The 57,739-nt window shown below is 49.2% G+C and overlaps 5 protein-coding genes and 2 long non-coding RNA genes across 10 annotated transcripts; 4 read left to right on the top strand and 3 right to left on the bottom strand.

Moving 5' to 3' along the window:
• The first annotated feature begins 214 nt into the window (after positions 1 to 214).
• LOC122384810 (chymotrypsinogen B-like) lies at positions 215 to 10,650 on the top strand. Its single transcript, XM_043372554.1, has 6 exons — positions 215 to 807; positions 1,725 to 2,432; positions 3,284 to 3,533; positions 4,362 to 4,519; positions 8,510 to 8,563; positions 8,835 to 10,650. Exons 1-6 carry the CDS (start codon positions 754 to 756, stop codon positions 8,955 to 8,957), a joined length of 1,347 nt encoding a protein of 448 aa, XP_043228489.1. The 5' UTR covers positions 215 to 753; the 3' UTR covers positions 8,958 to 10,650.
• Positions 10,651 to 15,122: 4,472 nt separating this feature from the next.
• LOC122384808 lies at positions 15,123 to 19,775 on the top strand. The gene is made up of 3 exons (XR_006257091.1): positions 15,123 to 16,394; positions 17,017 to 17,384; positions 19,174 to 19,775. It is a non-coding gene; the product is annotated as an uncharacterized LOC122384808 (long non-coding RNA).
• Positions 19,776 to 21,241: 1,466 nt separating this feature from the next.
• On the top strand, positions 21,242 to 47,722 carry LOC122384807 (gamma-tubulin complex component 2-like). 3 transcript variants are annotated; one of them, XM_043372552.1, is made up of 18 exons: positions 21,242 to 21,260; positions 32,840 to 32,939; positions 36,154 to 36,321; positions 36,555 to 36,756; positions 36,987 to 37,206; positions 37,536 to 37,658; positions 37,983 to 38,134; positions 38,432 to 38,560; positions 38,896 to 39,066; positions 39,320 to 39,494; positions 39,851 to 40,001; positions 40,336 to 40,460; positions 43,703 to 43,831; positions 44,185 to 44,356; positions 44,668 to 44,842; positions 45,153 to 45,296; positions 46,507 to 46,664; positions 46,832 to 47,722. In XM_043372552.1, the coding sequence occupies exons 2-18, from the start codon at positions 32,884 to 32,886 to the stop codon at positions 46,920 to 46,922; spliced, it is 2,541 nt and encodes an 846-aa protein (XP_043228487.1). In that variant the 5' UTR covers positions 21,242 to 21,260; positions 32,840 to 32,883; the 3' UTR covers positions 46,923 to 47,722. The 3 variants fall into 3 exon arrangements, with proteins under 3 accessions (XP_043228487.1, XP_043228485.1, XP_043228486.1); XM_043372550.1 differs by lacking the exon at positions 21,242 to 21,260 and adding an exon at positions 32,674 to 32,724; XM_043372551.1 differs by lacking the exon at positions 21,242 to 21,260 and adding an exon at positions 32,720 to 32,748.
• On the bottom strand, positions 21,509 to 28,206 carry LOC122384806. Its single transcript, XM_043372549.1, has 2 exons — positions 21,882 to 28,206; positions 21,509 to 21,667 (listed from the first exon to the last, which is right to left on the bottom strand). The coding sequence occupies exon 1, from the start codon at positions 28,198 to 28,200 to the stop codon at positions 22,618 to 22,620; it is 5,583 nt and encodes a 1,860-aa protein (XP_043228484.1). The 5' UTR covers positions 28,201 to 28,206; the 3' UTR covers positions 21,509 to 21,667; positions 21,882 to 22,617.
• Positions 47,714 to 51,203, bottom strand: LOC122384809. Of its 2 annotated transcripts, XR_006257093.1 has the most exons (5): positions 51,090 to 51,203; positions 50,743 to 50,864; positions 49,977 to 50,095; positions 48,837 to 49,733; positions 47,714 to 48,462 (listed from the first exon to the last, which is right to left on the bottom strand). It is a non-coding gene; the product is annotated as an uncharacterized LOC122384809 (long non-coding RNA). The 2 variants fall into 2 exon arrangements; XR_006257092.1 differs by lacking the exons at positions 50,743 to 50,864; positions 51,090 to 51,203 and adding an exon at positions 50,278 to 50,735.
• A 1,004-nt stretch (positions 51,204 to 52,207) lies between these two features.
• Positions 52,208 to 55,130, bottom strand: LOC122384803 (peroxisomal membrane protein PEX16-like). Its single transcript, XM_043372546.1, is given in 5 exon segments — positions 52,208 to 53,785; positions 54,263 to 54,435; positions 54,631 to 54,794; positions 54,797 to 54,879; positions 55,127 to 55,130. Coding segments are annotated over 5 exon segments (870 nt in total). The 3' UTR covers positions 52,208 to 53,339.
• Positions 55,131 to 55,200: 70 nt separating this feature from the next.
• On the top strand, positions 55,201 to 55,887 carry LOC122384824 (histone H3.v1-like). Its single transcript, XM_043372599.1, has one exon. It carries the CDS (start codon positions 55,201 to 55,203, stop codon positions 55,885 to 55,887), a length of 687 nt encoding a protein of 228 aa, XP_043228534.1.
• Positions 55,888 to 57,739: the final 1,852 nt, after the last annotated feature.

The following is a 57,739-nucleotide window of genomic DNA, read 5'->3' as shown; positions in this document are numbered from 1 at the left end:
ACTCTCGCCACGCGTCACCTTTGGCGACCCGGCGGCCGGGGTCGCAGAGAAAGCCCTGTCGGACGCCCGATCCGTCCGCCCCGTCCGGTCCATCCTCTGGGCGCGCGCTGGTGCGGCCGGTGCGCCGGTGTTTTATCCAGCACACGTGCGACTGGACGGCGACCTGTCTGTCTGCCGGCACGCGGACCGGCGCGGCCGGCAGCTCATCGCTCCCCGGCCGAGACGGCCGCCCGAGGCAGACTGACCCGACTCGTCGGCCGGTCGGCAGCGAGCCCCCGAGACGGCACGGCGGCCGGTCTCGACCGCAGGCACAGTGCAACGTGGGGGCTCGAGCAGGCAGCATCCGGGAGCGAGGGGAGCGGAAGGAGCGACGCGACAGGACATCGAGAGGAGCAGAGCGGGACAGCAGGACTGGAGCGGAAGAGAAACAGGATTGCTTACGGTATACTGGCGTTATAGCTGCTATAGAAGAACCAAGACAGAACGGAACTTGGCAAACATTGATACAAGAAGTTTTCTGTCCATGAAGACGGGAAAATAAAACAACGGAAAAAGACCGAATAGTGTACATATTGCTCCGGATAATTTCTGTAGACTGGTGTCTTGCCTCTAAACGGCAGTGCAACGATACGTGACAACTAGGATCAGCGATAGAACTCTTTTTGAGTGTCGCTTTAGCACGGTCTCCGTGCCACGCGTCGCTGAAAGTCAAGAATATAATCAGTGTCGTGTTTCACGTGCTCGTGCTGCAAGATGACACCAATGGCTCGTCCGTCTCTTCTGGCAATCGGTGCACTCCTTTGCTTGGTACGTGAAATTACTAACATAGACCGTTCAGTGATCAGCACTCAGTGCCCAGTGCTCATAACTTGTTTTTACATAAAGTTTTGGGTACATTTATTAGAATCTTGCGAACATATGCATATAATCGAGTTCATGATAACCAATTAATCATTTGCTCTTGGCTGAAAACACATATGCTTCGGAAAAATCATATGCTCAGCCTCTGTTAAAAGCAACATTTAATGTCCCATGGGGCATTAAATCAGCTCAGGCCACATCCCAGATCAGACTAGCCTCGTAGTTATGTTCCGACGACCCCGGTGTCCTAATTAGGGGCGACAGTCGTGGTTGGAGGCCCGCTGACACCGGACTTCCTCCGTTCTCGGCACCCACGCCGTTTTTACAGTGTGACAAAACAGTACACCGGTGGGTGGCTTTTGTGGCATTAACCGGCTTTCCAGCGCAGCAGCCGGAAGTGGCGCGTTAGACCAGTCACGTGGTTCCAGGATAGGGTGACGGGTGTGGGAGGACAGTTCGGCGGACCAGTACCGATGTGCCTCTTTGCTGTCAATGCTTATTTTCATAGTTTTATGTAGTACATCCCTAACCAAAATGACATGAAAAAGAAAATAATGATTCAAGAATAACATCTCATCTTCAAAAATACTCATACTGGATGGGGACATATTAGTTTATGGGCCAAAATGTCTAATCGCAATCCAAAATAAAGTTTTTATATCTAGGTAAATGACTTTTTGTGCCACAATTGGTCACTTTATCATATGCGACTTTATAAAGTTGCAAAGTTGCACAAACAAATATGTCTGTGGCACTTTTGACCGGAACTCACCATGATCACTGATCAATGACCATAATCAATTGTCATGTTATCTGCTGCTTTTGTCCGTACTCCTCGCTATCATCCCCTCTGCCGTTGACAGTGCCGGCCGGCGGCGTCCCTGGAGTGCCGATGGCTGAGTCTGACCAAGATCCGGCGGGGAGACGTGTTACGGTTCACCTCACCCAACTACCCGTCAAACTACCCGAACCTGCACAAGTGCGGCGCCAAGTTCTACCCGGCCTCCAAGAACGTCCAGGTGCAGCTCACCTGCAACGACGTCTCGCTGTACAGCGACTCGGGCATGTGGTCGTACCTGCGCAGCCTGTTCCTCTCCTACGACTGGGTGTTCCTGGCCAGCGGGCCGTGGATGCAGTCGTTCCCGCGCGACGACTCCAACCTGCCCGCCTCGTGGACTACCAAAGCCGGAGAGAGCATCCACTTCGGCTTCTCGTCCAACCTGTACGGCACCAGCCGCGGCTTCCAGTGCACGGTGATCGGAGTCCAGGAGCAGCCGGAGACGCGCTCCTGCGGTCTGAAGAACACGGCCAGGAGGAGCGCGCGTAAACTGGGGGGTGTCAACGCCACGGCGACGGGCCGGCAGAGCCCGCTGCCGGCTCCGCTGCCCGGCGGCGGCGGCCTGGCGCCCGAGGATAACAAGATCTTTGGCGGCGAGGACGCGGAGGAGAGCGAGTGGCCGTGGATGGTGTTCCTGATCATCGAGGAGACGGACGGCACCAACGGATTCTGCGGCGGCACCATCATCAGCGAGAACTACATCCTCACGGCCGCTCACTGCTTCGAGATGGTGGTACGTTAAAACTCTCAGTACCTACTTTTTTATTAAAACTAACTTAATAATTTATTCCCTTGCACCCTCCTTTTGGATAGCAATGAGATCTTACATTTCATCGAATTCCTCCAATCAACAAAACGTATGGCTTAATTATAGTACAAAACATTGCCCTCATATTTTGCCAACGTCGGTCATCAATGGCAATATCTGCACTTCATCAGCATACCTACCCTGCTAAGCTCCCATGCCACCCAGCGCCGAACCAACACCGGCCCTGCAGAAGCTACACGACACCATATCCTGTCCTACTGGTCCACTTTAGCCGAGCAGGGGATGAATCACTGCCGCCCTCCTGCGGTATTCTCATCACCATATCGGTGGCTCGCCGCCCAGCTCGCCGCTTCGCCTGAATCGCGGCAGTGGCCCCGTTTTTACCAGCGGCGAGGCTTTTTCTGATGTCGCGCCCAAACGATTTATGCGAATGAGATGCGTAGACAAGATCAGATACATCAGCATGCAGGCTGCTAGAAGCTCAGAAATGGGACGTTGAAGTGTGTTAAGGAGGGTTTGTTTACCTGTAATGCGTCTTTGTTTTCTTGTCTGCGTTTTTGCCAGGTTCAGTAAATCTCCTCATCTGGTCTTTCCTGAGAGCACGTGCTCGCATGGTTATGCTTGTTTTGACTTGGAATGATATATACATTTCCCAGTAACTAGTATTGTATGCTTTGTTGTGTTCGAAAGCCGTTAAAAAACACATTGACAAAATAATATAAAATTAGCAAAAGGTGAATCTTTATTTTTGAATAAAATGATAGGTAGCAAAATTAAATGATCTGACCATCATTTTCACCCTCTCTTTCTCTCAGACCCCGGGCACCACAGCGACCGTGCTGTACGGAGTATCGGACCTCACGCGCACCGACGTTCAGTTCGTGATTCCGGAGGAGGTGATCGTTCACCCCGACTTCAAACGGGACGCCAATGGCGCCTTCCTGAACGACATTGCGCTGCTCCGACTGGGCACCGGGCTCACATTCAGCGACACCGTGGGACCCGTGTGCCTGCCCTCCTTCTCGGACCGAGCGAAGTCCTACCAGGGAGACGCCGAGATCACGGGTGAGTGGGGAGACTCGGCCCCAGTGGCTGTGGATAACCGCAGGGTGTTTGAAATAGACAAACACTATTCGTTAGAATTGTGTTTTTCTATAATATCGGTGAGGCTGGACCGGGTGGGACTGATCGCTGTGGGATGGCACGTACTGTGTCACCGCTGATTAGGACAGATAGTGCGGGGAACTTGCTGTTTTTTGTATACTTCCTCATTGCTTGTGGACTGCGCATGATAAACGTTACCTTTTTACCAATGTTTATTCACATGAGCCACACACTGATTTACATAGAGCTGGCTTGTTTGCATGTCTGACTCGTCGCCACTTCTCGTGTCTCCTACTTTCGCGCACCTATTGACTGCCTATAGTGCAGAGCATGTCAGATTTACTGACGATCCCCTCCCTGCAGAAGCGGACGCTTAGGAAAATGTAGTGGGGTGGCGGCGCCTTTCCTATGCAACAGCACTGCAGACTTTGCTCTAAGGAACTTCTAATAAACGTCTCGTAAACGTGATAGTTTAGTGGTCATACACGTTCACTTTATTGTACATTGTTTCAGAGAAATCGTTGGTGAGAGAGCAAATGTGATATTATCAAGCACGTTTTATCACGTCACGCCCCTAATTGATAACATTTAAATGCATTCTAAGCACGCCTTATGCCCATAGGCTCCATCAATTGGGTAACGTAGGTATGCAATGCATATAACATGCAGCACGCATATCAGAAACTCTTTCTCTCCATTATGCCGTTGCGCTCGGTCAGCTGCCGATCTCGTGGTAAGCACCACGTGACCCCTGACCCCTGCCTGACCCCTGACCCCGCTCGTCGCCAGGCTGGGGTCAGCTGAGCAACACGGACCCGCTGACATCGAGTCTACAGGAGGCCAAGGCGCGCTTGCTAGACCTGGGCCAGTGTAAGCAGCGAACGGACGACGCCGTCACCTTCGAACAGCTCTGCTCAGACCCCGTCACCGGCATGAGCGTCTGTCCGGTAAGAATTCGTGGCGTGTGAGTGACATAAGTCCAAGGTGGTGGTTAGGTAGTGCATGACGTTCATAGTCCGAAGGAACTCGCCTTCAGTGGTAGACCTATACATATGATAAAACCGAATATCGATGCCAATGAGATGATGTGTGATGTATGCCAATAAGGTGACATTTCATGCAAATCAAACAGTCTTGGCGGCGTGCAGGGTGCTAAAACGATTATACACGAGCCTCTGTCCTGACCAAGTGTCTGTTTATAAGGAGTTTTAAACTTTCTCCGCTCATATGCGTCCGGCTTTGATAGGATTTTCTCCCCGGCACCCCGCTGGTATTCATTCATGTTTTTCGCGCGACAAATCTGTTGCGCTGGCACGAGACGGCATAAATGTGCGACTTTGGGGGAGTGATTTGATTTCACTCGGTTCCTGAAATAAAGATAACTTCAATTGAGCATCTGCTACACTGAAAACAATTTAACCCAAGGCCGGCGAGTAAACCGGTGTTTCGCGGGTACCCCTATCCGCAACCATTTTTAACCACCCTCCCAAGAGTAAAGTAAGGTCCGATTGCAGTGTAGTCGTCCCTGCTCTCAGCGGACATGTTCGCTGACAGCGGTTATATCCGCTCATAGCAAGTACGACTACACCGGAATGGGATCTAGCACTACTCCTGGGAGGGTGGTTAAAAATGGTTGCGGATAGGGGTACCCGTGAAACACCGGTTTACTCGCCGGCCTTGGGTTAAATTGTTTTCAGTGTATACACTGATAACAGTTTAACCCAGGGCCGGCGAGTAAACCGGTGTTTCGCGGGTACTCCTATCCGCAACCATTTTTAACCACCCTCCCAGGAGTACAGTAAGGTCCCATTGCAGTGTAGCCGTATCTGCCTCAGCGGTTATATCCGCTCAGAGCAGGCATGACTAAAAGGGGTTACCCTCCACGCCTACCCTTCGCCGACCAAGTCACGAGGGCCAAAAAAAAACTCCCACGCTGTACCATATTTGAGGTAAATTATCTATATTATGACAATCTCACACCTATAAAACATCGGTGAGAAAGTTTCACGTCGGTGGGAACGGTCAAATCGAATTCCCATAGAAAATTCGACATGACCCAGTCACCGGTAGTCGTACAGACCGCCCGAGATCAAGAAGATGTCTCGCCACTGCTTTCGTGACCTATATAAGAATCAAAATGATTTCACTTGGTAGTTTCGGAAGAAAAGGCGTTGCCAATCGTCCCGTGATGAATAATGCAGAGGTTTTAAAGATGCATCCTAACAATTGTACTTTCGCCCCAACTTGAAACCGCCAAACAATGTGCCAATATATAATTGGTGCAAAATAAGTTAAAAAATTGCTGTAATTCAAAACTGTATGAGACAACGCCATCTAGTTGTGCCAGTAGATCCAACTCCTGCAGGGCAGGTATGTAAAGGTTCGCCATCCACGGATACGCGTTTACGATATTTCGAGTAGTTCCAACTCTTTCAGTGAGGGCTATGCCAATGACTCGACACCCGCGGGGACAATATCCGGTGCTGAGTAGCTACCTTACTGCAGACTGTGGGTACGGTGCATATTTACGAGTAATAAGGCAGGCATGTCTGCTTACCCTCTAGCTAGAATCTGGACATGGCGAGTTAATACACATATACCACCCGCAGAGCAACGCTTAATTCGCCAGCTTCGGGTAAAATTGTTTTCAGTGTAACAGTGTACGTAAGTCGTAACTAAGAATAAAATGCTTCTTTATATATCGCGCAGCTAGCATAGCTTTCAAACGGCAAAAAGACACCATCATATCCCGCGCCGGGCCGGTGCTCTGAGATTCCGCGCCGGGCCGGGGGGGGCGGGGGTGTCTGAACACCCCCCTTCTAACTCGGCTCCTGGGCCACGTAGCGACACGCGGTAAGCGGCAATAGAAAGAACGTCCAAAATAAGGACGAAAACACTTCGGTCATTTTTTTGGGTCAGGTCAAAGGTCAGGTCACCAGAGGTCACCAAAGGTAAAATGTTGACTATTTCAACATTTTGGAAACTGCCAACGGCTATCTCGGGAACCGATAGAGCTACAGCGCCGCGGAAAAGCGCATTCGATAGCCCTTTTACAGACCTTTCTGAATAATGTTCTCAGATTTGACCTCAGGTCAACAGTTTAGCCTCCAGAAGGCAAAAACTCCAAAAATAGCCGTTTTTACGAAAATCAGTTTTTCGGCAGTAACTTTTGACTCAAAAGAGCCATGACATTATTTATGCCAGCATCGTGTTCCTCTCGTCGAGACGCGTCGAATGAACTATAAGTTGACCTTGAAAGGTCAACTTGAAAATTTGACCTCAGGTCAAGGTCATGACCTGACCGGAAAAGGTCATGTTGCATATCAGTCGATCCGCAACGTCGAGCCAAACACATCTAAGGCATTTTCAGCGCTCTAGCACGCCTCTATCAGAAGTTATTAGCGAAAAACTGTTAGATTCTGTTCGTGACCTGAGATGACCTCGGGGACATAACGAGGGGTCACAGTTGCCATTTTCCGGTTCAGTGTGTCAATTTTACCTACATCTCGATGCTTGAGAGTGTCTAGAATAGCGTTCGTGCAAAACAGACGCTTTTCAATTTTCTCCCATTGACTTATAATGGAGAGGCCGCAAAATTGACCTGACCTTAGGTCACCGATATCAAAATTCCGAGATATACATTTTATAGATAATGCTGCTCTTATCAATCGCTGACAGTTTTTAAGGCAATCGATCAATCGGTGTAGCTATGACGAGCATTCTTATTTTTTCTTAGGTGAGGTCACTTGGCGTGACCTGGTGACCTGACCTAAGGTGACCTGGGTCTGAAATTTTCACAACATGTGCGGAAAAGATGCACGAACAGGTGTGCCAAAAACGGCGGCGCGGAGCGCCGCCGTTTTTGAGATATCTGCGAAAAACCACAGGGGGGGGGGTGTTTAAACACCCCCGGCCCGGCGCGGGATATGGTACAGCTGTTGCGTCAGCACGTAGCTTTGCAAATTTTCCAGTACCGTGCACTGCTCCATCGGACCACGATGCCTCTGCAGCTGCAGACGCTCAGGATCTAGTGTTAGTGTCTTGTGCGGATCGCATGGTCACTAACGTCTTGGTGCTACTCTTTTGTTCGCTACCGCAGTCTCCATTACTGATGCTAGTTTCTTATGTGATAATGCAGTCTCCAGCGCAGTCGTGGTGCTACTGCTATGTTCAATAATGCAGTCTCCATCACAGCCGCTATAGGGCCGTTGGAATATATGTGCGCGCTTGCAGTCTCCGCGCAGTGGTGGTGTTATTGTCTTGTTTGCAGTTGCAGTCTTCCGTGCTTGTGTTAGTGCTGTGTGCAGTATTGCAGTCTCCTGCGCAGTCGCGGTGCTACTGATGTGTCCGGTAATGAAGTCTCCAAAGTTGGTGTTACGCTTGTGTGCGCGCTTGCAGTCTCCGCGCAGTGGTGGTGTTATTGTCTTGTTTGCAGTTGCAGTCTTCCGTGCTTGTGTTAGTGCTGTGTGCAGTATTGCAGTCTCCTGCGCAGTCGCGGTGCTACTGATGTGTCCTGTAATGAAGTCTCCAAAGTTGGTGTTACGTTTATGTGCGCGTTCAGTCTCCGCGCGGTAGTGGTGTTATTGTCTTTTTCGCAGTTGCAGTCTCCCGTGCTTATGCTACATGTATCAGTGCTATGTGCAGTGTTGCAGTCAGTGTTGCGTGTTTTTCGCTGCAGTTTCCTACATGCAAGTGTTATTTATGTGTGTCGTCGGCCGTCGCAGTCTCTCATATGAAGTCGAGTTGCTACTGTTGTGTGCTGCAGCCTCCAAATGAAGCTTTAGAGTTCAGTTATGTGCCATGCTAAGCTATGTTCTTCGTATGCGATAAGCGGTTACGATGATTGTTTGCATTGTCTAGCGACGTTGCTGCTAGAAAACTCATTTCGCGCATTGCATGAGAGATGTCATTTAACCTCCGTAACTTCCATCCCTCAGGGCGATTCAGGGGCGCCATTAAAAATCAACGACTACGACGATCGTTATACACAGGTAAGCGTGACATTGGATCGCGAATAACGACCCGTCTCAGCAATAAACTACACTAAATATCATTTTCGGCTCATATTCTAAATTTTAAAGATTGATATTGAAGACTACATTTAAATATTCTGCAATAATTACATATGGCAAGATCAGGCTACACCAATCTTTGTGTGTTTCCGAAGAAGATACGGCCTGCAGGGTCGATGTCAATTTAGTGTTCACCGTTTTATTGCCACTATCTAACGCTGCTCGTGTCGTCGCCCGTCCGCCCCGGTAGATCGGCCTGGTCAGCTACGGCAGCGCCTCCTGCGAGGCCGACGGCAAATTCGCCGTCTACACGCGCGTCGACCAGTACCTCGAGTGGATCAGGGACAACTCGGACGTCACCATCCGGCCCTGAACACGTCATTGTAGACGTCGTAGTGATGTCATTTAAGGCATGTAGCTCTGCTCAAAACAGGTGTGGCGCCATTGTCCACTGCTGGGCGAATTCGGGTGTATATATTATGAAGACTGGCAACCGTTGATGATCATTTAACGGAAAAATGTGTTGCGATCAGACCCAATTTGCAGTTGCCGTGCTCAAAATTAGCACAGCCCGCAACGTGCGGTCACCGACATCCATTCCACCGCTCCCCTCCCCGGCATCCGGTTTTCGTGTCAGCTGGTCATCTACGGAACTGGTCCGATGGACCGGTAATTCACCCCCACCCCACCCCACCCCACCCCCACCCCCACCCCATCCTCACCCCGTCACCTCACTCCAGTGACCGAGGCGAGTTGCGTCACTATCCCCGGTGATCTGGAGAGTGTGTGCGCACGCGCCGTCTCGGAAGGGTACACCAATGATGAGCGGCGCCCATTCGAGCCTGCAGAGCGGTCACGAGACTGCTATTCACGCACCAGAGGCCTTAGAGGGGTCTGACGGTGAGCAGCACCCCGGCATAGGTACCGACCCGGTTTCACCGCCGATGTTTTTGCCCGGGGAGGGATGCGGACCGATGAAGTTCTGAGTTCCCGTTTGTTGAAAATGGCGGCACGTTGTTACGAAATGATTGATGCGGTAGGCAGTTATTGGGTGTGAGTGATGACAGGGTAGGTACGCTTGTGCACGTGATCTATGTCACCAAGAAGCGCCCGCTTATTGGCTTCCGCCCGACGAGCAATTAAAATTGTAGATTTGGCCGGGGAACAGCTTCCAGTTACAATGTTTAAAGCAACATCGAATCGCGCTGTTTCGAAGAAGCTTCATATTATTTTGTTTTTCGAGGTTCACGACTCACGTACGTACTCTTATTGCAATTGCGTGAAATAGGGATCTGCCGAAGCGTTCTGTAGTTGACGACGCTCATCCTTGCCATTGCCTGTACTTGGCGACGTTCATATTTGTCTGTGCACCCTGGAGCGTAACTAATGCCATCTCACTAACCAGGGTTGCGATTGAGGCGTGCATGGCAGCAGCAGTACCTAATCCCTAAGGAGGCAGGGCAGCGTACCGAGCGGGGCGACCGGCGAAAGTGAATGTTGATATTGTCTTGTCACGGTGGAGCGCCTGCAAACAGCGACTGGAACGCCCCGCTGTGTTTGTGATTAGCAGTCGTCAACAAGACGACATCCAACTGTCATTTGCTCAATCGAGCTGGCGTTCGCCGCGTTGTTATTGTTATCTCTATTGTTTATTGTTATTAACTTATTTTGTGTCGCTGTTGGTTTACCTATTGTTACGTGTTGCGTTGTTACGAGATGCGTTGTTACGTACAATATTTGATTAAGCCTTCTTTCGTATGCTGGAATGCTCAGAAGAATCACCAGTTGGCTGAAAGTGTATAATGCGTTATGTTTTATTGCGTCTCCGTAGTGTCTGCTTAGAAAGCCGGCGCACCTTTTTATCGTTAAGACTTGAGTGACGGCGTCCGGCGCCTGAATCTGTTACCAGCGGCGCCGTGGCCAACAGGAATTCCAATCAGAGAGGAGAAACTACATTGCTCGCTCGTGCCATGCCGTACATCCGGCCCCTCGGGATGTTGTCCGGGAATAAACCTCTCGACATCAAAACGCGTGTGTTGTGTCCCTCCAATAAAAGGCGAGTTGGCTGTTGAGCTGCGAGGCGAATTACAAAGTGCTAGCTGGGAAATCAGTAAAAATTGTTAGGGATCGCTAGGACACTGGACAGTCATTTGAAAAAAGTAGCAAACGATTACTTTCAGTGCACAGATTTCGTTTCGGAGGAAGTCATGGTCTTTCAAAGCCCATTTGACATAAGCCGTTCCAATAAAGCCAGAAAGCATCGCAGTCTGATAACTTTTAATGTAAGGAATGGCAAAATAGCAAAACATGCGTTTAGTCAAATGCCAAATGATAAGCAAGATTTTATTTCTCTAGTGTAGGTAAAAGATGAATATGACTTGACGTGTTGTGAGGAATACTATAAATTAGTTGTCCTTTTCAACTTCTTACGACGAAGATATTTTACTTATGTGGCGCAGAATATCAGCTAAATTAGTGTTCAAAAGCTGAGCATGCTGCATTAAAAAGTTCAGTGATGCTGACTAACAGATTTTATAAAAGTGATTTATCCTGTTGGTGTTTTATTGAGTTTCGTTGAGTAAGTTAATATTTCTTGACAAAAATGATTGTTTAGATGGTATTTCATGGTTAATTTGAAACAAAACCCATTGATGACTGAGGCGTGACTCTCTGCTAACATTTACCAATGCTGACATCTTTCAGTGGTCTTAGAACACCACATAGGCATTTTAGTGTGTGGGCGCGCGCGGTTGAAGATTAGTTGTGTATTTTTATATTATTCGTTATTTTTCGCTACTAGTAAGCAAACACAATGAAGATCGTAGAGCACGTTATTGCAGTCACTTTTTTCTTATTTTCTAGTTTTAATTTTTTTAGTTAAAGGAAATAGTTCACTTTCACGAAATTATTTTTTTTGCAACGGATTTATGATTTTTTATGTTCAAAATAATCAGCAAAGAAAATAAAACCTTTTTATAACAAAATATTATTTTCTATATTTTGATATAGGACGAACTTTTCAGTTTCTGTAAGGCACACGCGATCCAGTATGAAAAGAGCATGGGTCCCGAAAATTCTTCAGAAACAGAGAAATTATCGCAGCCACCGGCATTTGGGCGATCTGCTCGATCTGATAATGTTCCCCTCAATGTCCTAATGGGTGCAGTTATTTTTTTACATCTTAGTTTTTGTTTACGCGTTTTTAGACGTTTCTCGGCGCACTGTTGTTGAAGTTATACAGGCCTATTTTACAGCTATTTTTTATTCACAAAACTGCTGCAATTTTTATAACTTTTTTTTTGCATATTAGCATTTTGATGGAATTGGAATGCATCAAAAGATTTTTATTCTTAAATCTTGAATGCCAATATAATAACAATGTGAATCGAGCCACGCTCGTGGCGAAATATTACGAATCAATGATAATAACAGTAACCGGCAGAAAATATGTAATCTCTGCAAGATATCGATACAGTTACCGCGATTGTATAAGATACTATATATTCCGCGTGAAATTGACAGGATATACCACAAGAATAATAGCCTTAACAAATATTGAAATAACTGAAAGCTCATAATACCCGATTAGCACTGCTAAGGCTGACCATTTTCTTCGATAATTAAATGCTTACCATACCATAGCATCTGAAGATAATGAACTTGAACCTCGAAAAGCGAGTTGTCCAGTTTCAGTCTCAGTTTGTGCGGTACTGGGACACATTCATAATCAGTGAATCAAATAAAAATTGTCGGGGGCATCATGCTGTGATTATATGAACCAGTTAATATGTATAAAATCTAGTTATTGGCCAAACGTAACGGCCACGGACCGTAGGTTGACGACCCCGAAATTTAGCGAAATGAAGTATAGGTTCAAGCAGTTTAAATAATGCTGGTGCGTGGAGTTGAATAGTGATGTAAATGTGGCCACAGTCTACAACCACGATAACAAATATCGATTGCGCTTCGCTCAACCAGAGCCATGCTCGTTCTTGCTCATGAAGCAGTGCATCCCTATAAAATGAAAAGTCTGAACTGAACGAATGCATTCAGGTTCCTACCTCTGAATCACCTTATATTGAGATCCGTTTCTTAACAGGAACACAAACGCGGCCCATCAATTCGTCAGTACTAAGGCAACAACGTCTGACAAGTGACAACGCATCAAGATCAAATGGCCAACTTCTGACACTATCTACCAATACGGTAACGGCAATAAAATTGCATTGCAAAATGCAAATAAAATTGCACGCCTTCCAAGCGCAGTTTGAAACCAAGTGCGGCCAGCTAGTGTCATTTTCACAACCAAGTGCGACCAGTTAGTGTCTCGAGACACATTACAACTGCATAGGTACCGCAGTAACACATTAGGGGCGAAAGGAAACACATGACTTGTGTACGACCAGCGTTCTGTCAGCGTACGACGCATAAAGCAAACTGCTCAAACAACTGCGGTCCCGAACAACACAACACAGAGCTCCGAAACGAATGGCTTACAAAAGTCTACGACTGACGACATCGAAACAGTACGTTCATCGGGACTAGTCACATGACTCGCTCAACCCAGCTGGGTTATGGGTACTAATTGCGCTTCAAATTGACCTCTGACAGCCATTTACTTACGCTAGTTTGATGCATAAAACTGTACATTGAAACTCAAGCGGCAGCACATAGGTCTCCATCAAGGTGGTTATATACAACAGAGCACCACGCTAAAACGAGCGCGAGCCGCACTGTCACACTGACAGAACACTGAGCCGCGAGTCGTGACAGTCGCACTGCGTCATATGCACGCAGATGTCGCACTCACGGCACCGTTGCTGGCACTGCGCTGCGGGTGGACACGCGCGGTGCAGTAACTAGCTCCACGGTGTGCGGCTCACCGGAGGGATTACCAGTCTCCGACCGGACAGTCCAGGCGGGAAATGCGGTGTCTTCAACCATGACCGCCGTCCCCGTCTCCGCGGAGTGCCGCACGGCGGCGACGCGGCGGCGTCGGATCTTGAGCTGGTGGACACTTGTACTCCTGCCAGAGCTACCAGCTTCAACCCTTCAGCATCCTGTCATCAGCAAACTCCAGCAGAGCTCCAATTAAACTGGGAAAATAAAATTTATGCTGTTAAGCTAAATCACACAAAACATTTCCTTGCACAGGATTCTCTTGCGCAGTTCAGCAAAATCTTCTGTGATATCCATGGCCGTGACAAGAGGACTTTATGCCATTGTAAAAAAACATAGGTTCATTGGTTCTCATTTACCCACATCGAGCTTCTATAGGTACCATTCATTTGTATATCATGAAGTATGTTAACTACACAATATTTATGCAATAGACTGACATGAAATATGTAGGAATGGCAAGAGAGATGGGTAAATAAGCCAAATAGGTTGCAGGATTTATTGTCACCAAACAGGTCAGAAAGTAGAAGTTCAAACAATCTTACAAACTACACCAGAGAAAGTCTTTGAATTAGGTGCAAAATTATGCCACAGAAATAAAAGCAATGCAGTTTTGTAGAGCATTTCCCAAAAGATAATTGTGATTCAGCCTTGCTCCCATTCTGAGATTGAATAAGTACAAATTATGGGGTGAAAGTTACTAAAAAGCAGTTTTTTTTTTAGAAAACAGCTTCAATCCATGTTTGCCTGATTTCAAACTCAAGGCAACATATCATAGCTTTGACAGCATGAAATTTCATTATTGAGGTTACAATTTCCATTATCTTGTCACAAACAGTGCACTTTAATAAGGATAACACCAAATCAGCCAACCCTGCATCTTTATCTGGTGAAACTCAAGAAACTAATAAAGCAAACAATTTCTGAGCAAAACTTAAGTATTTGACAAGCTCAAGCACCATGCAGCCACTGGAGTATGATGGGGTCTCGTAACTTGAACGTTCAGTCTGTAAGAGCATGCCTGACTTGACTTAACAGATTTGAGGCATCACAAAGACCTTTGCAGCAGCTCCTTCTATTCTTTTTTAACATTAACTTTAACTATCATTACCATGCTATGATGATGAGATGGCTGGTTTCGGGAGCATGAAAAGTAGCAGCCCTTCTTTCATTCTATTTCCTTGTTTTCACATGCTGCACAAAATGTTTTTTCTTCCACGTTCCTTCTGTCATTATAGAAAATAATAGGGATCATAATTGCTTCACTTCTTCCTTATATTTCAAGTATTGCTGCAGCAATTCATCACATCTCCCGTTAGTAAACCATTGCCCTATGGCCGCTAAAGTAAATAAGTGGAATGCGCCAGAAATTGTCAAAATCGCGCCAAAATAGCAAACTAAGATGAGAAAAAATAACCGCACCCGTCCTAATTGATCAGTACGAGAATTTCTCTAGAGTTCTCGTAGATAATTTCTCTAGTTTCTGAAGAATTTTCGGGACCCATGCTCTTTTCATACTGGATGGAAATATATGCAAGGCACACATCCTCAACGCAAGACACCTTTTTCGGGACGAGAAATAGAATATCTTTGCCTAGGGTGATCGTTGGGCTGTAAAAGCTCCTGATTTATGCTCGTCTCAGCCCAAGCTACGGAACTGCTATTCCAGTTCAAAACCCATGTTAAAAAGTGAACTATTTCCTTTAACCATGGACCAACGAATGATAAATTTCTGCCTTTAAATTGTTCGCAATCAGTTGCTTCCGTCTTCCACCAAGCTTCAATTTGAATTAATGGCTGTTTTCTCTCTTCTGATAGACAACACTTTTTGAGTTAAGATAACTCACAGAACTGTTTTCCTTGTATAGAAGAGCAATGCGCAAATCAAACTGATAAGCTCGGAATGATACTCCCAACATGTCAATTTATTTTGTCACTTGTTGCCCACTGTCTGGATGGTCTGGATTATGTGTCTGGAAAAACTCCTGGGTTCAATCTCTCAAAATGCTGTATATGTGCATATACCACAGTTGGTAACATTCAAAACTATTCAGCATTCATTTATTCATTCCTTCATCATTATTCATTCATGCAACATTCATGATCAGTTACGGTAGGTATCAAAATCATTGGGCATGATTAGCTTGGATGCAAATAAAAGAGGTATCCTTGATATCAGTGCCGTTAACTCCAGCCAGTGCTGCCAAATCCTATATACATAACGGCATTGGTGACTGAGCCTGGGGCCTGGGCCCTGTACAAAGGAATAATTTTTAGCAAATTTTAGATTCCTAATGAATAAAATTAGGTGTCGTGATTGATGGTAAAAAACTGAATCATGTAAGAGTTTTTTGTGTATAGTGAAAATGGGCCTGTCTTGTCTCTTTTCTTGAGTTTAATTATGCAATGATGGCAATCATATAGTATTGATATCCAGATTACCCAAACTAGCAAATTGTGCCATTCCATGCTGCATCCTGATACCAGAAAATGGCAACTTTTCCAACCTTGGACTGACTGGAGAGTGGAGTGACATCCATTGGGGCAGGCCGTAGTCATCCCCATCGGGCCCTGCGTGCACGGTTCTCAGCGGGCGGCAGGGACAAATGACGTCACCGAGGGTGCACTTTGATCCTGGCTTGTTGTGTCATAAATTGATGTTTCTCTACATAAAAATCCATTTCAAATCAAAGAACAGCAGTTATTCTTTCATTTTTGTTCACTAGCATTGGCTGTTGAATGCTTTTTGAGAAAAGAAATGCCTTTTAGTGTTTGCAGTGAATTAGTGGGCAATGTCAAATCGTTGCAGTGTTTTAGAGGACATTTTAACGGAATTGACGGCTCTGGCGCAGATGTTTCAAACAAAAAGTTTTGAAAAACAGTGATAAATTCCGTTGATATTATATTATTTGTGAGTATATATGTCACACTGGGTGGTTTTTATTGGAGATATGACCTAATACACTTTATTACGGATATCCGATATTACTTAGAGCAGCTAGGGAACATTTCCTATAAGTCTTTGGTGCATTATCGCCTAGTTAACTGTTTATTGAGATTACAGGCTCCAGCTTGAAGTTAGAACTTAAACTCTTTTTTGATAATATTGATAAGGAAGCTCTCAGCGTCTCACAAAGTAAATCTTGTCGACCTTTTCTCATTTTGTAATACCTGTCTCTGCCTGCATGAGCCTGCTGAAGTTAATGTTTGTAATTTGTATGCCTAAGTTATTGACAATGCGGCAATGCGCCTCAGTTATCAGTATGCTCGTGTTGGTGTGGTGAACAGAAAATTAGATCATTAGATCGCGTACTAGCATACCTGCTCTTGTCTGAAACCATTTTCTTGGGTATTTAGGTGGCTAAAAGTCTAGACTCTTGGTAAAGTCGATAACTATTTGATGTGATGTTTTCCTAATTGCCTTATTTTGTTCAATCATGGGATTTTACAATACCTGTGAGAAGTTTGCAAGGTTTTGATTGGTATGTATAGGTTCCTATGTCCTATATTGATGTGACAATGTTCTTTTTCAGATCTTGGTCTGTGAGCAATGAGCATAAACTGTGAAAAATGGAGTGAGGTCATGGATGAAGTATTCCTAATCCTCAGGAATACCTAATCCATGGTGAGGTTGAGCCAAGTCATAGCCAGATCATTATCAACTTGTACTTGTAGTCATGGTAATGTGGTCGATCAAAGCAAATGATGAACTGAACTTTTTAAAGGTATCTATAACCTATCCAAAGAGAAGAACATGCTGTAAGGCTAGATTTCTCAATGTAAGCAGTCTGTTCCAAGCACTGTTCTTCTGAAAATGTTCATCCAGACATCCGACCAGCAACCTATCCAGTGATGCTGTGGCTGATGGCGGAGGCAAAGCACCAACTGTTCTTGGTGCCTGGTAAGTACCCAGTAAACATGACGACGTCGGCCCGACGTCGGGCCGAGGCTCGGCCCGACGTCGGTCCAGCGTCGGTTCAACCTCGGCCCGACATCGGCTGGACGTCGGATATGCCCGCATGTTCCGACGTCCAGCCCAAGTCCAGCCGACGTCGAGCCGACGTCGGGCCGAGATCGTTTGCCGAGGTTGACGAGATCGTTTGTCGTTGGACCGACGGGGCCGACGTCGGCATGTTTATTGGGACAACGCGCCAAAAATATCAACCGGCGGCGGGATTCGAGCCCCCCAGTCGCCGACGTCAGCATGTTTACTGGGACAACACGCCAAAAGCATCAACCGGCGATGGGATTCGAACCCCGTGTCATTCGAACGCGAGGTTAGTGCGCTAACCACTACACCACGCAGCCAGCTAACGACTTTGGTTTGTTTTGTTGGGTTATGCCCTTTCGGTCTGACAAGACCATTTCAGAGCCGGAAGGATTATAGGATGGAGACATTGGTCTTCTTGGCGAGCACCCTGGGTCCAGTTCATATAGAGTCCCTGGTCACATTGCTGTTACGTGACACTTTTTGGAAAGGGCGACCCCACAATGGATTCATATAGCCACTCTTACACACCTGCACCAACGTTTCCCAAAGTGTCCCTTTGATAAGTGGCACTTTGGCAAAGTGACACTTGCCGACTGGCCTTTCTATATGAACTGGGCCCGGCCCTGGTGAGTTGCCGGGGCTGAGCCTGACCAAAGGATAGGCCGAGCAGCCCCCAAGCACTCACCGCACCCGGCTACGGGCGAGCTCGGCTTACGGGCAATCCCAAATGGGATAAAGTTTCCCGTCCAGTCCGGATCAGGGGGTTGCGGCGTGGAGGAAGATTTGAGTTTCCTGAGGATATTTTGAATACAGAAGCTCTTTATGAAACATGAAACATGCATTTTATATTATTTTAACGGTCAAAATAGCGCCCGATGTCGGTCCGACGTCGCCCCGACGTCGGCCCGACGTCGGCTGGACCTCAGCAATTTATCTCGGTCCGACATCGGCCCGACGTCGGCTGGACCTCGGCTGGACGTCGGAACATGCGGGCATATCCGACATCCAGCCGACGTCGTGCCGAGGTTGGACCAACGTCGGGCCGACGTCGGCATGCTGATGCCGAGTTGCCGACGTCACCCCGACGTCGGCCGACGTCGGGCCGACGTCGGCATGTTTACTGGGTAGTATGGACCATTTCATTTTTATACCAAAGAAATAGATTTATTACTATTGCTAGTGTTATGCTAGACTTACCTAGGGTATTTGCCAAACCTGTCTCAACATTTCATCTAGCTACTTCTTCATTTGTCATTAGATTTTGTATTACCCTTAGAAGTGTCAGTGCTGATTTAGTCTAAGGGTCAGGCAACCCTGATGACGATGAGAGAAGCAACTGGCTGGAAAACTGTGACAATAACAGCATCACTCAACAGTCAACACAGGGATGGTTGTCAGGACAACCATAGATATAAGTATCATTGTTGTTTTGTTAGGACTAACAATAGGAACAATGATACTTATACCTCACCTCAAACTTTTTTGAAGAATCATAAAATGATCATGCGCATGTCTGATGTTTTGTATGCTATTTGTGTGTGTCCATGTGCGATGTGCATATCTATGAGAGAAATATACCTCTGGGCTGTGCGTTCTCCTATCATGTGCCAGTGAGCGGGAAGAGCATGGGTTTGTGTACTCGTTTGTGCATCTGTTCATGTGCTTAATGTTAATATCTGTCCTCCCTGTGCTGGTGCAGGTGTGTGCACAAGTAGATGAGTGCCGTTCATCGCCGCCGTCTTTCTGGACCTTCGCTCATCGCCGTCGTCTGTCGGGGCCTGCAATTCGGTCGTCGCCGTCTGCCGGGGCCAGCCAGCTCCAGATTGATTCCTGCCTATCGCCGCCGTTTGCGGGGACCTGCAATGTCGCTGCCGTCGTCAGCCAGAGAAGCTGGTCACAGTCATCGAAGAGCAGTGATCTCCGCCGTTCGAAGAGCTGTGTAATATATATCATGTGTTGTCGCCTGTCAGTCCCCAGTGGAGTTCTCATGTGCTGTCCGTCGACTGGCGAGTCCCATGATATGACATCTGAGGATCACCCACCGGCCACCGTTTACCGGCGACTCTGAGGGCCGTCAGCCCCGAGTCCCTAGATATCCTCAGCTCGCACCCGGCAGCAGTCTCTGTCGCATCTGGAGTGTATTCTATTCTAAAATACTTGATGCATTGCGCTGCTTCTTGTGTTAATATGTTGGGAAACTTGGAAAGTGTTAACAACGGTATATGTGCGAAGTGGAAGCCGTGTAAAGTCGTCTGCGTATTCATTTCAACGGTGGTTAATGCGAAGTGATATTGGTCGAAACTGTTTTGTTATTCGTAAGCTTGTCATTGAGTATGACTTCAGGAATGAAATTGCGCGCCTCGCAATTTCAACGAAAAAAAAATGAGAGTTACGGTGTCAGCAAGACGTCAAATTATTGTCGCTGCATGACAGCGGCGGGTTATATTGCTACTCGCCCAGCGGTCCCTGAGGGCGTCGGCGGGCGCCGTCCGGCTGTGCACCCCCGAGGAGGCCCAATCAGCACATCTGACGGTCGCCCAACGGCGACTCTGAGGGCCCCACTGGCGTCTTTTAGTACCAGTACCATGCCGGTCTCTAAGAACCGCTCAGGGTTCCGGAAGGCATCCCACGGGCCCCCGAAGGCACCACACAAGCTCTCACATAGTCACGCTCAGATCTGATAGGTCTCATACCGCCATCTGAGAGCCCCACGCCAGCGCTTTTCATAGCCCCACATCGGCATCTGCATGAGCCCCATCTCGGCGCCTCTTGGGACCCCACACCGGCGACCCTTTTGGCCCCACAGCGGCACCTCTAAGGGCCCCACACCAGTGCTTCTTTGGGCCCCACACGGCACACTGGCACCTCTGATGGCCCACACCGGCCATTCTGAGGGCACTCATCAGCGCCTGAGAGTACCACGCCGGTCTTCAAGGGTTGTACAGGCTACTGAAGGCACCACGACAGCTCTTAAATCTCGCTGAGCTTTAATAGGTCCAATAATTGCCTCTGAAACTAAACGCCAGGGCTCTCATAGCCACACACCGGCACCTGTAGGGCTTTTCTATATCAGCGACTCGTAAGGCCCGCTCACCGGCACATCCGTCATCCGATGACCGCCCACTGGTGACTCTGAGGGCCCCCGTCGGCATCCCAGAGTACCATGCCGGTCAAGGGCTCCACAGGTCTACTGAAAGCACCACACAAGCTCTTCAATAGTCTTGTTGAGCTCCATTGGGTCCCATACCGGCCCGGGCCTGGGACTCCATTTCAGCGCACTTCATTGCTCCACACCGGCACCTGTAGGGGCTTCGAACCGACGACTCTGTGGGCCGCACTCTGTCATAAAAGCCCTGTCTCTGAGTACCCTATACCGATCTATCATAGGGCCAACACCGGCGCACCCGACGGCCACCCACCGGCGAATCTGGGGGCCCATACTGCCGTCTGCCGAGTCCCGTGATATCCGCGACTGTCACCCGTCGGTAGTCTCAGTCGCAGCTTGAATATAGTCTGTTAACCTAACCTGACCTTACCTTACTTACCTCGATTCAATTTAACCATGTGTGCCCTTTTTTCATTCCATCATACTCTTTTCGCTTTGTATTTCAATAGCCGCCCCCGCCGAGCGATCCCGCGGCGGCGTCGGCCGGCGCCGGCCGGCTGTGCACCCTCGGTGACGTCATCCCGCCACCTGCGCAGAAAAGCTGCGCACTGGGATGATTCTACCTGGTATATACTGCCTTGCATTGGGGTACCCCCCACCAAGATACCTATAAGAAACAGGTAGGTCCGATGTTTTGAGTAAAGCCCAGTAAAGCCCGGGTGACGTCACTGACATTTCTTATATGGAGAATTTCGCCCATAAGGAAAATATTTTACATACGAAAATTTGTAATTCATTAGGAAAAAATACATTCTATCAATTTCATCATGAAACTTATATAATTTAATTAAAAAACTTGAAATCCTTTGAGTGCTTGTCCCAACCCCTGCTATACCTTTGGTCACGTGACTTCCATGATTGTCACCACCGCTCACCGTTCATTATTCAGTCAAAGTCAAACTTCGTAAACGCGCTCTTGCCATTTGTTCGCTGTATTGCGTCGGATGTGGGTGGAATGGAAATTGAACAATCAAGGGTTGAAAATGGAGACGTGGAAAAGGAATATGAATGGCGCTGCTAGCGGTTTCTGAAACAGCAACAAGCACACACATGCAACATCCCGTTAGTTAGGCCAACCACGGCGACATGCACGGGTCAACAGCGCAAGACAATGTACACGCAGTGATAGAGACAAATGATGAAAGTTTGCGCATAAACAGAAGCAGGGCCAGATTACGATGCCATGAACTGTTGCAACGACACCAACACTGATAGAAACAGAACGAACGAGAATTACGCACCAGAAGTATTTGCCTCTGACGGTGGTGGTGAATAATTGCTGGCAGATAAGCAGCAGGCATTAGGTACATGCAATCAGGCCAGGCAACACACGTCCGTATCATGCGATTGCGTCACATGCTTGTGCCACACTGAAAGAAAAATAAAAAGGGTCACAAGGAGGTCACCACATCCTCCCCACCGTGTGCGAGGCAGCGCACACTACTCCGTCGGCGCCACGCAAACTAAAGCAACACTCCACCGCGCATCACACTTTCACATCTCTAGTATATATCGTCCGCTCGCTCAACTTCTCAGCCAGCGCACAGGCCACATATGCAATGGCACTGTCTTGAACACATCACGCTGATGTGTCGCTCAGTCTCAACACCACAGCTGCACCGATGGAGAGCCTTAGCCCTAACGAGCATGATCGGCGGGTTCACCACTCACTCCACGAATGGTGACACCCTCTCCGGCTCTCATCACCAACGGCTCACCCACAGAACACGCTCATACTGTCCGGCCACCGCGCACCGTGCGGCGATCAGCATAGCGGCGCCAGCCGTGATCCTGGATCCGGCACGCCGTTCATCATCTTCTCCCGGAGCTCGGTCACAGGTCCGCCGTTGCGGTCCAGCTGCATCCTCGGGACGTCGCCACCGTCGTCCGTCGTCTGCTCATCCACCGCTTTCAAGGTAAGAGGCAGATGGATGGTCAGGAGCGGCGGGCATTGCTGGGATAAGGACACCTTGGTTTTCAGTCGGATGACTCTTCTAAGAGGCATATTTTTGCCGCCGGCCGCCGGTAGACAGCACCTGAACCTGTCTTCACTTCAACAGAACGTACCCGGCCGTCACTTCCCGGGAAGACTTCAGTGATTCTCGCCAGGGGCCAGAATCCTCGTGGAGCGCTTTCTTCGATCATCAACACAACATCTCCCACCTTCAGGTTTCTTCGTTCTCTCAACCACTTCACTCGAGGAAGTAGAGAGGGAAGATATTCACACCGCCACCTCTTCCAAAATTGATCAGCAAGGGTTTGTGTTTGTCTCCAACGCCTCCTGCTGTTTACTTCCTTGCTTTGGAACCTTCCTGGGGACATGTTGGCGTTAGCACATCCAAGTAACAGATGGTTGGGCGTAAGAGGCTCCAGATCTCTTCCATCTGAACTGACGTACGTCAGAGGACGCCCATTGAGCATTGACTCGACTTCTGTCAGTAGAGTGTGCAGCACCTCATCAGTCAGAACGGTCTCTCCCACCACGATCTTTAGCGCTCTTTTCACGCTTCCCACAAGGCGTTCCCACGCGCCGCCCATGTGAGGTGCTCCTGGAGGTATGAAGTGCCATTGAATGTCTCGCTGGCTACACATATCAACTATTTTTGTCTGCTCCCACTCCATGAGGGATTCTCTCAGCTGACGTTCTGCTCCGACGAAATTGCTGCCGTTGTCAGAGAACAATGATCTTGGCCTCCCTCTTCGTGCAAGAAAACGCCGCAGAGCCAGCAGAAAGCCATCAGTGTCCAGGCTCTGTGCCAACTCAAGATGTATAGCTCTCGTAGCCAGACACGTGAAGAGAACTCCGTAGCGCTTCTCTGTTGAGCGAGCACGCTTAACCATCATTGGCCCAAAGTAATCAACTCCTACTGAGCTGAACGCACGCTCGTCGTTGAACCGAGCACTTGGAAGATCTGCCATCATCGGCACTTGAGGGCTGCAGCGCCTCCGTTTGCAGACGAGGCAGCCGTAGATGACCTTCTTCACCAGGGATCTCCCTCGGCACAGCCAGAACTGCGAGCGTAACTCAGTCAACGTTCGCTCCAAACCTGAGTGGAACACCCGCCGATGTGCATCTGCGATGACCAGGCGAGAAACTTGTTCGTCAGCAGGGAGGATCGCTGGGTGCTTGCTTGCGAATGTCAGCGGTGCCCTGTCTAGACGTCCACCGACGCGGAGTACACCATCGCTGTCCAGGAATGGTGTTACATGTTGCAGTGAGGTGGATTTGACGGTCTCTCCAGATTGCAGTGCGCGAACCTCGCTCTCGAAGTGACGTCGCTGCAGATCCCGCAGAATAACTGTCTCGGCTTCGCTTAGTTCGGTCGCTGAAAGAGGTCCAGCTGATCCCTCATAACACGCCGGCCGAGCTCGTGCGGCGAAATTTCGCACGAATCTCTTCATCCATGCTACAACTCGCTTCAGCTTTAGCCAGGATGAAAATCTTGATGGATCCGGGAGGACCGCCTCGGACTGCTTCTCGGTGCTCGTCGTGCCACAGATACGTACTTCCGGATCAGTTGAACTCACTGGTTCTGGTACGCTTTGGCATGGCCAATGGTCTTCGTCGTACTTCAGGTACTCTGGTCCACACATCCACCTTGCATCTGTGACCAGTTCTGGGACTGTGAGACCCCGAGAACACGCGTCTGCCGGGTTTTGCTCCCCAGGTACGTGGTACCACTGCTCAACCTTGGACGTTTCCCGAATTTCTGCCACGCGATTGGCGACGAAAGTATGAAATCTGCGACTTTCGTTGCTCAGGTACCGCAGCACAACTCTACTGTCTGTCCAGAAAACCACTCTGTTCAGGTCGTAGGTGAGCTCTTCACGAAGAGACGCTGCTAATCGCGATGCCATCACTGCCCCCTGAAGCTCTAACCTCACAATGGATATCTGCCTCAAAGGTGCCACTCGGGTCTTGGCTGCCACCAACGTCACATTGAACTCCCCACCATTCGACACCCTCAGATAAGCAACGGTGCCGAAGGCTGACTCAGACGCGTCGCTGAACACGTGCAGTTCCAGACGCTGATCACTGTCTTGACCACTCCCTCCCAACCATCGTGGAACAACCAGGTCCTCCAACTGGCTGAGCTCAGCGACCCAGTCCATCCAAGCTTTCAGTTCGTTGTCCTTCAGTTCATCGTCCCATCCATAGCCGTTCGACCACAATTTCTGCACCAGCAGCTTTGCTCGGAGAGTGAACGGGGCTGCCAGTCCCAGCGGATCGAACAGCCGAGCTACAGCTCGCAAGACTCCACGTTTAGAAAGGACAGATCCTGCATTGATTGCACGTACTCCCAGAGAATCAGCAGTGGGATTCCAGGGACATCCCAGGACACTCTCCGTTTTCCTCAGAGTACCTCCGTGGGCACGCTCCTCTTCGGGAATGTCCAGCAGGACTTCTTCAGAGCTGCTTCTCCATTTCGTCAACCGAAAACCACCCTTTGAGACTAGATCGGTTACTTCTCGCCGCATGGCCTTAGCAGCTTCCACGGACTTTTCACTCTTCAAGAAGTCATCCATGTAAAAGTTTCGATGAACAGCATCCAGCGCTCTGTTACAGACATCGGTGCCCGTCGCATGTTCCACAGCTGTCCTACGTAGAACATAGTTAGCTGACGCCGGGCTACATTTTGCTCCGAAAATTGTCACAAGCATGGTGTAGGTATCTGGTGGCTTCTCTTGTTGCATTTCCCTCCACAGGAAGCTCAGGGACGCCTGGTCCTCAGTGATCACGCGGACTTGGTGATACATTTGTTCAATGTCACCCACCAGTGCGACACGTTCCTCACGAAACCTCAGAAGCACACCTGGAAGGCTCAAGAGCATGTCTGGTCCAGAAAGCAGCTCCGAGTTCAGTGAAGTTCCTCGACAGCTTGCGGCAGCATCGAAAACAAGTCTTAGCTTGCCAGGTTTGTTAGGGTTGCTAACGGGATGGTGTGGTAAGAACCATCTGCGCGGATGATACTGCACCAACTCTTCATTGGTGAGCTTCCGAGCAAAACCTAGATCTAGATAGCTCTGGATGATGTCTTGATACTGAGTTGCTTTCACAGGTTGGCGCAGGAGTGCTCTCTCCAGACCCTCCAACCGTTGAACGGCCATAGCGCGATTGTCTGGAAGCTGTACGCCTTCTGTTCTCCAGATGAGTCCTGTTTCGTATCTTCCGTCGACCAACTTCGTCGTCTCCTCCATGATTTTCTCTGCTCTTTCGTCTTCACGTGACTTGGCCGACTGCTGATTTACCTTCACTCCAAAAGACTCTGTCGTCCACCATTCTTCAACTGCCGCTGACAGCTCCGGATCCACTGCACTCTTCCGGATGAACATCACGTCACGGTGCCTCCCGGGGACCAGGCCTCTGATTGTCCCCGTCAGAGTCCAGCCGAACGCCGTTTTGACGGCCACTGGTTGTCCAGGAGCACCAACGCGAGCTTCTTCCTGGAGGATTGCTTCTAACACGTTGGCTCCAAGGAGCAGCTTGATCTCTACGTTCTTGTAGTCAGGTAAGTTCAGGTCAGAGACGTGCTTCCATGAGGCCTTCTGCTCTGCGGTGATGTGTGGCGGGTTCACGTTGATCATCGGAACTGAAAATGCTTCAGGAACCTCTATCGTCGACTCACAGTTGGCGTCACAACCTGGACTGACCATCAACCTCACTCTCTGAGAACTATGTGGGACGCCAGTCCCTTCGACATTTTGAAGACAAAGGTTGCTTCGGGCACCTGTTATCTTAAGAGACGACAATACATCAGCGGTGCAAAGTGACGTCTGCGAACCGGGATCAAGCAGGGCGAAGACATCCTGGAAGTCACTGGCTTCTCCGTGTATACGCACCGGAACTATCTGCAACAACGTCACGCTGTCATCTGGCCGAGGAAAGGAAGTGGACGTGACTGTGCGCTTCGTTGACGTGTCCACCCGAAACTCTTGCTGGGACTGAGAGGTCTCTGTTCTGTCAGATGGAAGCACGTTTGAATACGACGCTGGTCCCACCACTCGCTTACTTCCATGCAATAGTTCGTGGTGTCTCATGACGCATCCATTCCTTCCGCATGGTCTTGCGTACCTGCAGTTTCGAATCCGGTGGCCCGGCTCCAGGCACACAAAGCACAATCTCTGGCGTGCCACGAACTGAGCTCTTGTGTCGACACACCAACTGAGGAATGTCTGACACTCCACCAGATGATGTGTTTCTCCGCAACAACTGCACACATCTTGTCTCTCGCTGGTTGTCAGCAGAGCGGTCCGCTTTGCACTGGGGCGTCGCTCAAACGTAGTACAAGAAGACGCGCAGTTCAGCGCTATCCTTACCTGTCCACCCAGCCAAGTAGAGAAGGTAGCCAGAGAAGGAGTGTCACGAGCATGCTCCACTTCGAACTTGCTCCACTCACGACGGAGATCAGATGGGAGCTTCTCGACAACCCTCTGCAAGTTCTCGTGGCTGTGCAGATCTCCTTCATAGTGTAGACTCTGCAGCACTGTAACAGTGCAGTTGACAGTGGCATAGAAGTCTTCCAAGGCTGGAGCACTGAACTGATTTATACGAGGTGCACTGAACATTGCGTTCAAGTGAGCTCGAACCACATCCCTTTCTCTTCCGAATCTTTCCTTTAACACAGCCAAAGCTTCTTGATAAAGCTCAGGATTGTACAAGAACCCTGCAATCGTCTTCTGTGCCAAACCCGTGACTGCCGCTTGCAGGTGTACCATCTTTTCTGTGTTTGACAGATTCGGTTGAGAGTCTACCAGAGCTTGGAAAAGGCCAAACCACTGCGACCATTCCAGGGGATTTCCGTTGAACTGTGGAAGCTTCACCTTAGGGATGCTCTTGCTGAATACTGCACACTGTTGATGTGCTCCTCTGGGCTGACCATCCTCTTTCAGAGCACACTCTTCATTTACCTGGGGAGCGGTCTTCTCTTCAGAGCACGGGCCTTCAACGAAATCGTCCCGCCGTTCCCATTGTAGGTCATCCAATGCTGCTCTTTGCAGGCTTGCTTCCAGTTTCGCCATTTCATGAGCATCTGTTGCTTCCATCAGCTTTCTTCTTCTGGCTAGGTCTTGTTCTTGTGCTTCTAGCTGAAGACGCTCTTGGGTTTTCTTCAACTCCAGTTCCCTCAAGCGCCTCTGGATTTCTGCTTCCCTGGCTTTAGTTTCCTCTGGACTCACAGAACTTCCAGACTTTCCTGAGATTGCGGACTTGCTTGATGCCGTTGATGGGGCCTCATCCTTTCTGGCTTCAAGGTGCTCACGAATCCGTTCAACAGCTTCTGAATGCTGCCTCTCCACATCTTTGATGTACAGCTCAGCTGCTTCCACTTCTTCAGCTGTGCTCAACAAGGCGGTATACTGGTCATGCACCTCCTGCACAGCATCCAATGCAACATCAAGATCCTTGAGCAGTTCTCCCAGCTGAGTTCGACTACCCTTGGCTTCGATGATAATGAACGATCGTCTTCTTGTTCTGGTCAAGGTGCTTAGCTTCCTTGCTCGACTGTTCTTCAGTGACTTCAGTTGTGCTTCACTCTTCATTTCCAACTGTTCTGGATCCATTTTCAAAACTGCAATAAATACTTCTGATTCTCTGAAACTGTCACCACCGCTCACCGTTCATTATTCAGTCAAAGTCAAACTTCGTAAACGCGCTCTTGCCATTTGTTCGCTGTATTGCGTCGGATGTGGGTGGAATGGAAATTGAACAATCAAGGGTTGAAAATGGAGACGTGGAAAAGGAATATGAATGGCGCTGCTAGCGGTTTCTGAAACAGCAACAAGCACACACATGCAACATCCCGTTAGTTAGGCCAACCACGGCGACATGCACGGGTCAACAGCGCAAGACAATGTACACGCAGTGATAGAGACAAATGATGAAAGTTTGCGCATAAACAGAAGCAGGGCCAGATTACGATGCCATGAACTGTTGCAACGACACCAACACTGATAGAAACAGAACGAACGAGAATTACGCACCAGAAGTATTTGCCTCTGACGGTGGTGGTGAATAATTGCTGGCAGATAAGCAGCAGGCATTAGGTACATGCAATCAGGCCAGGCAACACACGTCCGTATCATGCGATTGCGTCACATGCTTGTGCCACACTGAAAGAAAAATAAAAAGGGTCACAAGGAGGTCACCACAATGATACACTTTGCGTTTTGCAATGTTATGACTTAAACAGAAGCAATAAATGGGGCTCTGGTATTAACTGGATAATTCGCCAGCTGACGCCGTATGGTGGCGCTAGTGGAGCAGCACCATATGACGTCAGCAGAAAACACCGTGAGCAGCTATGAAATGGGAACGAGCACCACGGAAATATCGAAAGGTGATGGACATGTACTGACTTTGGTCATTCAAGTACCACTAACACCATACAAAAACCATATAATATTATCAAGACTGATTCTGGAATCGATTTATTCGGGTATTTAAAACACACAAAAAATGTTTGTTACCGAATTCTGAAACAGTATAAGGATATTCTTGTTCCTTACTTTTGCCTTGTGGAGTACTTTTACTTGCTTTCTAGTGCGCCCATCACTATCTTGAAATCTGGATTGCAACGCTGTAGGAAAACTTTATTTCATTTGTCATTTCTTCCACTTTTGAGCAGTGATAATTTATTTGGGTTTATACATTCAATAATGAAGACGGCTCCTAACTTTTTAGGGATCTGCAGTGGCTCTGAGAGTAAAATCAGATATTTTCTAGAAACTTGAGGCCACTATTTTCTTATATGCTAGATAATATACAAATATTGACATGTAAAGAATGATACGGGTGTATAATTCTGCATAAATATCAATTCAAAGTATTTAAATTTTTCAAAAACCTTTTTAATTCTTCCATAATGACTTCTTTCAATACAAGCTGGAAGCAATTTCAATCAATAAAGCAGCACAAGGCAGTACATTGAGCTACAATGATCCATAACCAATCGGCACCTGCAATTTGATTGATCTTCGAGATGTACCCTGCCTGTTTCCTGACTTTCCCTTTTCGTTGTACTGGGTGAAGTGAATATTCTGTGAATATTCTTCTGACAGTCAGTTTTTAATCCTACATTATGTTGTCAATCAGATTTAATTGGTTCAAAAACCGTCGTAGTCCGTCTCATTCGCAGTCTACATCTCCACATGCGCACCCATACATGCTCAAAATTTTCACTACGTATGTACTATGTACCCTGCAGCGTATCCTGATGAAAAATGTTTTGTTGAAATCAGAGACACTTCCCAAGGTAGGCCATAGTACATGGCCATATATTTAAGTCAAAACAGATAAACAGATAAACACAATTCCAATCATCAAGTCAACCAGCATCGACAATCTGCACATAAGTTCTAAACCTATTGTAAGACTACTTTGTATTCAAACTTTGTATTGCAGAAGGGTGGAAGCTGCATGGAATTATGCGACAATTTCAGCGTGCATCCACGCTCGAAAGAGCAGGGTTAATTGTAACAATGTCAATACCATAATAACGTAATTGTAGGTGTTGTGATTCGGTTGTCTCTTGTCTGTGCTGGCCATTGCGCGGGCGGTCCAGCGGCGGAACTCGGCTTCGCCGCCGTGGCGCGCTGGCAGTTGCTTCTTCTTCTTCTTCTGCATCCCATTGCCAACCCGCTCAGGGGGGCGGCGGCGCAGGCGGGTCGAGCGGCGGCTCGGTCCGCCCAACATCCTCGATGAAGGTGACGACCTTCGTCGCCGGGCCGCCGAGGACGTCGACCAGGCGAGGGTCGACACCCCAGCGGCGGCGGCGGGCCGCCTCATAGGCCGGACAATCGGTCAGTAGGTGCGCCGCGCGGTCGGGCTCCCCGCACGCGGGGCATTCGTCGTCGGCTTCCGGGCCAATCTTGTGGAGCGTGTCACGGGTCAGCGGTGATGTGCCGGTCCTCAGCTGGGACAGCGTCACCGACCCCAGCGCGCCAGGGAGTCGTGGCCAGGCGTGGGGTCCGGGTGCGGGTGGGCAGCGGTTGCCCTCTGTCGCGACAGCTCCCGGACATGGCGCGTGACGGCGGCCCGCGCACTCGACAGGTCGATCGGTGCGCTGTCTTGGTCGCCCGCCGTGGCCTCGCCAGCCAGGAGGTCGGCGGTTTCGTTGCCGTCCAGCCCGGCATGGCCTGGCACCCACTGGAGCACCGTCTCGGTGCCGTTCTCGGTGAGGGTGCTCAGCACTCAGCAGCCTCCACACCTCGGCGGCCAGGGCCATGGTCTGGTTAGCTGGGCCGCGGCCAAGTAGTTGGAGCCCAGACCTTGAGTCGGTGAGGAGGCGGACCGACTTGGTCGATGCCAACTCCCCGTCCTCCAGGCCGGCCACAGCCGCGAACGCCTCGCGCATGGCGGTCAGTTCTGCTCTTAGGCTGGAGCAGACCGCCCCTGCAGGAGCGCGCACGGTCTCTTCTCTGTTGAGGTGGTGGAACTGGATCAGCGCCTGCGCCGCCCTGTTCCGTCCGCCGCGAGCCGAGCCGTCCGACCAGATAGTGACGTCCGGGTGCGGGAGCTCTGCAATGGCTCGCAGGGCAGCTTCCCTGCGGACTGCAGGCGGGTCCGACCGGCGGGTGGCCACGGGCAGGTCCACCCTGAAGGTGATGCCGCTGCGGTGGCCCAGCCATGGCGGGTCGCAGCTGTAGAACGCCGAACCTGTAACACAATAGAATTGCAATTGTAACAAAGACCTGCATGGTCAGCACACATCTGTCATCTGCAGTGACTGTCATCCCAAGTTGGTATGAATTGGCACAAAGTTGGGTCATGGTAGCACTAGCAGACGTAGCACAAGCTGTTGTGATATGCCATACCGTAGGACTAGGTCGTAGGTTGTAAATTTTAGGTTTAAGGCTGTAGGTTGTAGGTCAGGTTAGGTAAGGTTTGGTTAGAAAGACCCATTCTCGTGCATCGGGCAGCTTGTGCTACATCTACCTTACCAATACCCAATTTGGATTCCCAAAATTGATGGCAAACAGGCTTTTTGTATAACAAGTGTGGTTAATTGTTCTAATCCCCGCTGCAATGTGAGGGTAACTGCTTTTCTACAATCACAAAATTTGAATTCATATAGGTAGGTGTTTACATGTTCAGAAAATGATACAAAATATGACACGATTATAGCTGCAACTGGATAATGGATACCAACCTCAACTAAAAGTTTCTGCAGCCTTATAACCTAACAAATGACTAAATTGCCAAAATAAATCCCTTAGTACAATAGCTTGACTCTAAAAAATAACAGAAATTTTGCATGCAGACCCTCTGAAATGGAGGGTTTATGAAAAGTAACAAAAATAAACATTCACCAATATCAATATGTTGTTATAAATTTCATATGTAGCATAAGCGCCAATACTGCCTTCATTTACAATGTTGCTACTGTTTTCCACTCACAAACGCTGCCCTCCGTGGACAGCAGCAGCAGCAGTGAAACGTCACCCGTGGTGTGACATCATCACCCATGACGTAATGGAAATCCAGTTGTTACCAAGGCCCATATCAATATGTTGTTATAAATTTCATATGTAGCATAAGCGCCAATACTGCCTTCATTTACAATGTTGCTACTGTTTTCCACTCACAAACGCTGCCCTCCGTGGACAGCAGCAGCAGCAGTGAAACGTCACCCGTGGTGTGACATCATCACCCATGACGTAATGGAAATCCAGTTGTTACCAAGGCCCAATAAATGTTACAAGCGTATTATTTATGATGTTTTAGGCAGCAATCGTGTAATAACATCCTTGAATTATATACATTCTGCTTAAAAGAGGTCACGTGATGTTACCAGATTGTGCTCGGACAGCATTTTCTTAAACTTCGATTTTGAGTACTTTTTACCTTCATTGAGTCCTAATAACGGACGTTTTTAGTTATAAAATGAAGCAATGAATCTATTGAGGGCAAAATTTAATCATTTTTGCACTTTCAAGCCGGGCTATCCTGGCATGAACTTCGGCCGGTTTGTGTGTGAAGCCTATGGTGAAGGGAAAACTTCACGCCCGGCTGACGTCACAGACCTCGGCTACCAAATCGTGTCCGGTGGGGGTCGCCCCCCACTACCCCCTACACTAAAATAATGTGTAAGTTTGATTGAAAAAAAAACTGTATGGCAATGGCATGCCCATTACCTAGGGCCTAAGCTGGAAAGTGATTTATAATGATATTTACAATTGATTGGTCAATGTTTTTTTTCAGGTCACAATAGCATCACCATAATCTGAAAATCAGCTCAGCACATCATGAGTTCTGCATTCAGACTGCAGCAGTATTTGAATGACCTTTTAAAAAATGCAGGGTAAGTATAATTTATTCATTTGTCTTCTGTTTGGAGCTGAAGTGCCCTGGTTATAAGATGTTGTCTTCGAAGTTCCTCTTTCATAGCTACTATACCATTTGTATAAATCCATTTGTGGTTTTGGTCATGCATTCAGAAATAAGCACAGCAGCGGCCACTTCATACATTATTGTGTCTTTGTGGTAAACAAAGCTGGTCTTGCTGCTTGTCATTTTTTATTTATGTTAACAAAAAAATTATTAAACATATCCTTTAACCCTTCATCCTTAAAGGGACCCTCCCACCTTCAAAAAAGTTAATGAATTGGCATGAAAGTGATGTCGCTCGGTTCAGAAAGAGCAAAAATGAATATCTACCAAATTTCATCGAAAAATATTCACCGGTTTTCAAGATATTAGACTTTTACTTTTGTTTACTTTTTGGGATCTCCGCTGTTCCTAGCGACTTTATTTGAAGGTGCGGCATTTGTTGCGCGCAAAGCAGCATATACCACCGCGTGCTGCCAAACGTTTTAGTAAAAGATTTAAAAATCGTTAGATCTCCGCTGACGTCACAAATTCTAAGGGGGCATACCAATGCATTAGCCCCTTAGAATCCGAAAACTGCAAGTTTGAAATTCCATATCTCCGAATTAAAGCATTTTTCGATGTTGTGAATGCCCAAACCGGTATTTTCAGGCCATGGCCACCAATTTGGCTATCTCAACTCAAAACTAATGTTAAGGTGGGAGGGTCCCTTTAACCCGCGCCCTGGTGGGGTCTGTTTATAACACGACCTGGTGGGGGGGGCTATTTTTTGCCCCCCCCCCCCTCGTATCTCCGAAACTACTGGACGGATCCGCAAAATTCAAACGGCGTTCGAAAGGCCTGTCAAATTTGTCGAAAGAAACCAAATTTCATTGACCTCGGAGTCACTGATGACGTCACAGGTCAGGTCAAAGATGAACTGTTTCACCGTTCACGGGCCTTCTAGGGAATGCGCTATAACACCGAGGAAAACGCATTTTGTCGAGAATCAGCGATAGGGCGTCAGTTGCCTAGTAGATATGTTGCTATTAGAGGTCACTAGTGACAATACCAGGTCAGGTCTGAGGTCACAGGTCAGGTCACCAAGGGTCACAGGTCAGGTCACATTAGCCCAACTTTACTAAGGTTGTGTGATGCATGTTTTATGGCCAATTTTTCATTTCCAACTCAATGGTGTTGGTTATAAGACTATCAGGTACGGCTTAGGTCACTTTCTGGTGAAGTTCAGGTCAAGGTCAGGTCAAGGTCAGGCCAAAAAAGGTCAAATTTTAAAGTTGATAGTTTTGCATAAAATGGGTATTGATTCGATGCAGCTCGTCACGAGGAGTCTAATGGTGGTCTTTGTTTTGCGCTACAGGGTCTAGAATTGCTAAAAATTGAGTTTGAAAATTTGACGTCATCAATTTTGAACAGTTTTTTTTCGCTGTAACTTCGCCAAAAAAAGAGGCATCAATCTCAAATTTGGTATGTGGATGGAAGGCGGTAAGGACTATCACATATATTCCGGTTTTTGCGAAATTCAAAAAACTTTTTGGATTTTTGATTATTATATCCAATTTTTATTTTTGGGGGTCAAAATCCAAAAATTTCACAAATCCGAGATAGCAGTTTTGTAGCCCTGTCGATTCTACAGCTTTTATGTCTTTATCATTTTTCTGTATTTGAAAAAAGCTATAGGGCTGACAGCTCTTCCCGCGAAACCCTTTTTTGGGTCGAAAACGGCAGAACATGACGTCACTCTGACGTCATTTCCGGCCAACCTATCATAGCCTTTGGAAAATATTTTGGTCACAATGTGTAAAATTGATGTCCGGGAGGGTACTGAAAGTTTGGTGACGATGGGCGCAGCGGTTCTGGAGATATATCGAAAAGTCTGTAGGGGGGGGGGGCAAAAAATAGCCCCCCCCCACCAGGTCGCGGGTTAACCTTCGCCGGCACAGGCCATTTTGAGTCTTTGATGGCACAAGGGGGGGGGGGGGTGTTACAACCCCCCCCCTCGCGTTTGGTCCCTGATGGAGCTAGAGCTTCGCGGAAAAAAACAAGCGTGTTGCCTGTCACGAGAGGAAGCCGATGATATCCAATTTTAAGGTCCTAGGTCATCGGGTGACCTTCCAGGTCAGGTCAATGACCCGAAAATCGGGAAAATCGGGACCTGTTAGAAAGGTGTAAAGTGTGGCTGCTATGAGGTTTTTCGGGGTGCTGATCACGAATATCGTGTTAGTTTTGATCAGAGATGATGTCTTTAAGCATTTAGACCAGGTCGGGTCAGGTCAGGTCAGGTCAACCGGTAGGGGTCGTGACGGGTATTCGTAATACGTGTCAACCGCCTCTAACAGCTTCGTAACATGTTACGAAGGCACCAAAACTACTTTGTAAATGTTCAAATGGTTGCTAAATTCGAAATCAGCTCCAAAAACTAGCCTGGAAACATGTAAAACTCGAAAAAGTGAACCGAGGTAACAAAAGGTCAATGACCTGAGCTGACCTTCAGGTGACCTTGACACCCACCCTAATGCATGGGAGCAGCATCAAATCACATGTTTGAACGTTTGAAACCACGAAAAGCTTGCAAACGCGCGGCTAATGCGAGCCGACATACGCCGAATCGCGATTCCGGCCAAACATGGTCTCAGAAAAGAGGTCACAGGTCAAAGGTCATTTGGGTTAGGGTCATGGAATTTTAAGGTAGGTGTAAAATTGATCAATGCGAGGGTACTGAAAGTTTCGTCGCGATCGGCCGCATTTTACGCGAGTTATTCGCGAAAAACCTTAGGGGGGGGGGGTTGCATCAACCCCCCCCCCCCCTGTGTCGGCGAGGGTTAACCTAAGAAGTCCATTGCACACCAATATCTGCTGCTTTTCCCAGTTTTTATCTTTTCCAAATAATATTCATTAAGTTTTCTTTTGAAATATTTATCTGGTCTAACGACTTGTGTCACTTTTCCTTTCAATTTCCCTTGTGTCAGCCACTGAACAACATGGGTTGCCCATGCAAGCACTGAATCACAATTGTGATGGTTTCCTTAGGCTACCAGACTGCAGCTAAATTATAACCTCCTCACCCATAGGTATACCACCCACTGATCAGCCCAGGCTGTCACCATATGCATGTCGGGTGGACCATGCGTGTGCTAGCTGCCTCAATGTCAACGTCACCTGCATTCAGTCCACTTCCAATACCCCGGCAGGCACGAGCGGATCACGCAGGAGCAGCTGTCGGCGCTGGTTGCGGCCGCCGCCGAGAAGCCGGCCGTCTCCCAGACCCAAGTGCACCGCGCCATCAAACACCTCTCTCACGGCAACGCCGACACTCAGCTGATCCGCAGGAAATACGAGGACATCAAGAAAAAGGACCTGTGAGTGGCGATGGTGCCGGGCTCAAACCTCGTATTTAATGCCGTGTATTTCAGATTTATCGATCTTTTATATGTCATCGATGATTTTGGAAGATTGGACATTGCTAAATATTGCTTATAAGCGCAGTTATGTTGGCATCCATCTCCAGTGAGTAGTGACTTTTGTCCACTGTTCCCTATCTGGGCTGTTTGTGCACTTTCCCTCTATACCACTCTGACACGTTTATTCGCAGCTGCCCGCACCTGGACCGTGTGCTGGTTCTCCTCTCCCGGCGCACGGCCGGAGACAGCTGGGTGACGGGCACCTCCTCGTCCTCGGCTGCTCCGCCCTCGACCGACGCGCCCACCCCGGCCCCGGCAGCCGCCCCGGCTCCGGCTCCTGCCGTCCCGGAGACCCGCAGCAGGAGCCAGGTGGACCAGCTGGCTGTCTCGGAGGTAAGGAGGCGATGGATGGATGGGAGGAGGGGCAGGGTGGAGTGGTACGGGGAGGGGACTGGTAAGCGGTGCCACCCGCCCGGCTCCACTTTTGTGTCGTTTGATTGGTGTTTGATTGGTGTCTCACGGTACCAACAAGGTTACCATCAATTTCTGGCGTATTTCGTCTCCGACTCTGACCGTCTTATCGCCGTGCTATCTCTCATCCCCCTCTCCCCTCCTCTCACCAGCTGAGGGAGGCGCTGAAGCGGGAGGTGGGCTCGCCGCAGCCGACGGTGGCGGCAGCGGCGACCCTCTCTGCTCGTCTGCAGCAGCAGCAGGGCGGCGCGCCGCGCCAGTCGTCTCCGTACCCGGTACCGGACTGGCTGGCCGAGCGACCCTACATGACCCGCGGACTGGTCACCGCCGGGCCGCCGGCCGACCGGCTGGCGCCCGCGCTGGCGCCGCTCGGTGGGTATTGGGGAGAAATGACAGTGAGGGGTCAGTGGGAGCGGTAGGGGTACAATGAATGCTGTATGCAGCTGTTGAAAGGGAAGTATCATTTATTTGTGTTTTTTTTTCTTCTTTTTTGAAGGTTTACAAATCGCTGGTTATCTTTTGCGATATTTTATCACTGGCATTTTATTCAATTAAAAAATGGCTAATGTTCCGTTTATGTTGAACATACCTCCCTTATTCGCGTGCCCGATCATGCATCCTAGTCGATCAGTTACTGGGCGTCCTGCCACATCTAACGTTATAATAATTCTTCAGTTAATTATTGTCTCTCCTTCCTTCAGGCGACTTACCGATCGCCACCCAGGAGGCCACCGTGATCGAGGACGTGCTGTTCTGTCTGTCCGGTGTGGACGGAGAGTACATCAGCGTGTCGCAGGGCGACTGCAGGATCGACGGCACCATCGGTACGAGCAGCCGCAGCGGTACTAAATGGTGGGGTGGAGCGGTTTTGATGGCTCCATCGGTACGGGCAGCCGCAACGGTACTAAATGTGATGGGATGCAGTGGTACTGACGGCACCATCGGCTACGGCCGGGATAAAGGCTGTATCCAGCTGTTTTTGAGCCGTTCATTTCTATTTACTGTATATGTTTGCTTTCTTCCTGCAATTCTTTTTGTCAGCTATTTATGTAAAAAGTTCTTAGAGGCTACCAGTGTCGCTCCCCTCTCATCTAACCTATTAGTAAAGTAATCTTGATCTAACCCTCTCGCTCTTTCTCCGCCCTTAGACCCGGCGTTGCAGGAGACGGTGCGCCAGATCAGCCCGCTTTTCGCGCACTTTGCCACGGTGATGGCGTTCGCCGAGGAGTCTACGTTTGTTCCCGGACAGGTGGTCCAGGCGCTGGGTGCCGCGCTGCGCAGCCACGTCAAAAACTACCTGGTACGTGCACGACGCGGTGACTTGGTGGGACGATCGAGTGTAGAGAGTTGAACAAATAATAGGGGCGCTTTCAGGGTGTGAATCGGCATGTTGAGTAAACTATTGTTTGGTCTCGTGGATCCAGGATCGATCTTATCGTTCATCCGCGCGGCTTACCATGGGCTGTGCGAGAGTTACACTTGCACTTTCTATAAATGTTTCAATACAGTCAAATTTGTAGACGCAGGCAGCTGCTCAGCCCCCTGTCCCCGCCTGTCCCTCCCCAGCTGCTGACACCCCTCCCCGTGTCCTTCCCAGGTGCTGATAGCGCAGCTGGAGACACAGCACCGCGCCGGTGAGCTGACGATGCAGCGTCTCTGGTTCTACCTGCAGCCCAGCCTGCGAACCATGGAGATACTGGCCGACGTGGCCGACACCGTGTTTCAGGTAGGTGCTGGCCAGGGAATGGATGGGGAGTTGACTGGTCTGTGACATCAGGGTAGTTCTAACTTGGATGGTCTCGTTAGCAATCACTGGCATCGTCTGACTGGGGTAGTTATTGTCGTGCTAGCTTTGCATTGGATAAATACGCCTTTATTTAGCTAATCGCCGAAGTTTTCATGCATATCATATTCATGTCGTGTGTTGATAGGATACGTCTTGATTCTATCCTTTGGCATATTCTAACGTCAACGTGCGCATTCCGATCGAAGCCAGTGTCGATTTTGAAGTTGTCCCTAAAGCTTATTTTAGCTGACGTCCCCCTCTTCTCTATCTGGCAGCACGGACTGCAGAGTGGCCAGATTCTCAGCCTGCTACACGACCGTTGTCTGACGGGCGACGAGCGAACCCAGCAGCTCTGCCTGCACCTGGTACAGGCCGCCGCCGTGCCCTACATGAGGATCCTCGAGAGCTGGATCTACAAGGGGTCCATATCAGACCCTTATCGAGAGGTGAGGTCGACTGGTGTGACAGCAGAGGGTGACTCAGAAAGTGGGAAAGGGAGGATGAACGGAAGACTTCGTTTGACTTAATGGTATGCTTCGCTTAACCTCTGTCTCTATTACGATTTTCGCACATAGATGGGTGGGGCATGATATGGGTGCTGACTGCTGAACTCTGCGGCTGTAGGTATCCGTTGGCCGTGATCAAATTCTGCAGCTGTGGAGTGTGGAGTGCTAACACCTCAATATCCCCTGTCGCCAGTTTCTGGTCGAAGATAACGAGGTCTCTGGTCGGGAGCGACTCAACATTGACTACAGCGATGACTACTGGGAGAAGCGGTACACGATCGCACCGCACAAGATCCCCACCTTCCTGGCCAAGGTGGCCGACAAGCTGCTGCGCACCGGCAAATACCTCAACGTCATCAGACAGTGCGGTGAGCGGCCAATGCTCGACATCGGATAAAATTGCTGCCTAAATACGGCTACAATTTTCTTGTGGATCGTGATGTAATAATTAGGCTCTCTTTATGTGTGCCATTGACTGAGCAAGTTTAGCTATAAACATTGTTCTTTTTTTGTATCTAACTTTTTATGCTTCTTCCGCTGGCGACCAACCCGGACTAGGACAAACAGGGCTAACACCACCCTGGCCTCCCCTCGCCTGACTTTATATAGATATACTCGCCCAGACTCTGATATGCATGTGCCGTTCCCTCCAGACGAGAACCTACGCTGTCCGGAGGCGCCCACCCTGACCTGACCTGACCTGCCTGTGTCGCTGTCGCTCCAGACGAGAACCTACGGTGCCCGGAGGCGCCCACGCTGGTGTACTCTCCACGCGAGCGGCACTACGTGGACGCTATCGACCGCGCCTACGCCTACTCGAGCAAGACCCTGCTGCGGCTGCTTATGGATGCCAAGGACCTCATGGGACGCCTCCGGTGAGACGTTGGGCGGCGATGGAAGAGTCAAATTACAAATAGCGTGTGCAGCTGATATCGAAGCGCTTTGTACATAACTGGCTCACCAGTTATGTTAAATTGATTTGACGGTATTTGCTGTCATTATGATCGTCATCTGCTCGTTCATATTTATATTTTGATCGGCTCGATACTTGGTTGTGTGAAGTACAGACATGAAAATTGACTAGGGATTCGGTCTTTGTCGGATAGTTGCGTGAAAGATTCATCAGTCTGCTCGTCTCAATCTGAGCGTTGGCGCACCATCTGCTCTGACCAACCCCCAGTCTGACGCCTTGCCCATTCTCCGTGTCAGGTCGGTGAAGCACTACTACCTGATGGACCAGGGCGACTTCATTGTGCAGTTCATGGACCTGTGTGAGCCTGAGCTGCAGAAGAACATCAGCGACATCTTACCCACCAAGCTGGAGAACCTGCTGGGTGAGACGACGTCACGACCAATGATGCTGAGCAGATATTAACTTGGCATCTGAGGGCAGCAATGGAAGGTCACTGAGCAGGCTGGGTCAACTCAGAGCAGCCTGTGGTGACTAAGTCTTACTTAACGCTTGTTTACAATATTTGTTTGTGTCGTAGGTGTTCGATTTTCCCCCGTAGCATATGAAAATTATGAGATGCTCCAGTTTGCATTCACTTGAGAATTATGAGATAAACGTCCTTAAATCCGTTAGTGTCCGTCGGCAATATAGATAGTCCGTCATGTACCAATTAGGTATATGCCGTTAGCTATTTCCATGTTTCCCTGCTCGGCCGTCGATCAGGCTCGCTGCCCCGCCTTCACCGACCCCACAGGCAGGGTTGTATACCAATCAAGTCGATTGAATTGATTGATTTGATTCAACGCGTATTTTGAGTTGATTGGATTGAGTCGATTGACTTTTCGAGATGACTGGCTGACTGACTCGTTTGACTTTAGCGACTGGTTGACTGATTTGATTCCCGAAAATTAGAGTGACTCGTATGATTGAGTCGATTGAATGGAAAGTTGAAATAAGTTTTAGTTGACGAAAAATAATGACACCAATTGATGACATCAAAGATCACAAAACTACACTGAAAACTGCTTGTCATCACAACTGCAATATGGGGTAGATGGCCAAATAAAGAACAGGGCCTAAACATGAACAGCCAACTTTGACTTTCAACTGCAATAACTGCTCCAATCCTGTGATAGAACCTGGCGATGCACCTACCTACCTTTCTGCACTCAGCAGGAAACTTTTTTTTAATCCAGATGATAAAGTGCAAGGCCCTATATACTAAAAAAGTGTGATTAATTACTAATTCACATCTCCACATCTCCTCAGAAACAACCAAGAAACAACCCACTGAACTCTATAAATATCTGAAACCCCTACAAAAATAACTGAAACAAAAGCGCCGTTTTCGTCTCGCTAATTACGTTTACATTAAAAGCTAATTTGCTGCATTGTTTAATTTGCAGCAGAACGTTTGTTGATCCTTTTCCCCTGAGAGCCTAGGCATAACATATTGAATATATTTTATTTTCCTTAAAATATTTTACCGAATATTATTAAGTGGTTTTATTTCAAATGAAATAATAATTAAAACGAAATTGGTGTTGTACAACCGATTTATTTTATGATGATCTACCATACTACATGATAATCAATGACGTCATCTTACCAAAAAATCAAAAGACGTAGAATAAGGATTTATAAAAGCTTAGCATACTTCTTGGCGAAACGTTTTCTTTGTTTTTTTTTCGCAGTCGCACCAACGGCATTTAAAGGTAGTGTGCCACCTTTGAAAGATTTCCCGTTTTATTTTTCCTAGGATAAGAAGCTTCTGTTTTTACCTAATATCGCAAAAAAAAATCAAAAATGGGCCTGGAATAGTGCCTTTTTCGCCTAAAAGTTTATCGGTTTTTAGATATGTATAACAACTGTAGTGGGCTCACCTGCAAACAGGCGTCGGGCAACAATCGCGAATGCGGCGCACTTGTGACAATAAGCAAAGGTCATTATAGTGTTACGACCATACGACGTACGGGAATGAGTTATCAGCTGTCTAATCGTAGACAACACAATGTCGAGCCTTAAACTGTAAGCCTGTATTGGTATTGTTTCTTAAATTTGGCTGTCGAACATTAATTTGTGGTTTGAAATATGATTTTATGTAAAATAATTGATATGAAACAGCCGTCTCTTAAGTTATGACCCCATTACACCACACGCAAGTGGCAGAAATGACAATGATCAGCTGACGCATTTTTCTTGGCCGAAGTCAGAGCGCGCGGCCCGACGCACCACGCGTATTTGGAAATTCCGACCTCGACGAGCATCAGAAGCCACCTAACAGGCGTGTTCGAAACCGCAGGAGATGATGATGAACGGGTTTATCGAAACTTGATTGGATGAGCCTATCGGTAATAGCGATTTTAGTGTGTGCATTTATTGTTCATAGTGGTGTGAAATGTGGTTGGGGTACGACCGACAACCCGTCGGGGCGAATTTCGCACTGGGGTACTCAAAATTTGAAGAATTTAAGACGTTTCCATAAGTTTTGAAGGTATGGATAAGTTCTAAAAATCCGGTTCTCCTTATCCGGGTCATTAACTCCATATGGTCCAGGAAAGCTGGCACACTACCTTTAATTTTAGTCCACCCCACTTTGTCTTCTTTTATGCAGTCCATTCGCACATACACACCACACCTTGTTCTTCTTCCTTTGTCCTTAACTTATCCTGTGGTTCCAGAGTCCCTGTCCTTTCCATTTCCTTTTAAATATATTTTAATGCTCATCCCTATCCCCCAGTCCTAAAACCATAACAGTTTCAAATTGTATTGCAATAAAATGTTTTGAATTCTTCACATATAACCTATCTACCTTCGTTGGTACAGTTGGTAGCCAGTGACACATCTAGGCAGGTAAGTAGGTACCTACCTGCTTTCCTGCTGTCTTCATAAAGCATACCTAATGAAGTTGTCAAATTTGTAGCACATTTTCAACACTTTCATATCAATATCAGTATGGTGTCAGTGTGGCATGTAACCTAGCTAGGTTCATTATGTTCAGGGTTCAATTCAGAAGAGCTCCGCATAACTCACATAAGAGACAGACGGGGGCTTTACATGGGGTAGATGGTCTGATGACTTAGCTGGAATATGGCCAAAATTAAATTGACAACTTTTAGGTGAAAGGTGGTGATTTGGGTTAAGGGGCGTTTGTTGAAGTCAACTACTGGGTTATTTTGCACCCATTAAATGAAACTTCTGCTCCAATTCTACCCATTGAACCTCAATATCATGATCCACCTGTCCATCACTAGGTATACTTCCTTATTACAAAGAAACTTTGAATGGCATGGCAATTTATAATTTTAAATGACAATATTTTGTTTCTTCTGTAGGTAGGTAGGTACAGGTAGGTAGGTACACCAGACTGCTATGGACACTTTTCCAAGTTGGTGGGGCAAAAAACCTAATGTATATCTTGGTTTGAGTCGTTTGATTGAGTTGATTGATTCCTTTCATTGTCGCGTTTGAGTCGATTGAATCAATTCCCGAATACTGCTCTGACTTGATTGATTTGATTGGTTTCCCAAATTTGTCGTGATTGAATTGATTGCTATTGATTGAGTCGTATACAACCCTGCCCACAGGATCCTCCCGGTAACCCGGCCCCTGCCCTTCCCCCAGACCTGGCACTGCGCACCTCGGCCGCCAAGAGTGACCCGTACAAGGACGACCTGAGACCCGAGCTGCTCGGTTACGACCTCAACACACAAATGATGAAGATACACTCCATCGAGACGTATGAGGAGAAAGGTGAGGCAGTAGTCGGAAGGGGCGTCTCATGTAGTCTTATTGAGAGGTCAGGCCGGAAGTGAAAGCTGTGTGACGGTGAAGACTATGAATGTTATTGTGCTTGAGTTTAAGATTAGTGACCTAAAATCACAAATCGTTTCAAAGTTTGGCGACATAGATACACCGTGTGGTTGTAGCACGGAGATGTCATCATTTCTATCTGGGTTCTGGTGAACACTTTTTTGGCGATACCCACTTGCTGTGCCTGTGCTCTCTCCAACGCAAAATGTTCGCCATCCGACAGCGACTGATCTGATCGCTTCCCTACGCTCTCCCTCAGACCACTAACTTTGACTGTGTTCTCCACCCCACAGAGCACTGGGCTCCGGCCGAGCACCTGGCCATCAGCGGCCTGCAGGCGTTTACGTTCGGCAGCGCCGTCACCTGGCCCGTCTCTCTGGTGCTGAACCGGAAGGCGCTGGCCTGCTACCAGATGATGTTCAGACACCTGTTCTACTGCAAACACGTCGAGAGGCAGCTCTGCCAGTGAGTAGCTGCGTTCTGCGGGAAGGGAAGGGGAATCTTTTTTAGATTCAGGGAGATATGTTGATGGCTTTTCGCGGATGTGATTTAATCATAGCCGTTTCAAAGGAAGTTCAAATGCGAAATTTGTGCTAATTAATGACAGTGTGTACGAGCTTAGCCATTGGTGATTCTTTGTACTCGATTGGCTCCTTACATGCTGCTCGCTAGCTTTTTCTGACACTGTATTTGTTAACGATGTCGTCACATCCGCTGCCTTTCAAACTCCCACTACCGATGGCCACTGACCGCCCCGCCTCCACCACTCCTCGCAGACTGTGGGTGTCGAACAAGGTGGTGAAGCAGTTTGCTGACGGCGGTGACCGCGGCTATGCGCCGGCGTTCGCGCTGCGCCAGCGGATGCTGACCTCGGTGCAGAACCTGCTCTACTACATGACCAGTGAGGTGGTCGAGCCCAGCTGGCAAAACTTCATCGCCAAAATGCAGCAGGTCAGTCAAAGGAAGTTGAGAGTGCTAGCGAGGGGTGATGATTTAGTTTGTTTTCGTTTGGGGGGGGGGGGGGTGATGTATATTTCCCTTGGGCTTCGAATATGATGAATTATGCAGAGGAGTCGACAATTATACGAAGAGGGTCGAATCACCGCTGAGCGCCCACCTAATTTTTTCGTCATCTTGTCCCCTCACTCGGACCACCCCACCCTCTGATGGACCAATATATCCTCTTTACGGAGGCCCCTCCCTTCGCCTATCCAACTGCCCTAGTCGACCTCTGACCCGACCTCTCCCTGCGCCCGGTCAGGTCACAAACGTGGACGAGGTGCTGCAGCTGCACAACGACCTGCTGAACGGCTGTATGCGCGACTGCATGCTGACGCGTCCGGAGCTGCTGCGCACCGTCAGCCGCCTGCTGACCGTCTGCGTCACCTTCGTCAGCTTCCTGCAGGTGAGGACTGAGACCCTGGGAAGGACGGACGGACTGTTCGTCAGGTTTGTGTTCTAGGTGCCGTACATATCCGGCTGTGAATGTTGGGATGGTGAGCTATGGTGTCAATGAAGAGGTTGAATGAGTGAGTTTTACGTTGGCCTCAATATAAGGCTAACTTGTCTTCGGATGTGCTTCTCTTCTTATGATCTCTATTGGCTGGCTGGTGCTTTTTGTGGTGGCCTCATCATTTTATTTGCATACCCGTTGAGTCACTGTCCAGGCTGTCCGCTTTCCAATATTTGTGTGAAGGCATGATGTATCCGTTCGCTGGCGCTGCTGTATAATACGCCACACTGCGTGACGTCCGTGTGACATGACGTGACGTGACGTGGTGACATGACACGTCAGAACGCTCGACGGCATTACGTGGACGCCGAGCTGAGTTGTATGCTGTCGGAGGCCGGTGGGGCGCGGGCCTCCTCCGTCGAGCCGTCCGGTCTGACTCAGCGCGCGGTGAGTGGGCCGCTGTGAGCTGATCGGTCTGACGCCCTGTCTGCGGGAACGAGACACCCGGAGGAGCGGCGAAGGGCTCACACCGCCGCCCCTGACCGGCCTAGGGCCTAGGCTGACTGACATAGCGGCGAGATGGACTGCGGTGTGCTCTTTCGTATACTGTGGCCGGTTGTTGAGCATGCGATCAGTTTTATGATTTGATCCAGGCCTGGCGTGCTTTACCTCCTTTTTATGGTGAACTCGGCGAGTAATCTGTTTGCTGTGATCTGGGGTTTGCGAGGTGTGACGCGCGTTTCCAGGCTGATGAGCGATGAGCGGAATGTGTGCCGCTGTGATGCTGAATAGAAGAGTCCCGTTTGAGCCCTGTAGTCGCCCGGAATGTTGACATGATGACCTTATGTGTGCTGACCTTAATGAGTTGAAGAGTTTCAGGCGGCCTTAGCCCTAGCATACTAAGCAATCTTAGCGTGTATCTCAGTATACTCTTCGACAGCTCAGCGGATGGCGTTGGCTCCGAAAAAAAAAAATGTTTCTACCTCCACCTGAGATTTGAAGCTTGGTTCCTCATGCAGTAGCAATTACTTTCAGGCTCTTAATCATGGCTCACACTGTGAAAATATTGCAGGGAAGATCACATTTTTCACTTTTCACAGAAATTCACTGTTCTTTTCCTCGTTTCATCTGACCCTGTAGCGTTCTGCCGTTCGTTTTCCAGTCGCCGGAGCCGGAGGAGGCCTCGGACAGCGTCACTTTCGCCGCCTCAGTGGCCGAAATGGACGCGCAGTTCACCTCCGTCCTGCTGACCCTGCTGGACAATATCTCGGACTTCGGACGGGAGAACTACAACGCCAAACTCATCAGCATACTCTACAGGTACGGCGCTGATTCATAGGAGGGCTCAATGAACTGACATGGGAACGTAAGCTCTAGTAACGCGTTTGCCTTGGATTGTTTCACCAGGGTGTATGTTCGTCTTTGATAACCTGCTACAGCTCTTAGTTCGTGGAGCGTACATCCGAAGTTGTCATCTGTCGTTCCAGGCTGGATTTCAACGGTTTCTACACGGAGCAGCTGGAGCAGCGGGCCGGGGCGCGGTCTCACTCAGCGAGCTCGCAGAGCGGACTACTCTGAGCTGTCGGTATGCCTGTCTGCATGACGACAAGACAAAGGTCAGTTTTGGCGAGCCGCCGCAGTGACCTCTTACGTCAGTCCCAGTCAGGATGGTTAACACACAGAAACAGTTGGGATCATCCACATTCGAAAAGGTGGCGAGGGCAGCCTCCGGGCTAGATTGACACACTGACGCGCTCGTGGAACCTGCAAGTGTGACAGCCCGGTTAGCTGCGACTGTCGTCCTGCTGTACGCATTCCTCGTCGATCGAAGCTTGGTGAGCCGCTGGCCACGTGCGACCGACCCCCTTTGATAGTGTTCCTCGAAGAGGTCGACACGAAAACGAACGGTGTGGCCTCCTGAGATAGAGGATCTAACACGTACCGCAACAAACCCAAGGTACATGGGCTAGCCAAACGTGAGTTCATGTCATAGCGAGTTGACAGCTGTTCTTCCCAAAAACGCAATCTAAGCAGGCCTGCTTAGCAAGTGTTGTGAGCGCTTACAAAGTGTACAGTGAGTGGCGGACCGTCGCTGCTGATGCTGAGAATCGGTAGCTTTCATTCCGGGAGACAGCTCCCCACGGCTGTATGTTGAGACACCTAATGTTAACTTGTTAATGCTTGTGTAACAAACTGACCTGGTTTCGTGCTGAAGGAGACTAGGACTCGTTGGCGCGGCTGTGGACGATTTCCAGTCAGTGTGAATGGTGGTTCAGCGAGAAACATGAATGTCATTTGTCCAATGTTTGCTAACGGTAATGTAACCTGTTTCATAAACGCGAACCGCTGTGCCTTCAGATACACAGTGCCAAGGCCACTGCGTTCGTTTATTATTGCGAAGAATCTGCATCGTCATCGCAGAACTAAACCTTATTTCAAGTGCCAGGCTGTGGGGTGCTCCAATGAGCGACGGTTTCGCCCTACGAGATCGTGAGGACTTTGATAGCGGAGTGATATGTGTATTTGGTTATTTATTCAAAAGAAGTGGGCATTACGACGGAAAGTGAGAAGGGAAAACAGATACAGCGGCGCATCTTTCGCACATTTCGTACAATAATACCGGTAACAGGCTACTGGTTCAGACTGGCCAAACCTGACATCACTCGAATGCATCGGCCGATGGAATATCACTGCAGGACGTAAAAATACTGATAGAAAACACTCGAACTCGACGGATAACACATTACTAAGCAAAGCATGCGAACGTAAAAGCATTAGCTATACGCTATTTCTTCGCTAATCCATGTGTCACTTCTTTAAACACCACTGGCGCTGAAACTGACTGCTCCATGAATTTGTCAAAACGACACATAGTCTTTGACGTGTGCTGTGCAAGTGCAGCAGAGACGATGGTGCCAGGTGCGACGTTTTCCTAAGTATCACATCCCTGCTTCGTTATTGTGCTGGCGATGGTCAGTGCCGGCTGTGCGCGGACTGTAGCGACGCCCAGTGGCTATTTGATGACGGTGACGTCCTCCTTGGAGGTGGAGCGGAACTTGCCGAGGTACGGCGAGTGTTTGAGGCCGAACGAGAACTGGGGCGGACGCCGCGCCACCGCCTGTAATAAACCGGATACCTTGTCAAACTCCTGAGAGGCCGACGCTCCCTAATGTCTCGATCAACAGACGATGACCATGTCAACGGCTGACTGCTTGAAATTCGTCTCAGTGCTCGGCCAGACTTATAATCAGAAGACAGTTTTGACTCCTAAGGTTCTTGGTCCTCTCAGTAGGACCGGCCCGTGGTCCCACAAGGGGTCCGTTATTGCGAGGGAGTTCGTTACTTTTGGAAAAGGTTGGATCAAGCTTTAGCTAATCTCGACTGTGAATGTTACATTCTGGCATGATATTCATCCCAGTTCCATCCTTCCCCAATCATTCCTTTCTAATCAATCATTTCCTTTCCATTTCTTCGTTGCCCTCTCTTCCTCACCGCGTCCTGCAGTGTGTAGGCGGCCGGGCCGGGTTTCTGACTGTGGTCGGACGGCGGCACGGTTCGCTGTCTCAGCGAGAAGGCTGGGCTGCGCGGCTGACAGGCCGACACCCGGCCCGAGTCGTACTGGCCGGGCGCGGGGAACGAGGCCCGCTCGTCGCTCCGGTCCCGGCCGCGCCCCTGGATTGTGTAGCGAGGCGCGTCTCCCAGTCGCTCCCGGACCGTGTAGGAGTTTGGCGCTGTCGAGGGAAGAGGGGAGGGGTGAGAGAGGACTGTCGCTGAGTTTCACTGGTTTGGTAGGCCATGGCGGGTACGGTACAGTGGAGGCGTTTTGGAATAAATACAGTAGTCAATGGAGACTCTCACTGCGTGCTTGATGGGTCAAGTGCGAGTTTAATTAGATCAAAGATCAAGTGCTGGAACCATGCCGCTCAGTTGAGGTATAAATGAGCTAGCTACTTGACCAATCAGAGGGCATTGGGATAATTTCATAATACAGCACAGCGCCTGACGTGTTCCGGATTTTCTCTGCGAAGTGCGAACAACGTCAATCCGATTACTCGCTGTCGCGACACGTTTAACTCCTCATATCCGATATGTTAACGTTAGACTGACACGTTGCCTATCGACCCTCCCCATCCCTCCTCCCTCTCAGGGGGACACCTCTCCCCCTAGCTTACAGGGACCGCCCTCCTCCCTCTCACAGTGAGGGTACGCCCCTCTCTCACCTGGGCGCACTGCTGGCCCGTTTGGCGTCCAGCCGCTGGCCGAAGGTGTACGCGCGGCGAGGCGGCCGCCAGAGCTCGCACGTCGACCGTGTACTCGCCGGGCGCCGGGGTGACCTCGGTCGACGGCCCGCCCGGCCGGCCATCGTGCGCGCCGGTGCCACGTCCCTGCCTGAGGAAGAGAGGGCTAGTTACATGAGAGTCATGGATAGGCGGTAGACAAGATGGTAAGCCACGCTGCATTGCACTACGTTGGTGGATCACTGAGCCCGCTTTGTTTTCTTTTGTCGAAAGAAAATCTTTGGTAGGCATGTTTTAATTCCTTGGGAGCCGGGTCGTACTTTTGTTGTGTCGTACCTTTATTGGTCATCTGCCGGGTGTCGTACCTTTATTGGTCATCTGCCGGGTGTCGTACCTTTATTGGTCATCTGCCGGGTGTTGTACTCGTTGGGAGCCGGGCTCGGCTGCAGACTTCTAATGTCGTGTCGGCCAGCCATGGTGAAGGCAGGAGACTCGCGGCCTCGCCATGTCCCGCTGAAACACAGGTCAGCCCCGTCAACCGCTTCCAATTTAGGAGAGTGGAAACAAAACATGATCTACGAATAAAGCTAAAATGCAATAGCATAGTACGTACGGGGACTTTCAACTGCAGACTAGCATATACGGGTGTGAAAGGCGTACATTTGTTGAAATATTCCTGTTTTGTCTTTACTTACCAGTATGTAGGCCATTAGCGAGGGTAGCAATGAGAGCGTAGAACGGATGGAGAAAAAGTATCGTGTTAGTTTTAATGCCGCGGATGGATAGAAACGAAAGGCACACAATTTCTATTCAAGGGTTTACCCCTGCGCCACAATTAATTATGACAGTCTTTCCCTCCTCCCTTCGCACCAGTGCATCGTCCGTCATTCAATGGCTTATGTGCCTACCGCCGAGGCCAGTGGTATCCACTACGTGTATTATCAATCTAGGTCAGCATTATCCATGGAAGTAAAATGATACGACGTGGTACAAAGGTCTCTGCTAGGCTACAAGATAAGGACATACAGAGAGTAACGAGAGTTTGAGAAAAGCCGTATCAAATGAGACCGCTACCTCCTGCTGTAAACGCGTACAGGATCGACGCTGGTAGGTCGGCGCGGCCGGACCCATGTCCGCCGATGTCTGGGATCTATCCATACCTATGGAGGACGGTAGGCTGGTGCAGCCGGGGCCCGGGGTCTGAAACTCGGCGGCGATCGGGCCCCTCCGCTGGGTGGGCGTCCAGGCTCCGTTACGAACCATCGCATCTGTCACCGGTCACCTGAAATAGTCGCCGGTCAGACATACCAAAACCTGGGCCTCATCAGCTCAGCTCAACGTGCGTCGAAATCGGCCGCTTGCACATACAATGTTACGGTAATTAATGCATTCATTATGACAGTGGTTTCATCGGCTAACCAACCAACGCTTTCAGACTCTAAAGATCGTTGGTTCGTAAAGGCGAAAAGGTGATTGAACGTTCTAGAACAGTTTCAGAGATTGTTACGGTTTATTCGTTGCTTAGCAGCGAAGTCCGAAGTTCAGCCACTTGCACCGCACACGTTATACCACGTCACCGTTCACACCATCACGGCACACAACGTCACAACGTCAAACGTCGCGTCACACCGTCACGCGTCACAGAGCGTCACGACCCCGGGTCAGCTGACCGGCGGACGGCAGGCGCAGCGGGATCGATTAGATGTGTGTCGCTATGGCGGGCCCACCACCCACCACCCTCACCCCTCCCCGTCACGGGCGGCGTGGTCGATCACGACCCATGCCGTCTGAACACTCCGTCGGTAAAATCGCCGCCGACGACTATCGAGGACAATGACCGACGATCGAGAAAACCAACACGAGGAAAGTTTGGCCGTCGGTCCAAAAAGCACATTCGTGCCCTAGAACTAAGACTTCGGGTACACTTCAAATCGACCAATAGCAGTTAGAACTATACGAAGACTGGAAAACATTGCATGCATTGTCTGGAAACGATTGAATGAATACAGCACTTTATTTTCCAGAAACAACATCGGAAACGAACAACAATCACCCCACCTGCCCTCATCATGGTATCCACTCACCGCTCGTAGTGTGCCAAGGAGCCGTTCTGCTGTAAATCTGTAGCCACCACCGCTCTCTGCCGCCAGCGATCAGCCTCAGTCCACCGTCACCCTCCGTCATCCGCAGTTTACCCGGGTCTGCCGTCCTCGCCGCACGCCACACACGAGCGAGACTTCCAGACAGCCGACGGTGACCCCCCCCCCCCCCCATCCCTCCACGCGACACGACACTGCGACCGTTCTCCTCCCCACCCCGTCCGGACTCAGACACAGAACCGCGGGGGCACTAGGCTCAGTCGGTGAGGTGAGGGACGGGACAGCGAAAGAGTAACACTTGCGATTGCGGAATAACATTTCACGACGGAGAGGTCAAGCATCAGCTATTGGGATAAAGTTATTAGTCATGGTTATGAGCGAACTATATTCATACAAACATAGTTGCGTCGCTAGGTGCTAGGCAAAATGAGACTGGCGAGCAACTGACTCATTCGGCTGGAATATGGCTTGTATCGTTTTAGCAACATTAAGGTCTCTACATTTCGCGACAGCGTCAAACATCAACGAGTGAAGATCGCAGCATATATTTATCGGTCTAAAATCATGTGCTTATAATCGCCATAAAAGGGTGACCTGACATCCCAAAGGTCGACACGGCCCATCACACCCCTCAATATCGTAAACAATACGGTACGAAATGGCCCATATGTACAACATGAAACCACGCAACATCACTCAGGTGCAGCCGAGTCGAAATGCTAATTACACCATCAGCTGCAACGACGGTCCACTAGGCCACGTAGCGTTTCAACATTTGTGCATGTGTTCACTGTCCAATACAATCACCACACAGTAATGACATACAAAACCATACCTGACGCATGCGAACACAGCCCCAGAACATTTCTTTCACGTACATGAGTACAAACGCTGACACGAGACCCAGAAAACAATACAGAGTGAGGACGCTTCACAACGAACATTACACACAGCCTGACAACAAAACATTTAACAAACAACCACTAATCACGATTATATGCCAACAAAACGTCAACTGAATCTCGATTAATGTGCAGTATATGATTCCACCAAAATCGGAATGTGAACTCATCTGCCTTGCGACGAACTGGGTACAACAAATGTTTATCAAGCAACGGACAAAACAAAGCTCGACGACTTTGGATCTTTCTACATTGCGGGTAGAGATAGCATTGTACAAGTGTTCAAGTGTAGTAACAAGTGTTCATACTAACATCCCATTCTAAAGCTAGTTAGTTAGTGATATAGCCTCAAACTATGTCTAGCTTCGACAGTAGAGTATCCGACATAGTTATTTGTGAGATTAATCACATTCTCAAACTACTAGCAGTGATAAAGGTCGGAAATTTCAACATAGCTTCAAAAGCAGCATACCACACCTTTAGCTAGCCTGTGATGCGTGAGTAATACACATCGCGCAACTCTGAGTGCAAATTCATTACACTAATGGTTGTTTTGGACCACGTAACCATAACGCTAGACATACCCTGTCACTTCTGCTTGCAAAGCCTCTAAATGCCCGACTGCCAAAGGTGCCATATCTTGCATCCAGCTCACCAAAAATCGTTCCTCTAAACTGTCTCCATCCGATCTCCGGCACCTCAGTCACCCCGAAGCTCGGACCATCTCTCCCCCTTCCGGCACCTCTCGCGTCCCTCTCACCACACGTAGAAGTAGACTCGCTGCCAGGCCGGCAGATAATCGAGCAGCGGCTGCGCCAGGTAGCGGCCCAGCGGCATGTGTCGAGCCAGCGCCGCCAGCACGGCCACCAGCCGGTCGCGTGTGTGGCGCTCGTAGAACGGCGAGCGCAGCAGGTAGAGCAGCAGCTGCAGCCGGCGCGAGTAGAGCTCGGCCCGCTCCGAGTGGGTGAGCGGCTGGGCCGGGTCCTCGTGCAGCTGCTGGCTGGCGATGTCGGCAACCAGCGGCAGCAGCCAGGCGGGCCAGCTGTCGGCGCCGCGCGCGCCGGCCGACGCCAGCTGCAGCAGCGGCCGGCAGATGAACAGCGTCTCGGCGGCGCGCCGGCGGGCGGTCAGATGGCGGGGTACGATACCCAGCGGGGAAGGCGGCCGCGGCACGCCCCACGCCCGCCGCGCCGGGGACGCCACTGTGGGCACGGCGGGGAGGCCGTGAGGTACAGAACTGGAGCTATGCGACTAAGAGCGGTATTACAACTGACTCAGTGCGGTATTACAACTGAGGATCACACAGAGAACAATCGCATGGCACGCTCCATATCTGCCATGGAGATCAGGATGCATTTCGCAACGAATTGCGCAATAGGGAGAGGGGGGACGAGCAGCCTATACCAAAACATACCCAACACCTCTGTATACCGAGCAAACACTAGCGTCTGTGATCGAAGTGGAAATAAACAGTTCTATTCCTGGATCCATAAACATTACTTTCAATACAATTCAGTATCCTTTTAATTGTGTTACAAACGCATTTGATATTATGTATATTTCAATACATCACGGTCCTATAGCCGAAATGACAAAAAGCTTCCATTCGCCATTTTCATGGTCGATGCATCCCTCAAACTACTTAACATAGTTCGCAGCGTCACCTATGGGCGACCCACCTGTGGTGAGGCTGCGCACGCGGCGGCCGGTGCTGGGCAAGACGAGCACCTCGTCAGCGGACGGGTCGCTGGACGAGGCGGCGCCGCACGTTGCCGACTGTTCGGCCACGATCGGCGGTGACGTCAGCATGCCACAGCGGTGCCAGTAGACGAGCGCCAGCCGCATCAGCGCCCTGGAATAAACAGACGCGGTGGTCAGCGTCCCTGAACAGCTGTGGTCAAATAAACAACACTGGTGGCAGGTAACCGAAAAATAATAAACCGTAACTTTTCAAACGAGAAAACAAAACACAATTTCCTGACGCTCGCAACTTCGTACAAGGCTCAGCTCCCGCCCCAATTACCACCCGAAGCCTCCCCCAACTCACTTTGCGATCTGCACTGCAGCGATGACGGCCCAGCGTCCTGTCGGTCCGAGCAGCTGGCCGGCCGCCAGCTCCAGAAACACCTCCACGTACTCCGTGAGGGCCAGCCAGGCGCGCAGCCGCCGGCCGGCCACCTCGGGCAGCCGCGGCTGGCCAGAGGGGGAGCTCACAGCAGCCGGTTGGCCAGTGAGAGCAGCCGCGAGACGGCGTACACCAGCTCCGAGACGGCCGAGACGCGCGACTCGGTCCGACCTGCGGGGTAAGAGAGCGTATTTAGTATATGCATGTGTTTCGGTAAAGTATATAAGGAATGGAGAGACGTCTGCGCGAGATTAAGATAGTCATTTCTTGGTTATTTCAGCGTCAAATGTCGCGTGTTGATGACATGAATGAATGTGATCACAAAGGCAGAAGTCTCGAGGGCAAATTATCCCGTGCATAGGCCGGATGTTAATATGAAAATCAAGACCAGTCGCAGGTGAACAAAAGAAATACTGACGCATCAACAAGTAACTCTTCGTAACACCTCATCCCTCTAAATCCCGGATCTTCCACTTCCCAGAGACCGCCACCATGGCTCGCTCTATGAAAGCCAGCGAGCGGCGCCGGGGCAACATGACGTCGCCCGTTCTGACCCTGCTCGGCGTCTCCACTGTGCTCTTCGCCAGCCTCTTCATCATGAAACGAGCCATACACAACGTACGGCCACAAGACATACCGAACCCGCCGCCGCCGACTCGTGCGCACAAGTCTGCGAGTGGGAACGGAACATCACCAGCGCCGCCAGCCGGTACCGGCAGAGTACCAACACAAGCCGTGTCACCTGCACCAGAGAACACCCTGGGAGGAAGCACCGGGACAGTCAGGCAGACGGTCCCCACCATTCCGCCGGAGGCAGTGGATGAAGCCACGGAGGAGCCTCTCGATGAGAACCCCGAGGAGAACCAAGAGGAGAGTCCGGAGGAAGAACTGGTGGAAACTCCGCAGCAAGAGCAGGAAGAGAGCCCTGAGGAGGTTGTCGAGGAGAGTCCAGAGGAGCCGAGTCCTGAGACCGAGCCCGTGGCGGCGGGCCGCACTCCGAGTCCGGCGGAACTCCTGGAGGCGGAGATTCCTCCGACGGGTAGTATGGAGGCGCCGCTGCGGCGTCGGCGCCGCCACCACCGCGCCGACCTGAAGCCGTGGCTGGTAGGCCAGCTGGACCGAGACCGATGGCACCAGCAGGAGCGCGTCCAGATCTTCAGGATGCCGCCATTGCCCTGACCGCGATGTAGGCACTCAAAGGCTGAAATACCGCTCTTGATACTGCTGTGACAGTGGTGGTGACACTAATGTGACAGTGAAACTGCCACTGCGACAGCAGTGCTGCCGGAATTGTCACGTCACTGTGCTCAGGATGTCACCGCTGTCATTGGCCGAGCACAGACCAAGGTGTTGTCCAAGGGACTATCACTGGCTGCATTTCCACATCGCCTGCACTAATTATCAAATGGCTGAATACACGTTCTCCAAACCAGTCACTCCCCAGCCAGCACAAGATCACAAACTAAAAGGAAGCTACCAGTCACTATCCATCCAGCACAAGATCATAAACTGAAAGGAATCTAAGAGTAAATGATTGACTGTAATTTCTTGTAGAGAAAACCATAAACCAGTGATATGTAAAGGACTACTGAATGGTGAGTAAGATGTTTCTTCAAATACCAAGAAGGCTGGAAAAAGGATGATGCACCCATCATGATGCCTCATATCTGTTTCAATATAAAAGGAAGCATAGTGAAAATTGCAAATTTATGAAAATGGCATCAGAAAAGGAAGCTAAGTGTCTCATGAGAAATGGATCAGCATGGGTCATTTTGTGACGACTGCTTACCTAGCTGAAAGCTATACAAGTTAGTCATTGAATGTCTGGTTCCATATACCTTAGGTAGGTAGTGCAAATGATTGCAGGTGCAGTCAATTTGCACAAGAAGGTTTTGCAGGCAAATTGTTATTTCTAGCTTATTACATTGCATATCAATCACATATGATACTTAGTTAAAGGTAATAATTAAATATCACTGTCTTAAAGGTAGTGTGCCAGCTTTCTTGGACCGTATGGAGTTAATGGCCCAGATAAGGAGAACCGGATTTTTAGAACTTATCCATACCTTCAAAACTCATGGAAACGTCTTAAATTCTTCAAATTTTGAGTACCCCAGTGCGAAATTCGCCCCGACGGGTTGTCGGTCGTACCCCAACCACATTTCACACCACTATGAACAATAAATGCACACACTGAAATCGCTATTACCGATATGCTCATCCAATCAAGTTTCGATAAACCCGTTCATCATCATCTCCTGCGGTTTCGAACACGCCTGTTAGGTGGCTTCTGATGCTCGTCGAGGTCGGAATTTCCAAATACGCGTGGTGCGTCGGGCCGCGCGCTCTGACTTCGGCCAAGAAAAATGCGTCAGCTGATCATTGTCATTTCTGCCACTTGCGTGTGGTGAAATGGGGTCATAACTTATAAGACGGCTTTTTCATATCAATTATTTTACATAAAATCATATTTCAAACCATAATAATGTTCGACAGCCAAATAAAAGAAACAATACCAATACGGGCTTACAGTTTAAGGCTCGACATTGTGTTGTCTACGATTAGACAGCTGATAACTCATTCCCGTACGTCGTATGGTCGTAACACTATAATGACCTTTGCTCATTGTCACAAGTGCGCCGCATTCGCGATTGTTGCCCGACGCCTGTTTGCAGGTGAGCCCACTACAGTTGTTATACATATCTAAAAACCGATAAACTTTTAGGCGAAAAAGGCACTATTCCAGGCCCATTTTTGATTTTTTTTTTGCGATATTAGGTAAAAACAGAAGCTTCTTATCCTAGGAAAAATAAATGGGAAATCTTTCAAAGGTGGCACACTACCTTTAACTAACAACTTCTGATGATTTAACCACTATCAAACAATCATGCTCAGAAGGCTACGCTCAAGGCACATACCAGCCAGATAGTAGGAGGTCCACTTGAAGATGACCTCCAGATCAGAGCCTCCCTGGGGCCTGCTCTTCAGCCAGGTCTGGTATTTGACCAGCTGGGCCTGTAATGTCTCCATT

Source organism: Amphibalanus amphitrite, unplaced genomic scaffold, assembly GCF_019059575.1.
Source record: "Amphibalanus amphitrite isolate SeventyFive unplaced genomic scaffold, NRLGWU_Aamphi_draft 000199F_arrow, whole genome shotgun sequence".
Taxonomy (NCBI): Eukaryota; Metazoa; Arthropoda; class Thecostraca; order Balanomorpha; family Balanidae; genus Amphibalanus; species Amphibalanus amphitrite.
This window is presented reverse-complemented; position numbering and strand designations above follow the sequence as displayed.

Coding starts and splice junctions, on each gene's coding strand:
- LOC122384806 (XM_043372549.1), bottom strand. CDS start 28,200: ATGGATCCAGAACAGTTGGAAATGAAGAGTGAAGCACAACTGAAGTCA.
- LOC122384807 (XM_043372552.1), top strand. CDS start 32,884: ATGAGTTCTGCATTCAGACTGCAGCAGTATTTGAATGACCTTTTAAAA. Junction 39,067..39,319: donor TATCAGACCCTTATCGAGAG/GTGAGGTCGACT, acceptor CCCTGTCGCCAG/TTTCTGGTCGAAGATAACGA. Junction 46,665..46,831: donor CTCATCAGCATACTCTACAG/GTACGGCGCTGA, acceptor CTGTCGTTCCAG/GCTGGATTTCAACGGTTTCT.
- LOC122384824 (XM_043372599.1), top strand. CDS start 55,201: ATGGCTCGCTCTATGAAAGCCAGCGAGCGGCGCCGGGGCAACATGACG.
- LOC122384810 (XM_043372554.1), top strand. CDS start 754: ATGACACCAATGGCTCGTCCGTCTCTTCTGGCAATCGGTGCACTCCTT. Junction 808..1,724: donor TCGGTGCACTCCTTTGCTTG/GTACGTGAAATT, acceptor TGCCGTTGACAG/TGCCGGCCGGCGGCGTCCCT. Junction 8,564..8,834: donor ACGACGATCGTTATACACAG/GTAAGCGTGACA, acceptor CCGCCCCGGTAG/ATCGGCCTGGTCAGCTACGG.